Here is a 71467-nt window from a genome sequence, read left to right as displayed (position 1 = left end):
CCCAAAAATTCCAAGGGCAATCAAGAATATATAAATAGCACTTCCTTCATAAAGTGCTATCATGAACAGAATAGGAAAATGAATATTGTTGAATTAGTTTTGAACTAGGTAAGGAAGGATTTTTACATATTTGATGAAGATATGACCCAAAGAATTTATGAGATTTTTTGGGAATTTTGGGAATGACAGAAATATAGGTTGCTTCACAACCTAGGGCAAAAACTGCCACATGGACATGACACATAGGCAAAACTGATGAGGTGGCGCCTAGTCATAGCAACCCACCACAATTTACAAGGTTATGACCATCTATATTGGTCATGATCAGCTAGAAATAAGGCAGCAGACCAGTGCTATCTGCTTTATGACCATTTCGTGTAAGGAAATTACGACCTTTCTGACCAAAATGGTCGTTATAGTTTAGGTTTTGGAGCCCCCAAACAACTTTTGACCAATTGGTCTGAAATGGTCATAGATCTATGACCAATTCTTCCAGGGTCACTAACAGAAGGTCACAAGTTGACATATTTCTTGTAGTGTAGAGCCGCAGTTATTCCTGTCAGCGTGACAGGAAGTCAAAACCCGTCTGCTGCCAAGCTTTTGCATCACTACGAACCAAGATCGTGGTTGGTGTGAATGCGACGGGCAACACTGCCGCTGCCAAGGCTCCCCCAAAGCCATGCACTCCCTCTGCCGCCACCGGGAAGAGGCCTCCATGGGATCCGTCGGCAGTGGCTGCTGCCTGCGCCAAGAGGAAGAAGACTGCTCCCCCGTCACCGCCGAACCCTTACACAACTGGTCTTGATGAGAAGGCAAAAGCATATGTTAAATTTTGTCGCGATCAACTGCCGTTCATAATAAGGTCTATATATGTGAGGATTCATGAGTAGAGGATTTATGGTAGGAGGCATGGGTGATATGCATGGTGATGGGATGGGAGGATTCGTAGAAGCCATGGGTGGCATGGGAGGATTCGGGGTTGCCATGGGAGGAGGGCATGAGTGGTGGAATGGGTGGCAATGGAAATAATTGTGCCAATGGTGACAATGAAGAGGAGGCGTGCAAGCCATGGTGTGAAAGCAAACGAGAAAGAGGAAGCAAGCAATGGAGGCAATGATATTTGAGAGGGATAGGTATTCATATATGCACTTTTGTATGAGTTTGTCGTCCATAATACTTGCGGTTTAAAATTCATTAGTGAATTTCAACTTGAATTTCATATGATATTTGCTTATGTGGGTTGTGATTTCCTAAAGTTTTATCACACCAGTATGTATGCAATTGTGGAGAGGATACGACGACCGAAGAGAGGAGGGCAATTTTTTGTGGGGATGATTTTTACATCATCTGCTAAAGTAACAACCGTCGTGGTGATGAACAAATTCCTTTCTACTACCTGTATTAGTTTCTACATCACCAACATTTTCATCATCTCTTGAAAATGCTCTAACTCAACTCAAAGCAAAGCAAGTAAGCGGCTGAAAGAGGTAGTGTGACAACAGCATCCCTATGTCTCACTTACTACGAGACTTAGCGTCTTCTCGCATCAGACGCGTCCCTAAATAGGCCGGTCTAGGCGTGCGGGAGGCCATGACCTCATTTTTTCATGTTTTTGTTTTTGTTTTTAGTTTATTTATTTATTTATTTTACTTTTGTTTATACTTCCAAATATTCTAAATAAATATATTATAAAAAACTTAACGTAAAATATTTAAAAAGTTAATCAAGCATTTGAAAAATGTTAAATATGTATAAAAATGTTTCTCATCTATACAAAACACAATGTGTGATTTTTTTTGCGGCTAAAACAATTGTATTACTCAAAACACAGGAGGGTTACAGTCAACATCATTCAGCTCTATCACACTAGGAGGGCCAGACCTAACCAAGTCATGGTTCTCCCTTCCACATGAGCAAAAATAGCTAAACAATTGCTAACCTTATTTTGAGAGCATCTGATATGTTCTACGGAGGTTAAGAAGTAATATCTGAAATAATTTGATCCTGCATTTAAAAAATGTTAATTAATCATTTGAAAAAATGTTAAATAAATATTTGAAACATGTTAAACAATCATTTGAAAAATGTTAAATGTGTATAGAAAAAATGTTGACCATGTATTCAAATAATGACAAACTTGTATTGAAAAATGTTGATAAAGTATTTAAAAATGTTGAAATGTATATAGGGAAACATGTCGACCATGTATTCAGAAAATGTTAATCTTGTATTTGAAAAATGTTAATCAACCATTTTTAAAATGTCAAAATTTTTATAGAAAAAATGTTGACCATCTATTCTAAAAGTGTTAACCAAGGAATCTAAAAATGTTAAACGTCTATAAATAAAATATTTCTCATGTATACTAAGAATGTATACAAAATATATATAATGTGTTTGAAAAAAGTTGATGATATATTTAGAAAATGTTAATCAAGCATTTGAAAAAAATCTTAAACAAGTATTCAAAAAATGTTAAGCAAGCATTTGAAAAATGTTAAATGTGTATAGAAAAAAAATTGACCTTGTATTCAAACAATGTTAATCTTGTACACGAAAAATGTCATTAGGCATTTGAAAAATGTTGAGAATGTATATAGAAAAAAGTTGACCATGTATTAAAAAAATGTTAAGCTTGTATTTTAAATATGGTAAATGTGTATTCATAAAATGTTCTTGGCGTATACAAAAAATGTAGAAGGAAAACCAAAAGAAATAAAGAGAAATGAAAAAAACTAAAAACCAAAAAAGAAACCAAAGGAAAAAAAGAGAAGAAAAAATGAAGAAACAAGTGCAAAAAGAATGGAAAATAGTGAAAATTGATAAAGAAACAAAGAAAAAAATGGTTGAAAAAACCAAGAAAGAAACAAAAATCAGAGAAAAAAGAAGGACAATGAGAAAGAGAAGAAAAATCGATGAAAATGCTGAAATAAAAAACAAAAACAAAGAAAAATGAAAATGAAATGAGAAAACTGGAGTATAATGACAAAAAAACCAAAGGAAACTAAACAAAAGACTAGCATATGTCCCAGCATTTCCATAGCTATCTTACGCTACCGGTATAAAATTCGACCCAAGCCCCCATGCCATGCTATCTGCATGCGTCCCCGTCGCACATTCGCATCCATGGTCTCGGGAAGGGCGCCACCCATGGGTTATGTCAAGATTTATGTCGATGCGAGGATATCAAATTCGAGAGGGACGGCATCGGCTATCTGTCGAGACCCGGGAGGAAATTATATGAAAAGTTCATCCCTGGTGATCTATGGCATGAATGATGTTAGCATACTTGAGACTATTGCCTGTCGGGAGGAGCTGGCGCTAGCTCAGGACCTGGGTCTACACAATGTTATTGTGGCGTCCGATGCAAATCAGGTGGTCAATGACTTGGTAACTGGCTCTCGAGTTCATAATGGAGTAATCGCCGATGAGATTAAGTTTAGGGCTGCTAGCCTCACTTGTAATTTCGTTTATCAAAGTCGTTTAGTTAATATGGATGCTCATAATATAGCTAAATTCTCTCTCTCTCTCTAGGCCAGGGTGGCCAATTATTGCTTTTGCAACCTCATGAGACTATTCACAGCACTAGTAGAAAACAGGGCTTTGGTCCAGGTCGGGTCAGCCCATTAGTCCCGGTTCAGTCCAGAACCGGGACCAATGTGGGCATTGGTCCCGGTTCATGAGCCCAGGGGGCCGGCCGGGCCACATGGGCCATTGGTCTCGGTTCATCTAGACCTTTTGGTCCCGGTTGGTGGGATGAACCGGGACCAATGGGCCTCGCTCCTGGCCCACCACCATTGGTTCCGGTTGGTGGCTTGAACCGGGACCAAAGGCTCCTCTTTAGTCCCGGCTCATGCCACCAACCGGGACCAATGCGGTGCCTATATATACCCCTCACTCGCGAGCAGAGCACCCCAGTGCTCTGTTTTTCTCTGGCCGAGGGGGAGAGGGCTTGGTGGTGCTCTAGCTCACCTCCTATGCACACAAGGTGTTCGATGGAATGCCCGAGCCACACTACTTAGGCTTTCTCCTCTCCAAGCTCGACCTCCAAGCTCCATTTTCCATAATATTTGTCTAGGTTTAGCGGTCCGTCACGCCCCGTCACCGTCTTCACCGCCGTCGATCACCCGTGCCGAGCTCATCGCCGGCACCACCGTGGTGAGCCTCTTGTTTTATCTTCTTTCTGAAAGGAAAAATATTCTTACTTGTATGTTTAGATAGATACTTGTATTATTTTCTTACTTTTATTATTGCATCTTATATAGTGCGATGGTTTCGGTATCCGCCCCCATCAGCCCTCGTCCTGTCTATGATTCGGATGTGGTATATATATTATCTTTATAACTATTGGTTCATTTATTGTTTATGAAAATTATGCCGACCAACGTGACATAGATTTTATTTATGTAGGATGTATGTGAATCGGAAATGCCAACCGACCCTATTGCCGAGAGGTTAAATTTAGTTGAAGAAGAAAACAATTTGTTGAAGGAAAAAATAAAAAAAAATTGAGGAGGAGAAGATGATATTGGAGTTGCATGTTGCGGATGTCGTCGATGATCACAAGATCAAGATGGATGCAATGCGCTTGAAGATTAGAAAGATTAGAAAATATGCCATTCATACCGAGGCTTGGTATCATTATGCCGTTGGATCAATTGTTACCTTGGTTGCGATTATGATCGCATTTGTTTTCGCATTGAAATGTTTTACATAGTTTCAATGTATGGTTTAATTAATTAGATGCTCTGGAGAGCTATATGTTGTTAGATGAGAACTATGTATGCACTTTGGTTTTAATGTGATGATGAACTTCTATTAATTTGGACACTTAATTATATATAATGCACACAGATGAACCGGCAATGGATGTACGGTGACAGACACACCCGCGAGTACATTAAGGGCGTGCATGAGTTTCTCGATGCGGCTGAGGCAAACAAGCAGAATGGTTTTATGTGTTGTCCATGCACTTAATGTGGGAACACGAGGTCTTACTCTAACCGGAAAATCCTTCACTCCCACCTGCTTTACAAGGGTTTCATGCCACACTATAATGTTTGGATGAGGCACAGAGAAATAGGGGTTATGATGGAAGACGGCGAAGAAGAAGAGTACGATGACAACTATGTGCCCCCTGAATACGGTGATGCTACAACGAGGGGAGCTGGTGAAGATCAAGAGGAACCAGACGATGTGCCCAATGATGCTGCAACGGGTGAAGCTGCTGAAGATCAAGAGGAACCAGACGATGTGCCCGATGATGATGATCTCCGCCAGGTCATTGTCGATGCAAGGACGCAATGCGAAAGTCAAAAGGAGAAGCTGAAGTTCGATCGCATGTTAGAGGATCACAAAAAAGGGTTATACCCCAATTGCGAAGATGGCAACACAAAGCTCGGTACCGTACTGGAATTGCTGCAGTGGAAGGCAGAGAATGCTATGGCTGACAAAGGATTTGAGAAGCTACTGAAAATATTGAAGAAGAAGCTTCCAAAGGATAACGAATTGCCCGATAGTACATACGTAGCAAAGAAGGTCGTATGCCCTCTAGGATTGGAGGTGGAGAAGATACATGCATGCCCTAATGACTACATCCTCTACCGCGGTGCATACAAGGATCTGAACGCATGCCCGATATGCGGTGCATTGCGGTATAAGATCAGACGAGATGACCCTGGTGATGTTGACGGCGAGCCCCCCAGGAAGAGGGTTCCTGTGAAGGTGATGTGGTATGCTCCTATAATACCACGGTTGAAACGTCTGTTCAGAAACGAAGAGCATGCCAAGTTGATGCGATGGCACAGTGAGAACCGAAAGAAAGATGGGAAGTTGAGAGCACCCGCTGATGGGTCGCAGTGGAGAAAAATCGAGAGAAAGTACTAGGATGAGTTTGCAAAGGACCCAAGGAATGTATGGTTTGCTTTAAGCGCGGATGGCATTAATCCTTTCGGGGAGCAGAGCAGCAATCACATCACCTGGCCCGTGACTCTATGTATGTATAACCTTCCTCCTTGGATGTGCATGAAGCGGAAGTTCATTATGATGCCAGTTCTCATCCAAGGCCCTAAGCAACCCAGCAACGAAATTGATGTGTACCTAAGGCCATTAGTTGAAGAACTTTTACAGCTGTGGAATGGAAACGGTGTACGTATGTGGGATGAGCACAGACAGGAGGAATTTAACCTTAAGGCGTTGCTGTTCGTGACCATCAACGATTGGCCCGCTCTCAGTAACCTTTCAGGACAGACAAACAAAGGATACCACGCATGCACGCACTGTTTAGATGACACTGAAAGTATATACCTGGACAAATGTAGGAAGAATGTGTACCTGGGCCATCGTCGATTTCTTCCGACCAACCATCAATGTCGAAAGAAAGGCAAGCATTTCAAAGGCGAGGCAGATCACCGGAAGAAGCCCGCCATGCGCACCGGTGATCACGTGCTTGCTATGGTCAACGATTTACACTACGTAATCTTTGGAAAGGGTCCCGGTGGACTAGCTGTTCCGAATGACGCTGAGGGACACGCACCCATGTGGAAGAAGAAATCTATATTTTGGGACCTACCCTACTGGAAAGACATAGAGGTCCGCTCCTCAATCAACGTGATGCACGTGATGAAGAACCTTTGCGTGAACCTGCTAGGCTTCTTGGGCGTGTATGGGAAGACAAAAGATACACCTGAGGCACGGGAGGACCTGCAACGTTTGCATGAAAAAGACGGCATGCCTCCGAAGCAGTATAAAGGTCCTGCCAGCTACGCTCTTACGAAAGAAGAGAAATAAATCTTCTTTGAATGCCTGCTCAGTATGAAGGTCACGACTGGCTTCTCGTCGAATATAAAGGGAATAATAAATATGCCAGAGAAAAAGTTTCAGAACCTAAAGTCTCATGACTGCCACGTGATTATGACGCAACTACTTCCGGTTGCATTGAGGGGGCTTCTATCGGAAAACGTCCGATTAGCCATTGTGAAGCTATGTGCATTCCTCAATGCAATCTCTCAGAAGGTGATCGATCCAGAAATCATACCAAGGGTAAGGAGTGATGTGGTGCAATGTCTTGTCAATTTCGAGCTGGTGTTCCCACCATCCTTCTTCAATATCATGACGCACGTCCTAGTTCATCTAGTCGACGAGATTGTCATCCTGGAGCCCGTATTTCTACACAATATGTTCCCCTTTGAGAGGTTCATGGGAGTCCTAAAGAAATATGTCCGTAACTGCGCTAGGCCAGAAGGAAGCATCTCCATGGGCCATCAAACAGAGGATGTTATCGGGTTTTGTGTTGACTTTATTCCTGGCCTTAAGAAGATAGGTATCCCTAAATCGCGGTATGAGGGGAGACTGACTGGAAAAGGCACTCTTGGAAGAGACTCAATAATATGCAGGGACGGATATTCTTGGTCTCAAGCACACTACATAGTTCTACAGAACTCTACCTTGGTGACCCCGTATGTCGATGAACACAAGAACAGTCTGCGCTCCAAACACCCGGAGCAGTGCGACGACTGGATTACATGTGAACACATCAGGACTTTCAGCAATTGGTTGCAAACATGTCTCAGAGGTGACAACACTGTTTGTGATGAGTTGTACTTGTTGTCCAGGGACCATCTTTGACTGTATTGACTTACAAAGGATACGAGATAAATGGGAATACATTTTACACGATCGCCCAAGATCAAAAGAGCACCAACCAAAACAGCGGTGTCCGCTTTGATGCGGCAACCGAGAGCGGAAAGGACACATATTATGGTTACATAGTGGACATATGGGAACTTGACTACAGACCTGATTTTAAGGTCCCTTTGTTTAAGTGCAAATGGGTCAATCTGTTAGGCGGCGGGGTACAGGTAGACCCACAGTACGGAATGACAACAGTGGATCTGAAAAATCTTGGGTACACTGACGAACCGTTCGTCCTAGCCAATGATGCGGCACAGGTTATCTATGTGAAGGACATGTCTACCAAACCGAGAAAAAGAAAAGATAAGGAAGCGAATACATCATACGATGAGCCAAAGCGCCACATAGTTCTTTCTGGAAAAAGGGACATCCTGGGAGTGGACGGCAAGACAGACATGTCTGAAGATTATGAAAAGTTTCATGAAATTCCTCCCTTCAATGTCAAGGCTGACCCAAGCATCCTGATAAACAATGAAGATTATCCATGGTTACGGCGCAATAAGAAAATGACACAAGCAAAGAAAAAGTGAAGACTTTCTCCCGCAACTTTGTAATACACGAACATGCTACCATTGTCCGTTTTGTACATGCACATGCTATGTGGGTGAAATTATGATACCATCCCAACTTTCAACTTTTTCAGAGTTCATTTGAAATGCTTTCATGTCTTATGGTTCGGCCCTCGTAATACCATGACCATTAGTCCCTGGCCCATGCCAACTTTCAACTTTCAACTTTCTAAAACTAATGGCACTAACAGAAAGTTTATATTTTTGCTCCTCGCCCCTGGCCCATGACCATTAGTCCCGGTTTGTGCCACAAACTGGGACTAAAGGGTTGGTCCTCGTTGCGGGCAGAGTTTAGTCCCACCTCGCCAACCGAAGGGGGCTCACACCGGTTTATAAGCCCTTCCCTCTCTGCCTTGTTGAGCTCCTCTCAAAGTGAAAATAGATGCCCTAATAGAGAAAAGTTTAACCTAAATTCATAGTGAATTTCTCTGAATTTCATAGAAATTTACTAGGAATTTAGGTTGAATTTTCTCTATAAGCGCATCTATTCTCATTTTTTTAGTAAGTTAATCACAAACTTGTGATTCAAACAATTTTCAAAGAATTCAAATTTTAACTATTCAAATTTGAAAACTAATGGCACTAACAGAAAGTTTATAATTTTTCTAAAACTAATGGCACTAACAGAAAGTTTATAATTTTGCTAACCTAAAAGCAAACAGAATTAAAATTAAAGCAAAAAACAAAAGAAATTAAATAATGCATAAAACAAATCAAAAAAATAGGAAAAAACTATTTTTATAGTAAAGTTAATCACAAAATAAAATAAATAAAGCAACAAAGAAAACAAAAAAACTAAAAAAAGTGTTTTCAAATTTGAAAACTAATGGCACTAACAGAAAGTTTATAATTTTTCTAAAACTAATGGCACTAACAGAAAGTTTATAATTTTGCTAACCTAAAAGCAAACAGAATTAAAAATTAAAGCAAAAAACAAAAGAAAATAAATAATGAAAAAAACAAATCAAAAAAACAGGAAAAAACTATTTTTATAGTAAAGTTAATCACAAAATAAAATAAATAAAGCAACAAAGAAAACAAAAAACTAAAAAAGTGTTTTCAAATTTGAAAACTAATGGCATTAACAAAAAGTTTATAATTTTTCTAAAACTAAAAGCATAAAGAATTAAAAAATAAAGCAAAAAAACAAAATAAAATAAATAAAGCAACAAAAAAACAAAAAAATGCCACCTACTGGGCCACCACGGCCTGAATACGACTAGAAACCCTACCATGGGCCAGGATTCAGGCCCGCAGCTGGCCCAGTAGGCCCACAGGCATTGCAGTGACAGATTAGGCCCGAAAGCCTGCAGTTGAGAGGAGCTCGGGAGGGTGGGCGCAGCAGCGCTTATAAACCACTCCCGAGCCCTCTCAACTAGCGAGGTGGGACTAAACTTTTGGGCACGGCGCAGCACAAGGCCATTGGTCCCGGTTGGTGGCACCAACCGGGACTAAAGGGGGCATTGGTCACAGTTCGTGGAACCAACCGTGACCAATGCCCCCCTTTAGTCCCGGTTGGTGCCACCAACCGGGACCATAGGCCTCTGCTTCCCGCCCTTTCGGCTGCTGAAAAGAGACCTATGGTCCCGGTTGGTGGCACGAACCGGGACCATAGGTGTGCATTGGTACCGGTTCGTGCCACGAACCGGGACCATTGCTCTGGGTATATAAGGTAGCACTTGTGAAAATTTCGCCAACCGCTCCCATTCCCCCCCCCCCCCCGACGCCTCCAGGCCGTTCGTCATCGTCGTCGCCGCCCCGAGCCCGTCGTCGCCCGCTCCCCGTCGCCATCGCCCCGCGCCGCCGCAGGCCTTCTCCCCGTCGCTGCGTGCGCCATCGCCGGCCTCCTCCTCGTCGCTGCGTGCGCAATCTCCGGCCCCCTCCCCGTCGCCCCACGCCGCGTCGCCGGCCTCCCCCGCGCCGTCGCAGGCCTCCTCCCCGTCCCCGGCCTCCTCCCCGTCGCGCCCCCAGTGAGCTCCCCCCTTCCCATCGATCCCTGTCGCTCTGACCATCACCGTCGCCGCCGCTGCTCTCTATGTGTGATAAAAATTTTCATATGTGTATGTATATGCTCATATGTATTTGGATTTGGCTATGTATATATGTATATGCTCATATGTATGTATGTATGTATATGCTCTCTGTATATGGATTTAGCTATGTATATGCTCTCTGTATATGCTCATATGTATGTATGTTCATATAGCATTTTTTCTATATATGAATTATTTTTTTGTTCATGGATATATGCTAAAGAAAACGAGGGGGGTGATAGATGATGATGAGGGGTCGAGAGGGGGACGAGAGGTCGAGAGGGGTAGAGGGGAGAAAAAAATGTTATCAGGGACGAGGGTCGTCGAGGGGTCGAGAGAGGGACGAGGGGTCGAGAGGGGTACGAACCGGGACCAATACTCTGTGTATATAAGCAGGACTTAGAAAGAAGAAGAGGAGAGGAAGAAGAGGAGAAATAAATAAGAAGAAGAAAAAAGAAGAAAAAGAAGAGAAGAAGAAGAAAGGAATAGTGGAGAAGAAGAGAAAATAGAATATATTCTATTTTTTCTTCTTCTCCACTATTCCTTTCTTCTTCTCCTCTTTTTTTTCTTCTTTTTCTTCTTTGATCTTCTCCTCTAGCTATTCCTTTCTTCTTCTCCTCTTTTTCTTCTTCTTCTTCTTCTTCTTCTTCTTAATTTTTATCGGGAACGAGGGTGTCAAGGATCGCCGAGGGGTCGAGGGTCGGGAACTAGGGTAGAGGGTCGAGGGTCGTTAAGGGGTCAAGGGTCGAGGGTTTCAGGGTCGAGGGTTCGAGGGTTCTATAGGGTCGAGGGATCGAGGGTCGAGGGTTCCAGGGTCGTCTAGGGGTCGAGGGTTCCAGGGTCATCGAGGGTTCGAGGGGTCGAGGATCGCCGAGGGGTCGAGAGAGGTTCGTCAAAGTATTGAAGAAATCCATGGCTTCATCATTAGCCGGAAGGAACCAGGGCATGACGAAGTCCTCCAAAGTTATTTTGGAATGGTGTCCCGGATAGGATAATTTGCCTTTTTGTATGAATTTCAGCAAAGGCCTTCCAAATAATGATATTTGGAAGGTTCTTGCTGAACTTTGTACCAAAAAGCGAATTATCCTATCTAGGACTCCGTTCCAAAATAACTTTGGAGAGCTTCGTACCATCATGCACCTGTTACTTTCGCCTAATGATGAAGACATGGTTTTGTTGAATCATTTGACACTAGGCGACCTCCCGACCCCTCGGCGATCCTCTCGAACATGAGAGGAAGAAGAGGATCGCCGAGGGGTCGAGGGTTCCAGGGTCGTCGAGGGTTCGAGGGGTCGAGAGAGAGATTTCCTACTGTCAAAGTATTAAAGAAATCCATGGCTTCATCATTAGCCAGAAGTAACCAGGGCATGACGAAGTCCTCCAAAGTTATTTTGGAATGGTGTCCCGGATAGGATAATTTGCCTTTTTGTATGAATTTCGGCAAAGGCCTTCCAAATAACGATATTTGGAAGGTTCTTGCTGAACTTTGTACCAAAAAGCGAATTATCCTATCTAGGACTGCGTTCCAAAATAACTTTGGAGAGCTTCGTACCATCATGCACCTGTTACTTTCGCCTAATGATGAAGACATGGTTTTGTTGAATCCTTTGACACTAGGCAACCTCCCGACCCCTCGGCGATCCTCTCGAACATGAGAGGAAGAAGAGGATAAAAAAAGAAGAGGAAGAAGAAAAAAAGAGGAGAAGAAAGAATAGAGGAGAAGAATCTCTTCTCCTCTATTCTTTCTTCTCCTCTTTTTTTCTTCTTCTTCCTCTTTTTTTTATCGGGAACGAGGGTCGTCGAGGGACATAGATGTAGTGTCGTCGTTGTCGATATATACCCCCTCCCGATAGCTTCAACACGTGGGGGGGTCGATATTACCCCCTCCTTGAAGCGTTCTCGAGGCCACCCCAAACCCTTGAAACATTGTCGAGGCCACCCCAAACCCTAGAGAAGCAGCGTCGAGGCCACTAATTAATATATATGATTCCTTACTATGATTAGGTAGCTAGTTCTATGTTTGCCACTAATATATCCATCTGTCATGTTTGAATAATAATTGCCATGTTGTAAATATTTGTAGAAACTATGGACACCGCCCGAGACGAAGCAAAAGAAGCGTTGTTGAGGGACATAATCGCAGAAGGAAGTGATGTCGTCTCGTTGTTTCTCAATGACACCGATGGTCTGGAAGGAGAGGGTGAAGAAGCTGGCTACGGTGACCTAATGCCGGTGCAAGAAGAAGAACATGAGGACGGCTCCGGTGACCCAATGCCAGTGCAAGAAGGAGACCGTGATGACGGCTCCGGTGACCGAACCGAGTCCGGCAAGGTATATATATTAGTTAAGCCTATGCTGACTAGCTGATTGATGCATTCATTGTTTTGGTATGTACACATATTAATTAAGTCTTTGTTCTTTTTTCTAGCCCTCCGGATCGAGCACAACTTCGGTAAAGAGACGAGGCCCGAAGAAAAAGTTGAGCTCGGATGAAAGGTTTGAGATCATAGCAATCACGCCCGACGGCCAACCGATTGAACCCATCCGAACAAAGAACACATTTGTTGCTCAGTGCGGGGTTCTGGTTAGGGACAAGATCCCGATAAGCATCCAGCAATGGTTTAAGCCGGCTACAGAAGACCCTGAGGTGTCTTATGTCAATGATATGCAGAAAATGATCTTTGGACTGAGCTGAAGTCAAATTTCAACCTACCGCCAGAGGATAATCCAGAGAACCCAGTTAAAGAGCAATTAATCAAGTCTTTTGCTCTTAAGAGGATGGCAGAACTATTCAGGAGGTGGAAGAAAGAGCTGAATAAGTTTGTCGAAAATAATGAGATACCAGAATTCAAGAGCAGATATGAGAAGATCGGAGATCACTGGCCCGCATTTGTGGCCCACAAGACATCGGAAAATAGTAAGAAGATGTCGGCGACAAACAAGCAAAATGCTGTGAAGAAGAAGCATCACCATCGCACGGGGTCAGGTGGCTACCTCGTAGCCTGGCCTAAGTGGGCCAAGACTGAGAATGATCTGGTTGATAAAGGGATCGAACCAGAGACAATTAACTGGCCAGACCGTTGCTGGACTTGGTTCTTCGGGGCTGGCGGAACCTTGGACCCTGTAACAGGGAAGTGCATTTGGACGAACGATCAAATGGACATACCAGTCAGGAAGCTTAAGCAGTATATCGAAGCAGCGCAGTAAGGGACGTTCTTTCTAGACAGAGAGAACGACGAGCTCACAATGGCCCTCGGGAATCCTGAGCACCCTAGACGGACACGAGGCACGCCAGGCTCCATTCCATGGAAAGTTGGGTTTCCGGACACAGGCGGTTACAAATCCCATGAGAGGAAGAAAAAAGTGCATCAGACCCAAATGCAGGCGCTGCAAGCAAGGGTAGACGTGATAGAGGAATGAGAAGCAAATCGCAGCAAACGTACTGCCGAAGCTTTCCCTGAAGCTACCCCGTCATCTCAGCACAGAAGCAGCGTGGCTTCCACTAAGCTGCTTCAGCCGAAGCATGCCTTGATGGCTCCTGCCAGCTATCCTGTGGATGCTATCACGGAGTCTCAAAATTGCCACCTTATGACGCAATGGATGAATTTGAAGGTCAAGGCGGCTGTTGGCTCTGTTTATCCTACTGAACCCGGCGCAACTTCTCACTACTGGCCAATTCCAGAAGGATATGCTAGGGTGACGGTGGATGAAATAACGGAGGGATTTGAGGACCTCCATCTTGACCACCCTACCGGTGAAGGGGAGACTCGGTTGGGGTCTGCTCTGAAGACTCCATGCCTATGGTGGAAGGAGCTCATCAACCTTCCGAACTGGACGCCTCCGCCTCCTCCTCCTCCTCCGGCGAGTCAGGGCACTCCGCCTCCTCCACCGCCTCCTCCTCCGGCGAGTGACGATCAGGGCCCTCGGCCGGCTCCTTCTTCGGCGTGTGGCGGCACTCCGCCTCCTTCTCCGCCTGCGCCGGCGCGCCCGAGCAGCCAGCCTCCTCCTTCTCCGCCTCGTCAGCAAGGGCGGAAGAGACCCGCCGCCGCTCCGGCAGCTGCTCCGACGCGTCGTAATCCTTCTCCTACGCCTCGTAACCAAGTAAAGAAGACAACCGCTCCGTCTGCTCGGCCTGCGTCTAGCAGTACAACCAGAGGCGGGAGGACATACAGATTCAGTCCTTCTCTGAAGAGTCCACAGAAGTTACCATACGAGAGGACCCCGGAGGAGAACGCGAAGATCGCGCGAACCGAAGTGGATGACTGGTTTCAAGGGTTGAAAGCAAAGAGACATCCACCTCCGGAGGAGAAGGTAGATCCGGTGAAAGTGAAGCGCACTCTGGCTGCCCTGGCAAAACCACCCAAGTCTCCGCCGAAAGGCAACTATGAGCGCATTATTGCAAAGACATGGGCCGAAGCGGAACGGTCGGGAAGTACAGTCAGTGATCAAAGGCTGAAAGAACGACGAGCAGCTGGGAAACAAATTGCCCAGCTCGGCGAACAAGCGAAGCAATCGTGCCCCCCGCTCAAGGTGCCTAGCGACATCGTCGATCCGAGGATGGTGCCCGGTTATTGCAATGTTGACGATTACCTGCCCGATGATGTACATTATGATCCCATGGAGGTGCAGATACACAGATACGAGTACGGGAAGCCTCTCGTCAAAGATGAAAAATCTTTAACAACGATGATGTGAAGATTACATGATTGGTACTTGAAAATCCGCAGAGATTCTGGGGGAGGAGTACTTTGTATGCGAGAGTTAAACCAGAGCATGACCTCGTTGGAATTGAACTGTTGCCTATTCCATTTGAGGAGTTCTATCAGTTTTTCAATCAATTGGCCCTCGATAAAACAATGGTCACCTGCTACTGTCTGTAAGTACTACTACGTCTGTCATTAAGTCTCTCTATATAGCTCATCTCTTTCATTGCATGTATTTATAATTATCCTCACTATATTATGCAGATTGAAGATCGCCGAATTGAAGAAAAGACAAATCGGTGATATTGGGTTCGTTAACACATATCTCATAGATGCAACTAAGGTTGAACATCGTCCCGAAGATACCAAGGCCAACTTGCTACGATCATTCAAAAAAATGAAAACAAAGATATAATACTCTTTCCTTACAACTTCAAGTAAGTGTTACTGTCTTGTGCATATTCGGTTTCCCTTATATATTAGTCCAGGTTATAGTAATGTAATTGATGAGTTATGCATGCGTGCGCAGGTACCACTATATTCTCCTAGAGATTAGGCTTGAGCAGGGAGTACTAACTGTCTTGGACTCTAAACGAAAAGATCTCCAGGAGTATGCGGACATGACTGAAATCCTCAAGAAGTAAGTTAAATCGATCATTATCCACCATATCAGCAACTTTGTTCATTTCCTGATATCAAGTAATTGTTTTCTTTGTCCGGCAGGGTTTGGAGAAAATTCACCAGAAAAGTTCCGGGACTGCCGAAGGAGCTGGAATTTAGACACCCGAAAGTAAGTACTATAGTAGCATGTTCCGCGCATCTCCTAGTGATTTAAGCGCTAGTTTCATCAATACCATTTAGCATTCTTACTTATCTGTTTGATTGACCTCTATTTCTTGTAAAGTAGTTGTGGCAGGAACAAGGGAATGATTTCTGTGGATACTACGTCTGCGAGTCCATCCGCCACACGACCTGTGAGCGGGGCGGGTACTCTGACGAACAATATGAAGTACGTAAATAACAACATTCACAATTTTATTTTATTACCATCATTTGTGTTGAGTTTCATTCATTCATATATATATATATATGTATTGACCCCCTTCTTCAAATTAGATGTTTCGGAAGCGGGATGAACTCCTAGCATCAGCTCGCATGCGAGCAATTTAAGAGGAATTGGCGGCATTCTTTCTTGACCACGTAATCGCTGAAGACGGAGAATACTATGTGGACCATGAGTCCGTATGATTATATTTGTAAGAGATAATTATTGTATATATGTAGCCGATAGTGTCGGATAGATATACGAGAACTTGTTGTTCGACCAATCTCTCGGAGAAGGAGAGGTGGTCGATATCACTTCTCTCTATATGCATATATGTTCATGACGATCTTCTGTTTCCTTCATTTGCTTACTAGCTAGCTAGCGTGTCTAGTCCTTTCTATACGTATGTATAGTACGTAGCGTCGACCAAGCACGGACATAAGAGAGGACACTTCTCTCTATTAATTATAGCTAGCTAATACAATATATGAAACACCTAAATTAACCCCCCAAAACCCCCAAACCCCCCCCCCCCCCCACCTCTTTAAAAAAAAACAAAAACCACAGCCACAGAAATGCTGACGCGTGGATGCCTATTGGTCCCGGTTGGTGCCACCAACCGGGACCAAAGGGTCTCCTGCCTGGGCTCCGCGCACAGGCCACGTGGAGGCCCATCTGTCCCGGTTCTGGATTGAATCGGGACTAAAGGGACAGGGCATTAGTACCAACCCTTTAGTCCCGGTTCCAGAACCGGGACAAAAGGCCCTTACGAACCGGGACTACAGACCCTTTTTCTACCAGTGCAGTGGGAGTAACATAGATGGTAACATCCCACATCTCTAGGCAAAATAGATGATGTGACGAATAATTAATGAGGAAACAGAGGCATATGTGGTAACATAGCTAGTTACTGTAACATCACACATAACAAGACAAGATGAGTCTACACCTAATAAATGAAGTGTTGCATGACACCACACATATGTTAACATCGACCGGTAATATATGCATGCTACTAGTCTAAATTACTACTGTACCCATTGTGACTAGTCTGACCCGGAATCCCACAACTATGGTTACCCCTCAGGAAAAAAAATCCACACTCTCGGGAAGAGGGCAAAAGTATGAGACAGAGGTGACGGAAATGCAGGGAGAAAAGCGATGCGTGATCCGACGTCGAGCTGCCCACCTTTCGTGCAAAGATTTGAGCTTTTGGAGCTTTGGTCATGAAGCAACAATGAGTCCATCTCGGCGAGCAGTGGTGGCTAGATTCCCTGGCTAGGTTCTCTCTCCGGCCGTGACAATCTAATAATTGCTGCTGCAAATGCGTTTCGATTTCGGAGAGTCGCAAATGCAGGCTATATATATGTGCATTTCTGTGTTTTTACTTACTGTACATAATAAGAGTGTACGTGTCGGTACGTATGCGTCACCTTTGTAGTATAAAAGTGGGCAATAACTCCAAATATAAGCAGCGCAAGTGTCTACTTGTCAACGAAAAAGAAGAAAGGAAAAAAGCACACTGCAACTTTCAACGGTTGAGGATAGTTTTTCTTTCTTTCTTTTTTTGCGAGGGAACGGTTGAGGATAGTTGCATGGCGCATCCATCCAGTAACTTGAGCCGGATTACCGATTCCATTTTCACCGGTGCAGTGGAGGGTAAGAGAGAGCTAGTGATTGTACGAGTAACAAGTATATTCACGGGATCATGGCTATCTAGCTAGGTGATGCGCTGATATGTACTCCCTCCGTTCCGGTACAAAATTGTACTAAGTTTGAAATATTTATTTTGGGACGGAGGGAGTACATAGATAAGCTAAGTCAAATTTCTTAAAGCAAGGGCCTCAGAGAGGTAGTGGAAGGTCGGTCCACCGATAGGCACATCATGACAAGACTCTTTTTCTTTTATTTTTTTATTAGGTTTGCAGGAGTTTTGGCAACATATCAAATACTATACTCATATTTTTCCCACTGGGTTTGGAAGGAGTCTCTAGTAAAGATGATGATATTACACTAAACAAGCATAGATTAAGAGGAGTGTTAGGATTTAATTAATTCTATTAATCCATGCTTAAGGAATAGATGACGATTGCTATATGAAACCAACGTTGGTTCCTGGTGCCTTCTTGAACAGACGCCTTTTCACTTGGTGTCCTTTGTAACTCTATATATACATTTACTGATCATCAGTAAAGATCATTGATTCACTTTTACATCATTGTTATTTTCTCTCTCGATGAGTTCAAACAGTTTCTTCTTTGACGAGCCATCTTGGAAGTCCGTAAAGATGCATATCAGTGATGATGCCGTGTCGATCTCGGGTGTTGAGGTGATCCGTCATGTTTTTCTTTGGTGGGCCAAGAGATAGATGACGGGCGTTGGTGTTAGAGGATTCTTCGGTTTTATTTGTAATTTTACTTCTTGGTTGGTGTTACTTTGTGCAAAGGCTAGCGTTTTATTGTTTTTTTAGTTTTGTCAGGTCATTATGTATGTGGCTTGTATTATGATACTTATGATATAAATGAGACACGTATTACCATGCAAGGAGAAGCAATGCATGATCCAACGTCGAGCTGCCCAAATTTCATGCAAAGATTAAGCTTTTGGAGCTTTGTAGATGCGCGCGCATGGTCGTGAAGCAACAGTGAGTCCATCTTGGCGAGCAGTGGTGGCTACTGGTTAGATTCCCAAGATTCTCTTCTCTCTCCGGCCGTGACGCTCTGATAATTGCTGCTGCAAATGCATTTCGATTTCGGAGAGTCGCAAATGCAGGGTGTATATTTCTGTGTATAAAGGCATTTTCAGCCGTGTCTGCAGGAAGGCCTTTTCAGATGATTTTTTCGCGCCGGCGTCAAAAAAAAGTCCAGTCGTGTTTTCAGGAGCCCGATTTTCGTCAGCCTGTGCCGAAAACAACGCCGGCGGACCCAGGCCGAACCCGGCGTGCTGGGGGAGTCCTGGGGCGCCGGGGCGAGCTGTTTTGGCGCGAAAAAGCCGCGGGCCAGCCGCGTCAGCGACACGGCGCCTCGTCTTCCCCCAACGGCCTCGGTTCCCGCGGGAATCAATGCCAAGGCTGCCGCCGGTCAGCCTTGCCATTGATTCCTCACGGGCGGCGCGTCACAGGACGGCGCGTCGACGCCTCCCCTCCCTCGCACGCGTACACACGGGTGCGGCGCGGCTATATAGCCGGTGGCCTGCACTCGCTTGTGCCCACACCAGCCCCGCTCCTCGCCGCTGCCCAGCCCCTCCCTCTCCCTACCTCTCCCGAGCGCCACCTGTGGTGGGGCGTCCCGGGCCACACACTCGAGGGCGTGTTGACGTACCTCGAGGGCGGCAACGACCCGCCGTTTGTGTACCCGGCGAGGGCGGCCCCCCGGCGCAGCACCAACGCGCCGGGCCATAGGCGCCAAGGAGGTTCGGGTCCTCCTCCTCTTCTTCCTCCTCCCGATCTTCATCGCACTTATCCGGCACTCCGGCCCTGCTCGGCGTCAAGGCCGAGCCCGCGGCTGAGACGCCGCTCGGCCGACGCACTCGCAGCGCCGGCATTGTCATCAACGAGGGCGGCCGGCGCGCCTACTCGTCGGCTCCTCCTCCGCGCTTCGTCAAGCCAAAGACGAAGCCGGGGCTCGCGCCGGTGAAGACGGAGCCGGGGCTCGCGCTGGTGAAGAAGGAGCCGGCCGCGCCGGTGACGAGGGAGCTCGACGACGACGACACGGCCCTGGAATAGGCGCGCAGGGACTCCATAGCGATGGAGAAGGAGCGCCTGGAGAAGGCGAAGGAGCGCCAGTGCGCCGCCCTGCTTCGCTTCGCGGAGCGTCGACGCGGCCGCGACGAAGGCGGAGTCGTCATCATCTACGACAACGACAACGACGACGACGACGACGATGCGCCGCCACCAGTCCGCCATGGCGACGCCGGGCAGGGGTCCAGCAGGGGCGCCCGCGTCAAGGAGGAGAAGGCCGCCGACGACGATGGCGGCGACGGCAGCGACTTCAGCCAGTTTTTCCTTTAGATTAGTTTATGTATATGTGCTATGTAATGAAAATCCGCGAACTTCGCCGAAATGTGCCGAAATTTATCGTGTTTAAGCTGAACTTCGCCGAACTTTTTTTATTTTAAAACGTGCCTGGGGCGGCCCTGGGGCCGGCGGCTGGAGACCAACTCACCCCAGGCCCAATTTTTGCGCCGGCTCACCCCCAGGCGGCGATTTTAGGCGCCCCCTGAGGGGCCAACGGCTGGAGATGCCCTAAGGAGAGTGTACGTGTCACAGTGGCGGAGACAGGGGGATCAGCAGGGGCCCTGCCCCCCCCCCCCCCCCCCCCCGCCCAACATCTAAGATTTATTGCTAATTTGCTGATGAAGACTGTAAATTTTGTGATTATTTGCTGCTCAGATCATGTTTTTTCTTTGGTTTGGCCCTTACTGATCTGTTTCAGCAGCACTCGGCCCCCTCAATCCTTTTTTCTGCCTCCGCCACTGACGTGTCGGTTACTTATGCGTCACCTTTGTAGCATAAATCGAGAAAAGTGGGCAATAACTCGAAATATAAGCACCGCAAGTGTCAACTTGTCAACGGAAAAAAAAAGAAAGAAAAAAAGCACACCGCAACTTTCAAAGGTTGAGGATAGTTGCATGGCGCATCCAGTAACTTGAGCCGGATTGCAGATTCCATTTTTCACCCGTACAGTTGAGGGTAAGAGAGAGTTAGTGATTGTACGAGTAACACGTATGTTCATGGAATCATGGCTGTTAGCTAGGTGATGAGGAGATATGTAATAGGTAGGCTAAATCAACTTCCTCAAAGCAAGCGGCCCGGAGAGGCAGTGGAAGGTCGGTCCACGGGTAGGCGCGTCATGAAAGACTGGCGTGCTAGCTAGCTAGCTGGAGCTGCACGAGTTGGCCTTGGCCGGAAGAAGCAAGACGGCGAGCTGTGAGCATCGATGCCATGTCGACGTCGAAGCCAACTAGAGAGATGCCAAGGTTGACGATCGGGCCGCGGATCGCCGCTTATCACATCACCTTTTTGTGCATGTGCACAGTACGTGCACTTGCTATGCTAGCGTGCCAACAATGACAGGGAGAAGCGTGTGTGGTAGCAGCCGCAGCAGTGGCGCCGCACCTCACCAATCAAGCAGTCAGTCCCCTCACTGTTCCACCGGGATCACCACAACATCGGGCCACACATGAAACATGCTTCGAATCAGCCAGTCGCTCCTTCCAGATGCGAGCCTGCTGGCTTGTGCCTCAAGCACACGTTACTGCAGAAAATGAGGTGCCAGAGGATAAATCATGTGACGCATGGTGATTATTATCATTCGGACTCATGCCTGACCTGATGCTGCCGCAGACTCAATACCAAAGTTGACTTCTCCGAAGATTGGGACTCAACCTGAACGAAAACGTTTTAATCTCAACGTTACATACCGTACCAAAGCATGCATCAACCAATAGTATTAAGGAAGATTGACAGACCACTATCTATGAAAGATGATGACAGGTTGGAAAATGACATTACATAAGCCATCAAATTACAACCAAGCAAGATTGGTCGACCATTTTTGTCTCTGCAAATAGAGAGAATTCCTTATTTGACACTCTCTTAAAATTGTGTTCCTTATTTAACACTGGAGAAAATTTTCTTCCCTATATGATCTCTAGTCTTAATTCTTTTTCCCTATATGACACTCGAATGCATTTTGTTCACGTGAAAAGACCATTTTACCCATATGTATAATGTGACCACAAATATTTACAAGATAATAGTTGTTCCAAAAAAAATCAGTCGAGTTATCCATATGTGACATCATATATGCTGGTATTGTCATGCCAGTCGATTTGCTACTGTTCCGGTTAGATTGTATACCTGCAGTAGCATATCTGTAGAAATGATCCATGCTATATTTTGTTAAATATGGGAGCACGCCAGCATGCATCACCATATACAACTGTGCAACACGAGGAGCACTGTACGTATGTAGGTGCGTATGTGCACCGTACGTATGTAGTTGCGTACGAGGAGCACCGAGGCCTTCGATGGTTCATGTGCTAATTGACCTCACGGTCTGGCTAGTTGTCTATACGTATTTGTGTACATATATGCGACCAGCTTGCCGGCAGGAACGTAGATATTTAAATACGTACGCGCACCCTGATGATCAAGCGAATACATGTATTCTAGTTTCGTATGACCCGGTTCATATACATACGCATGGTGGCTGCACCGAACCGGGCGTACGTTCGTGCTAGCACGCAACTTCCTTCCATACAGCTATAGATCCTGCATGGGCCATGCAAATACGTGCAGATGCACTAATGGCATGCAGGTAGGTGATCACCGAAGCACACACAAAAGTGCTTAAAAAATTCATTCATTTTTAAGAATGCATTTTAGTGTTAAAGCACACGTACAAAACTACGTCAAACAGTCGCACTCACAAACCATACGGCATAAAACTAGACCCACAGCTGAATACGTTCTAAATACATTGGATGCATGCGCTCAGGTATACAAAATACACACGCATCCCAAAAAAGACCAACGGAGGAGATAACATGTTCAGCTGTGCTCACTACGAATTTTCCCTAATTAGGCTCAATGCTACATATTTCTGGTCACATTATGTACAGGGGCAAAAAGGTCTTTTCACGTGTATAAAATGAACTAGAGTGTCATATAGGGAAAGAAATTAAGACTATAGGTCATATAGGGAAGAAATTTTTTCCAGTGCCAAATAAGGAACATGATTTTAAGGGAGTGTCAAATAAGGAATTCTCTCCTTGGGAGCGGGTGGTCCGCCCCAAGTGCGAGGGAGGACTGGGGGTGCGTGCTCTCCCAGTCCAGAACCGCTCTCTACTGCTGAAGCTGCTGCACCGCCTTCACTCTCAACAGGACTCGCCATGGGGCACTTGGGTTTGGTCCGAGCTCGGGCGCTCCCTTCTCACCCCGATGGTGGCGTTGACCCTCCCTGGCTCCCACTGGGCCTCCCTGGCGGGGCTCATGCCGACCTACAGGGCGATCTCCACTGTCCAGTTGGGGGACGGGCGCACCACTGCCTTCTGGTTGGATGCTTGGCTCCCAGGAGGTGCCCTGGTGTGGCGGCTGCCTTCGCTGTTTTCCCATACCACCGCGTCGGAAGCCTCCGTGGCCCAGGTCTTGCGTCTCGGCATCGACGCGGTGCTGGTTCCGCGCCTGAACCATGCTGGGGGGGCGCGAGCGTGCCGAGCTGCTTCGGATCATTGGTGGCGTGACCCTCTCTGAGTCGCCTGACGAGCGGTCTCTGCGCCCTAGCTGCGCCAAGGGCTCGCTCCTCTCGTCGGCCGGCGTCTACCAGCTGTGTCACTTCGGTGGGCTTGGGGTGCCTTTCGAGGCTTTTGTCTGGGCCAACTACGCCCCCAGCCGGGTACGTTTCTTCGTTTGGCTTCTGGTGCAGGCCAGGGTCCACACTAGGGACGTCCTCCTTCGCAAGCACATCGTCGACGCTGCCGGAGCAGGGTGCCCCCTTTGCTCCGCTTCCCTCGAGACAACTGATCACCTCATCTTCGGGTGCGCGTTCGCCCGACGCTTCTGGACTGTGGTTGGGAAGAGCTCCCTTGAGACTACCTCCGCCCGTTCGCTTCACCTCCTCACCCCGCCGCCCCGGGTGCTGGCGGGGACGGGGCCCACCTTCCTGCTGCTCTGCTGCTGGAAACTTTGGAAGCACCGGAATGCGGTGGTCTTTCAAAGGGCCCCTCCGTCGCTCCCCGGGCTCCTCAGCCGGTGCAGGGACGACGCGGTGCTCTGGCGAGTTCGGCTGCCTCGCCCCCTAAAGCATGCGGTGGATGCCTGGCTGCCCTGTTTTTCCAATCCTGTTTAAGCCCCTGCTGCTGGGTTTGACCTCCTCCCCCTCTCTCTTGACCTTGTGAATGTAAGATGCCTCATCTGGGCCTTTGGTCCACATATCTATACAAAATATTCAGGTGGGGAAACTCCCCCCCCCCCTTTGAAAATTCAAAAAAAAAAGTATATAAGAGAGAGAAAAACGGCAACTAGTGAGCTACCATGGATTTCTGTATACCTATATCAGACCGGCCAACCAATACATTGGAGACATAGTACACTTTATAGAACCAACTCACTCCCTCCAAAAGATCTCTGAAAACTAAAAGACACGGCACCCTCATCTCAGGAAAGTAACTAGATAGTACCTAACCTGGATAGACATGCGAAATTACTAAGACTTAATTCCCTTCTCCAACCCAACATAAGGCATTCGCCTCTAAAGATCTATCAGAACTGAAGGATAAGCAGTAGCTCATACCAGGTTGGCGTACTAAATTTTAGGGGACTTGACACTTCTCTCAACCATCTCTACAAAGAGACCAGGAAAAGATCTTTTGAGGTGCAGATACCCTTGGCTTGCAATCACATCATCCATTTTATTCGAAGAGAACATAAATTCAATGCAAGCATCTTTAAGGTTGCTACCATGATGCTGGTCAGCTAGAGCTAAGATGGTCGCCACGGTCTCAACGTCAAGACACTTGCATAGCATCCCTTCACATATCATCTTCATCCTTCCCATCGCATATTTATCTGCAGCCACGAGTAAGTGCTTAAACATTTCTCTTTTGTCATCATCCTCAAGATCGTCCATGGAAGGCAATGAATCCGTGTAGATGAAGTGAAGAAATGCCTTGAAAACAGCAGGCTGCATGTCGTCAATAGTTATGTCTTGCGCCCCTTTGTCTGCCATCGGCCCGTAGAACTCCGCGTCGAAGACCGTAGATCGCATCGCAAGCAAATTCTTATGAGCTGGAAAAACCTCCCCTTGCACCTTGAAAGTCACGTCCGCTCCCTTCTTCCCCTCTAGCAATGTTGCAAGATTATCCAAAAGGTCGGACGGCGGCAAATCGATCTCAAGTGTTTCCTTGATGACATTGACCTCGCACTCGATCACCAGACAATCGTTCCGCAGGTAGACCAACTCTTTTTCAGCAGTGGTCTTCATGAACTATGGTATGCCCCAAGTCGACTTTTGACGGTTAAACACTCGTGGCTCTTTGCCGTACTGCACCACAATCGACTGCCCCCTAACCGGCTCCACAAGCATCCAGTCGTAGTGCACCGTCGCCTCTGCGTTCTTGGTCAGGAGCTCGAGGAAGACAGAAACGTAACCTTCGTTGTCCTCGTATTTTCCGTCCGGGTAGTACTGGATGCACCAGTCGTAGCCGCCGATGGAGAACACCGGGGATCGGAGGTATTTTCCTCTACCGAGGCCCTTGTGCAGGCTGTAGCCGGCGATCTCGAACGCGACCGTGGCCTGCGCCGTCTCTGTGCACCTCGACGGCACCCTCGATATTGAACTCTGCGATGCTGCCATTGTGGGGGTTGGGAGGAGAATGGGGGTCGGCGCGGTTGGAACTCTCGATTGAGGCTGGCGGCGATTGAGGAGGCGGTATTGCCTCCGATGGGGAAGTGGGGAGCGGCGGCGCGGCGGCGCGACAAGAACCTGAGCGACCGGATTTGGGGAGGTTCGAGACGAGGGTTTTGAAAAAAGGTAGTAATTACTTGACCAGTTGGGCCTACCGAGCAAGTCAAATTCAGCCCAAAAGGGAAGGGCAACTACTAGTATAATTGTATAGATTCTCAAAAACAAAAAAAAAAGTAAATGAAATTGTATGTGAAAGTTATTTTATAAGGAAGACCATGATCGAAAATTGCAAGTTGTGCACGGAAAATTATTTCATATGTGCAAACTATTTTCTACAATTCTAAAATAAAACTATTTTCTACAGCGCAAAAATAATTTGAATTTTTTTTGTAAACACACACACACATGTATATTTTGTATGCGCAAAATTTCACACGTCACCTAGAATGAAAAGACAAACACGTATTTTTAAATGGGCCTTTCTTTTTTTGTCTGGAATTTTGTTTTTTTGTACAGCTTACAAATTACTTTTTTTCAAAACAAAATTTTATGGATCCATAGTGAACACATACAAGTTTCCACATATTTTTTTTGTATTTTTTAAAAACTTCTAAATATGTTTTCTAATTTTTTTAAAAAAAAAAGGCGCCATGGTGCCCATGCACCACTATTTCGCTCCAAGACAATGATGGACTAAATTAATCGCAAAATAGAGTTACAATCTGGAGGATCACCAGTCCATCTACTGAATAACTTACTACAAAAAACTAAAATTAGCTAGCGCATGTGTCGCTTGATTAGCTGAACGATAACAATGCTTGAATTTGACCTTCCCAATCGTAGCTCCAATGTCAACACATTCTGCAAAGATTGCAAACACCGCATCCCACCATCTTGTTTGCCTAGTATAAAAATTGATCACATCTTGGGAGTTGGACTCCGGCTCGACACAATAGAAACCTAAAGTGCTTGTCGGTACCATCTCTCATAGTCATTGTCTCGGTTGTCACCACATCTGCTGCATATGGAACAAGTTTGCACTGGACCGCTAGGAACTTACCTTGATCATCATGTAGAATAGTTGTCGTTGCACCCACGCCTTTGTCTTCAAAGTATGCAGCATCAACATTCAATTTTATAAAGTTTGCCTCAGGTTGGAACCACTTCTGCTCTAGTGTAGTAGAATTCTTTGAGAAGGCTTTCTAAAAGTTGCTTGCAATGGCTAGGACCGACATGGGCCACCTCATAGGTGGTGTACATGTTTCATTATGCGTGATCTGACAACAAGTCCGCCATAAGTATCAACAGTCGACCGTCACAACTTGCTTGACATCAAGGCTTGGCATTAGTTGTAGAGGTGTGTCAAGGAGCAGCAGAATATGTTCATGACAACCAAACCCGATTGATCAACCATCGCTGTTGTAGATCGGTTGTGCATTCTCTCAAACCAATTGGAGCCTTTTGCAAATTGATCAAACAATTGGAGCTTTCCTAATATGTCACCAACACTGACGGAGTCAATGCCGACATATCTCGGGTAGGGGATCCCGAACTAAGGGTCTAGAGACGATGGTAACGAGGACACGAGTTTTTACCCAGGCTCTAAGGAGAGATAAAACCCTACGTCCTGCTTCTGTTTATTGCTTTTGGGTGGAGTATAATGTACAAATGATCTACCCCGAGATTGTTGTATGTCTTTCAGTATAATTTACAAATGATCTAACCCTATACCAAAGGGGACAAGGGTTACACCCTAGTCGGCTACGTACGAGGAGAGCGAGTTGTAGACGATTTCTAGTATCTTGATGTATACGACAAGTCTTCGGGACTCTTCCTTTCATACGCCATGGGCCACTTGACATGGCCCATTGGTGAACCGACATGGGGTCCCTGGCCTGGCCTGGGCCACCAGGCCGGGAGAAGACGTGATGAGAGACCCCCAGTCCGGGACACCGTCAATAGCCACTGAACCGGTCTCCAAGTCTGGATGTATATCGGCCTTGCCTTTCCGTGTTCTTCTTCTTCTTCTTCTTCGGTTGTCGGTCTTTAAAACTGGTTCAACAAGTCTGTCTTCCGAAGTCAAGTCCTGATCACTAGACCGCATCTGAGGTCCCCAAGGCCACCTCGGTTTTCGATAAGCATTTCGCAAATTCTGTGTCGCATCGCATGTTGGAGATTGTCCCATGCAGTCATTCCTTAATGGTGAAGTATTCCCGCTCTCGGTCTTGCAATGATGGTCTGGCCTGGATCTGAGAATATGGATCCCATACCAGAACCAGTCTCATGTATGTTTTTTTACAAGTATACAGTCCAATAAATACTACAAGTACACAGTTCAAAAAATATTTCTGTTTGTGCCTTCTGTGACAGCTATAGAAATTATAATCATCAATCAGAGAGTGAGATATAGCGCCCTTATCCCTCACTTTGGCCTCAAGGTGTTCCATCAGCTCCTGATCTGTGGGATCGAACCTGAAGCCAATCGACAAAAACGACCAATACTTTGTGCACTACACAACGGTTAATCCGAATATGAACGTGATTGTGTGGTGAAAAGATAATGTAAACGCTAGTCCAAAACTAAAATGTAAATAGAAACTCTAGCAAAGTCGATAGATTTAGAAAATCCCAACAACAATCCAATCCCTTCTACTGATTAAGAAACTTCTACAAATATCACAACAACAACAACAATAACCTAATCTCAAGAACAACGATTTTCTCTTGTTATTCCTTCTTCGGAGCTTCGATTTATTTTTGTTGTTTCCTTCTGAGCTCTTCAATTTTGTTGTTGTTGGGAAACTATTCTGGAATTCGGGTCTTGTTGATACCTTTGAGTTGACGCTTTCATCTCTGACTTCTGAGTTACAAGCCTTTCTTCAAGCTCTCTCATGCATTCCTGAGAGGTTGATTTCTGCATCGAGCTAGACGACTTTTCTCTTATGCTTACAGGAAACATGCTCGACAAGCTCTTTTCCTAGAGAACCTCTACAACAATCTACACTTCTGTTTTTGGCGTCGCACCTTCTACTCGAGGAGCGGTTTTCTTGGCCTGCATTTCTTCATGCAATATGATTGAACGTTGTTGGTACAGGTCAGAAACGTTTAATATTTTGGCTGACACATTACATGTGAACTTCAAATATTACATAATACTTACATATGATATTTGTGCAGACCCACTCATCGTCCCATCAGTCTTTCCGTGTGGGTTTCTCATTATTTTCTTTAGTCTTATATACAAGAAATAGAACACGATGGACATTTAGTACCACATGTCCTATACTTATCGAGATATACTATTTGCATTTAAGTAGTTAAAATACTTACCATGATTTTGTACTGTGAAACGTAGCATCTAGAGCCAGTGGTTTGGTGATGCTTCACACCACTTCAGTTTGCTTTATTTTTTACACAGGATTCCTATGATTTGGAGCTTACATTCAGTATATCATGAAGCTATGATGTATGAAAGTACAAGTTGAATCTCCCATATTACCCGGATCTTATGGTGCTCATCAGACCACTGGTCCAGTAGTTCTCCCCCCCAAAAAAAAAACAGATTACCCAGATCTTGTAGTACTCGTCAGACCACATTGGTCAAAATTACTTCCTGTAGTGTTAAAAAACGTCTTACACTATCATCGACTCATCGTCTGCTCAAGATTATGATTTTTAACCGTGTTGTAATATTTTTCGTAAGTCAGTACCGCTGTGTCCGAATACTTTTCTGAAGAATCTCTTTGCACACTTTGGAGGCCAATTCATCTTCCAAGGCAATATCAAACCTAAACCCATCGCTCCTTCCACACGCGAAGCTGGTTTGTACCTTAAGTGCACGTTACTGCAGAAAATGAGGTGCCAGAGGGGGGAAATCATATGTGACAGAATTGCTATTCAGGTTGTTCATATTTGAGTTGGTATAACCATCCATCAGGTCACTTCGCCTACCGAGCACAAAACTAGTAAAGTCATCTGTGATATGTCAACAAGTCGTAATGTGTCTCGCTGCTCGCTGCACAGCAATAGGCTACGTATATATCTATGATGTACACAAGGAAAACAAAAATACAGAGAGAACACACATGGTTAAATACTTAAATGCTAGTCTTGTTGATCGACTCCAGAGAGAAGGTGGCGCCGGGGCGGGTGTCCGGGACAGCAGGATGCGACGACAGTATGTACATGACCCATACGTGGAGGCACACCAGGTACACTGCAGCTCCGACCTGCGCCTTCGGGTTTCGCCGCAGGAAGATGTGACCAGCCGAGAAGATGGAGTCGAGCTGCCGTATCGCGTATCCCAGGTGCTGCTGCCCAGTCCGTATCCTGTCACGCAGCCTTGGGGAAGAATATGATGAATATGAATCTTGCCATGTACCGGCCTCGATGTCTATCCTTGACGACGAGCTTGAAGACGCCAGCGACGAGGCGTTGGTGTCAAGCGACCTCGAAACAGCCTGAAGATGATGGACGAACGATGTCAGTTTGCGTGTGGTTTTAACTGAGTAGATTGACTGGGAATCTGCAAACTATGATGAATTGAATATGGTGGGTGGGTTTACATGTGCATACCTCCATTCTCAGTACCAAAGTTGACTTCTCTGAAGACAGGGACTCGACCTGAAAAAAGAAGACGTTTTAATCTCAACGTTACATAGTGTACCAAAGCATACATCAACCAATGGTTTCAACGAAGATTGACAGATCCACTATCTAGAAAGATAATGACATCAACCAATGGTCGTTACATTAGCTAACAAATTTATAACCAAGCAAAATTAGTCAAGCATTATTTTCCTCTGCGAATAGCTATTTGGAATAAAAAGGGTGCTGAAGTTCCAAGACATGCTATAAAATATAATCGTTTCCAATCACAATTCAGGAATCCCAAGACATGCCATAAAATATAATAGGTTTCCAATCATAATTCAGAAATCAAACACGGGACCAGCACATACAAGGAGCTAACCTGCATTTGTTTTTGAATCAACCGATCGGTGAGTTGATCGAGCCTCTTCTTGAGCTCAATTTCAACCTCTGTAGGTTGCACCATGTCCCTTCTTGTCAGCTCAATGTTTTCTTCAATCTTCCTTGCCTATGGATAAAAAAAGGAAATCACGATGCAGACAATTGTTTAATCTAATTTTAACTAATTTCTGCAAACAAAAATTAGAAAAACTCAACAAATGACACTCAGCCTATAAGCACTGGATAGTACTAAGAATAGCATGCTCTAAGGTGCACATACACAAATAATATTCTACAAAAAGTTAGATAGCTATGTGCTATTAATTTGTGGTTATAATTTATTTCCGCCCCTTTACCCGATGATGTAAAGCATAAAAGAAACATGTATACAGTAAAAAAACATAAAAGTTATTTTGACCTCTGTGTCTCAAACCAGATCAATGGGATCTCAAAATATTTAGCTAGTTGGCACTCCACTGGAACGAATCCTGAGCAGTACTATGCTAAAGTACAGAACAATTATTGCGTAAAGCCATATGTGGACAGAATCCCTAGATCAACATACGAAGTAACATAAATGAACCATCGATTTTCAAGCTATAGCCCGGAGAACATACCTTGTCCTTCAAGCTGACAATTCTATCACAGGTCTGGGTGTATTCTGCATCAATGATTTCGTCTTCCAGCTTTAATCTTCTCAAGGATTCTATCTAGACAAAATCACAACGAAGTTACAAATGGAAAAGATAAGCCTTTCCTAAGTTAATATTTTTAATTGAACAGCTTAACAAACATCATTTCTTTCGTATGGAATAGAAGACAAATAACATCAAGGGTAATTCAAATGCATACTTCATCAACCAAAGGGGCACTTGTCTTCTGTATCTTCGCTATCTTTCTCTTGTACTCTGCTCATTGAAAAATAAAGACGTATGTAGTGAATATGAAATACTAGTGCTATTTACTAATGAGAAACTTCCTGAAAAGAATGTCAAGCTAATAATATCAAATTGGCGTAATAATCAGAAACAAAAGTGTTTAAAGCTCAAAAGGAACAGAAAGCCAAAGAATGGCCAACTTACTGTCTTGAGCAAAAGTCTTCAAGTCAACTTCCTCTCGGAGATGAGCCACTTGATCAACCTACTCATAATAGAAAGAAAAACAAAATTTTAAACTCTGCTCAACATTGGTGTAGTATTCCGCTGCTCGTCCAACTCACTTCTACTACCAGGGTCTATGGCAACTATTTTCCACTAGCCACTTAAATCATATTTGTGTATGAATACATAGAGCATCCTCATTTAGACAATCCCGATCCAAATACACCAATTACGTCTTAATGGAAGCATTTTAGAAAACAATCAATCAAGAATTGGAACTTGAATTTTGCACGATACAAGCGCGAACAAATGCCACCATTCTCTAAATTCAAAAAAGAAGCATGAAATAAGCTAATCTTCTACTGGCACTCTTATATGCGGTTCGGCCCCACATAGCATACAATAAGACCTTCTACATACACTCTTCCTTCTTGGTAAATGCCAAAAACTGGGCCATGTACTCTGCACGATATAGGCACTAGCAAATGCCTGTGTTCTCCCAATCTAAAAGGGAAGAACAAATCTTAAAATTCTGGCAGTTCTTTGCTCTGCCCACGCTTGGTGCGTGTTTTAGAATATTATCATAATGTTAGCAACTATAATGCGTAGGTAAGTTGGTAGCTAATTATAACTGATCCCCGAACCACAAGTATAGACACTATGATATTCTTGTTATACAGTACAAGTTAATAACATTATTGCACTTCATGGTTCAATTGATTCTCAAAATAGTTACAATGTAAGGATAGTGGCTATACCTTTGTTTTAACAATGTAGAAATCACAACACCCCTATCCTATGCCTAACTGACTGTTTCGGCCAAACATTGAAAAAATGTTGTCCACGGCAAAACTGTATATAGTATATACAGAGGAAGTGCGCTTGTACATACAGACAAACTTTAGGTACTAAAAGGAACTGGAAATGAATAACAACAGTCAGTCAACTGACATAGAGAGATGAGGTAGAAGAGGAAAATAAAACATACTTGAACTTCCAAATTCCATTGTTCCCTGGCAAGTGACTTTGCAAGCTCTGCATTTGTAACCTGCATAGATATTTGGTAAAGACATTGTTGAGACTTGTAGTGATTATACAAACTAACATGTCCAATTTATGCTGCAAGTGGTAAGAGATATGGGCCTTATATACTGCAAGTATAAAGCCTAATACACACACTTTTAGGAAACTGAGAACATAATATTCTCTGCCACAAAAGTAAAAAGGGGTATATTGTGTTGCTTGTTGTAAAAGCAGGGCAACAAGAACAGATGCATCATTCTAAACATGGTGACACACACCTCAAGCTCAGCCAACCGCACAAGGGCTTCCATTCTAGTGCTGTGATGCCGTTGTTTCTCTATCTCTGTAGCTTCCATGGTTTCAATCATACTAGTCTGCAACTCTGAAGCCTGCAATTAAACATGAAAATAGTTGGGAAAGAATGATGATAAAGAAATATCATTTTCTGGAAATCAAACTCACATGACAACTTATTATATGAAATTGAGTTGTCAACCAATCTTGTCACAATACACAGTTGTGAGAAGACAGAAGCAGACATTTGACAAGAATGATATAATTTGACATTTCCCTTGCTATGCAACTTTATGCTCATCTTAACAATGGCAGTAAGCAACCTGGCCATGGGAATTCCAATTATGTTGATGGACTTTGCTCTTGCTATCAGCCTATCACCAGTCTGTTACTGCTCTGAGTTTTTTACTTTTTAGCACTGATTTCAGTCTGTGATCCGTTGATTGTGTATTGCTATATTTTTCTCATGGGGCTTTTTAGTGTATAGTGTTCATGGATAAAAAAAATTGAGTGGTCTCAAACTCTCAATTGACTAATTGAACGCTTATTTAACGACTAATGCTGATTGTCTTCTCATGCGTTAGTTTTGGGTTCTTATTTATTGCTTCTTATAGTACTCCCTCTGTACCGAAATACATGTCGCTGGAGTAGCTGACTTACTGCTACTCCAGCGACATGTATTTCGGTACAGAGGGAGTACAAAACACTGCCTGAACTGACCCTAAAAATATGCATGACCTCCTGTACCGATTCAAACGTTCCATGAATGGCTAAAGTAGAGTAATCATCAATGCTAAGGCTTGCAACATTCTCTTTCAATCCGCTCATAGAGTCGTAGGACATAGTAGCAATCTCTCAGGCTACACAAGAGAACCTAAAATCGCCATGAAGATTGAAGCAGACTCACCTCCTGGGCTTGCTCCTTCTCACGCACGGCGAGCAGCTTCTCAAGGCTGGTCTTCTCCCCCTCCAGCCTCGCCACGGCCTCCTCCCTCTCTGCAATGGCTCGCGCCGCCATTGCCGCGAGCCGCTCGGCACGCCGCCGGCTCCGCTCCTCCTCCCTCCGCCTCTCCTCCTCCGAATCGTCGCTCCCGGACCCATCGGAATCGTCATCGCTCCCGCTCCCGCTCTCAGACGGGACTCCTTTCTCGGCCTCCTCCCGATCCCTCCGACCCTCCTCCGCCTTTGCCTCAACCGCGACGGCAGGCTCGGCACCGGGCTGATCCTGCGCGGAGAGATCCGCCGCGGCAGAGGCGGAGCGGCGGGGCGCGGAGGGCGGCGGAGGGGGAGGCTGGGAGTGGCGCCTGGCGGCGATGCGGAGGCCGAGGGAGGGGGGCGGGGTTGCCGGCGGCGGCCTGCGCGGCGCGGGGGCGTCGAGGAGCGCGGCGGAGGAGGGCTGCTGGAGGGCGGTGAGGTCGGAGGCGGAGGAGGACTTGCCGAGCGACTCCGCCGCCTGCTGGTCGATCTGTGGGAGAAGACGAGTGGATGGTTAGAAGAGCTGGAGAGGGCGGTGAGGACGAACGAGAGGGGGGAGCGCGGCGCTTGCTTGGTGGAGGAGGGTTTCCGCGGCCTTGAGCTTGGAGGAGATCCAGCCGGCCATGGCGCCCCGCCGGCGCGCGCGGATTGGAGCGGCGGCGCGGGTTGGTGGATCGCTGGGCCGCGCAACCGCCGACCGAAGGGTGTTTGGTTGTGTGTGCGCTGCTGACAGACTCACAGATCCATTGTGTCAAACAGCCGGCCAACGTTTGTTCATAGGGAATTTCATCGTGCAACAGTTTCTACTTTGGCAATTTGATCATACATCCTCTAAAAAAAACTTAAAGCAACTCTGACGGGGCGACCCAAACGGACGCGCGCTTTGTCCGCTTTTTGTCCGTTTGAGTCAGCCAGGCGGACATGCACGTCCGCATTTTCAAATGGATCGGTTTGATCGCCCAACAAAAAGCGAACCCGAATGTGCCAGCGTGAAAAAAAAACAGCTTGCGGAAATAAACATAATTAAACATAAGTGGCCGGTCAACTGCCGGTCAAAATCCACTTAAACCTTATTAAACATTAATTAAAACATAAAAAAGTCTACGTCGCCCCGCACATTGCCCTAAACGTCGTCCGCCTTGCCCTTGCCCTTGACGTCGACATCGCCATCGCCATCGCCGCCGGTGAGGTTGATGAAGACAGGAGCAGGGCTAGCCCACCCGAACGCCGCCTAGTACGCTGCCAGGGCAGCCTCCTCCAGCGTCTGCTGGGGCGGCGGCATTGCGGCTCGCCGCGCGCGCTCCTCCTCATCCTCCTCCTCAAGCCAGAGCACCTCCCCGTCGCGTTGCAGCATCGCCTCGTAGCGCATCTGTCGCTCGCCGTTGGCCTACTCCTGGCGGAGCCAGTGCGCCTTCCAGCGCTCAAGGTGGGCCGCCTCCTGCGCCGGCGTCGCGGCGTAGTGGACAAGAGGCGCGCTCACCCACTCGCGGTGCTGGCCTGTCCACATGTAGGCCTCCTCCGGTCCAAGTGGGTGGAGGCGGGGAGTGCTTCCGCGTCGACTCCGGATTCAGCTTGAGCTCGACGGGCGGTGGCGGAGGCGAGACGAGGAGCGGGGTGTGGATGGAGTCCCCTGCCGCCGACAGTGCAAGGGCTTGCTCCAGCCCATCCTAGTGAGCGTCCTCCTCGAGACGGCTAGCCTCCAGCGCGTGCTGCAGGGCCTCCTCGAAGACGACTTGGTACTCCGCATCCGCCTCCATTTCCTTCGGCTCTACCCACCGGGGCGGCGGTGGAAACGGCGGCGGGACGGTGTCGACGCCTACACGCCGTTGCTCCTCGTGTTCGAGGGCAAACCAAGCCTCCCAGTTAGGAGAGTCAGCGGCGTACTCGGGCATCCGCCGTTGCTCCGGCGTGAGCTGCGCGCGACGCCTGCACCTCCTCATCGTACGCCCGCTGGGTCCGCGGAACCGCCGGCACCGGGATCCGGTGCGGATCCAGGTGCCAGTGGTGCGGCACGTGACGTCGGGGTAGGGCAGCGACTGTTTGTACTCCCAGCGCCACCGCGCTTAGTGCACCGGGATGTGCAGGCGCCGGCACCTGAGCCGAAACGCGCCAGCGCCGGAGGAGGAGGGGGAGGAGGAGCACGGGAGGACGATGCGTCGGGGGTGCCCTTGCCCTTGCCCTTGTCGCTGATGCTGCCGAAGAGGCCTATCGCTTGCTAGGGTTTTCTGTTGCCAGCGAGGAAGTAAAGGGAGTGGTGGGGGCCAGATGTGGATGGAAGTGGATGAGGCCGGCCCCCGCCGCACGCATGGTTAAAAAAGGACGCTTCCACTAGCTGGCTAGTGGGCCCGTTGTCAGTGGTCGTCATAAATAAGACAACGGGCGGTAGTTGGGTGGCCTACAGGTGGGGACGCGGCGGATGCCAAAGAGACGCGCGGCGCGGACGCCAGGAGGGCGAGATTTGGGTTTGGGTCGGCGCGTTGGGCCTCCACTTTTATCGGTGCCGACTCAAACGAAGGCAGACGAAGTTGCTCTTATCATACATACCGGTACACATGGTAATTGTTCAAAATGAAATTCCATAAAATCATGTCTGTTCAGCGAGAAATTTTATACAATGCCCTAAACTACGAGGCATGGCTAGTTCACTCTCAGATCGAGTATGGTCTTTCCAACAACCTCTCATGTTGTTAGAGCCACACCATCGTCGAAGCCATCTTCGACAGCATGCTTATCACAATGAATAGCCAACCGGTTGTCCTCTGCCTACCGCATTTGCTGCCGCCACCTCACCATAGCCTTAATAAAGTGCTACAATAGCGTTTGTTGGGTGGCCTACAGGTGGGAACGCGGCAGATGCCGAGGAGATGCGCGGCACGGACGCCAGGCGGGCGAGATTTGGGTTTGGGTTGGTGCGTTGGGCCTCCACTTTTGTCCGCGCCGATCCAAATGGACGCGAAGTTGCTTTTATCATACATACCGGAACACATGGTAATTGTTCAAAATGAAATATCATAAAATCATGCCCGTTCAGCAAGAAATTTTACATAGTGCCCTAAACTACGAGGCATGGCTAGTTCACTCTCGAATCGAGCATGGTCTTTCGAACAACCTCTCATGTTGTCGGAGCCACACCATCGTCGGAGCCATATTCGATAACATGTTTATCACAATGAATAGCCAACCAGTTGTCCTCTGCCTACCGCATCTGCCGCCGCCACCTCACCATAGCCTTACGTCGGCCACCACTGCCGCCAATCCATCGCCGCACTTTATTTGTACGTACATACATCTATATTGATGGACAAACGCTATTGTAGCATTTTATTTGTCAGCTTCCACACTTGGATATACAAATAATGATACCCTTTAATCGCCTAGTGAAAGACTACCTCCCCTAAAAAAACTGGTGAATGTTTATCTTTCAATACACTTGAGCTAAATATAAAAAGTTGACAACTCATCATTACTTCACATGGCATTATTAGTCTGAATTTAGATATAACATGATAGCCTTCATTCCCTTAGATATGACATGATAGCCTTCATTCCCTTTCTGATAGGATGTCCATATCATTCTAACATCCTCTTTTTGAGCACACGTGGATAACTCATTAGGCTCTCCTCGTATAACAACGGAACTGCAGACATAACTGCACTAGGGATTTCTGCATTTAGCTTCTCCATAGACATATTGTTGCTGCATTTATTCAAAGAGGAATCCTGCAGTATGTCTTGTCCCGTTGCTGATTCCATGCATCCATGTATGTTATGGCCCGAGCGTGGCCTTTTGCTTGGTTGCAATCCTTCTGAAGCTCTTGGAAGTTCCCTCTTTTTACCTGTGCAACAAGGCATCCCGTCTACTGCGCACAACCTCTCAAGTGTTTTACCAATTGGATCGTAGAGACCAACCTTCCTTCCGGTGCTCAACATTATCCTGCCATCCTTGGAATCAATAGACATCGGAACCACAATATTCGAACGAAGAGAGTAGCCGGGCCATGCTTTCAAACATATGGTGTATGCTCTGTTCCACTGATCATGCTCCCGCTTCCATATCTGTAACTCATCCTCCATCGAATCTGCAAGAACAACACACAACATTCCCTGAAGCTCTGTCACAAAGCCATGCCGACGGCCATTGCTGCACCATTTTGCAATGTGTGAGGGGCAGGAGATGGTGTCATATTCATTTCTGGCAACGTCAAACGCCACTATGACCTGCTCATTGCTCGGACCCAGCAAAGGGTCGCTCATCCAGTAAAATACCCCATCCACATAGGCTGGTGGCATGTCATTCACTGGAAGTGGCGGGTTGGAGATACTGTGTAGGTACCAACTGCTGCGCTGCCATACTGAGCATGTCAAGCGATAATTGCGAGATGTGAAGTCCTTACGCTGATAAGAAATGAATATAGCTATATGCTCCTGATTCAACGGGTTGAAACCCAAGCCAATGTTCTTATTGCCCATTGAAAAGGCAGAGTTTTGTATACCATCATTAGGCCTTTTCCATGGTGTATGCACAGGCACAGATGACCCTGGGTCGGAAGGGATCTTGTAGTAGTAACCCGTGCAAGGGTTGTAAAGATAATCTTCTTCTGCAGTGCTTACCACGTTCAGGCCATGACAAGGCTTGGAGCAAACCACCTTAGTCTCCAAACATGCACCTTCGCTAGAATTGGAACCCTCAGAAAGCCATTTCTTCAGCGGAGTGAACCGGAAGGGTGACTGTTCAGTACCCTTGCCCACGAGCATGATCTTTGGCCCCTCGTCCATTTTCTTATGCGTTTCCAAGTATGAGCGCGTAAAGACCTCACCCTCAATCAGTCTGCGCCACTGGGTGCAAACAGTTTTGAACCGTGTGACAGATTTAGCAGGGAGCCGGTGCAGGATCTCCTTGACAGCCTTACCCGCAGGAGATGACCATGACGTCTCGTCATTTGTTCTATGGACCGGAGCAAGATTTTCCTTGAATAAGCAGAGATGGATGGAAGAAGACTCTGCTTGATAGCCTAGGTTTGTATCCTCGACCGAGAAAATGGTTTCGGTGGTTCCGGACGTGGCATCCCAGGCATGCACCTCGTGTTGCGCCGTGCCAATGATGATCTTCTTCCCCGATCTATCACTGCCCGTAACACCAAGGACTCTGACAACCTGAGGCTCAATACGAATTTCTTCAAGCTCGATAAGAACCTCTCTTGTTGTCTGCGCCGACAAATCGATGCGATAATCCAGGGACCAATCGCCGGAGGTAGAGCCACGCAGCAGCTTCCATATCTCCAACATGCTAGGTGAATCAGCACGAAGGTCGCGGGCCATGCACAGGTGGCCGTCAAGCTCCACCAAATGTGAATTCGTTGATAACGCTATGAATGGCGGCGGCTGGACCCATCCGAAAGCCTCCTCTGTGATGGAGAAGGACATGATGGACATGGTTTCTCCAAGCAATGGAGGGAGGAGCCAGTGCAGAGAACCATTCGCGAACGCCGGCGGCAGCTTGTGGAAACATGCGTGTCCAACGGCAGCTTCAGCATCTTGGGAGGACGGCACTCCTCCGGCAGCAGGCGCCCACCGGTCCCCGCGCCTGCCTCCGAGAGTGTATATCTCGCATTTGGTAAGGAGGCTGCTGTCCCTAAGCCGCCCGTCGTAGCACGAGTGCAGGAACAGCCTGACCACCTTGTACTCGTTGGTCCGCGGATCGAACGCGAGCCCTGCACTCGAGCTCAGCGCGTCGGGGCAAGGCGGCAGCCGCGTGACCGACCTGGTGGCCGCGTTGAGCACGTAGTAGGCCGTCGGGACGGCGTCGTACAGGAGGCTGAGCCCCCGGCACTGCGCGGCCACCGGGCCGACGAAGTTGCCCCGCACATCGTCCAGGGTGAGTAGCACGTCCGCGCTGGGGCCCGACGGCGAGCAGGAATAGATCGCCGTGGAATTGTATCCCGCGGTGGGCGCGACGAAGAGCAGCCTGGGTGGAGCCGACGCCGCGTCGGCGTCGGCGTCGACCTTGGCCATGTGGAGCGTGCAGAACTCGTCGCTGGAGAGGTTCGCCCCCCAGGAGCGGCACACGGCACGGAAGCGGACGAGGGATTTGAGTGGCAGCCGCAGAAGCACCTCAGTCATGATCTCGTCCGGCAGTGATGCCGGCAGCGCGCTGCTGGACGGCATGGTGCCCGTCTCGGGATACTATTACTGGCTGGTGCTTGATGTTGGCGTGCAAATAAGGGAGCCGGGTGGTTGCTATATACTGTAGCAGATGAGAACGGCTTCTTGATCGACTCGGATGAGAAAAAGGAATCGGACAAACACGAGGAGTAGACCATAGCATGGTATACGTTCTCACCATACCAGGTCCGATCTGGTCCCTCCAGTGGTGCACGAATAGGCTGGCACATTAGCACGTACTACAAACCTTTTTTCCCCTAAAAAACCCTTTCTAAATGAAATACCAAAATGAATCATTCTTATTAAAAAAATCATAAACTACTGTAAAAAGGAAAATGCTATAAATCATCTGGCAGATCGCAGCCTGCCGCTTTCTCTGCACGCCACGTGCCCCATGGCCACCACCACTACTTTTTGCAATCGGTCTGTTATTGCAATCTCTCTGATCGCAACAATGGCTCTATTGCACGATCTGGATTCTTAAGACAAGTCGCCTCACCTCGTTGCCAAGCTCCCGTTGAGTCTGCCGCCTCACCTCGCTGCTCCAACTGCACCAAGCTCCCATTGAGTCGCCGCTGACTAGCACGCACGAAGACGAGCTTCTCTAGCAAGCTACATGTTATTGCAAGGCGTGCAACCAGAGAGACCGAGCTCCCTCGTCAAGTTGTCGCCTCCCCGTGCTGCTCCAACCACCGTCACCCTCGTTTGGTGTCGGCAAGCACGCCGACGAGCTTCTCCGACAAGCTGCACACAACTACCACTAGAATGCTCTCTGCAACAAGTCTGATGTTGTAAAAAGTTTTCTGTAACACAAGCTCTGTTACAAAAATTACGGTAGAAAATGGTCAACAACGTTTTCTGCAACACATCCTATGTTGTAAATATTTTCTACAATATTACCTTTGTTGCAAAGTTTTCTGTAACACAAGCTCTGTTGCAAAAATTATGGTAGAAAACGGTCAACAACGTTTTCTGCAACACATCCTCTGTTGTAAATATTTTCTGCAACATCCCTTCGGGGAGGAGTGCCAAACCTTATTTGGCATCAAAAGCGCCACTTCTAGGTGTCTTCGCTAACTGGCACGCACTCCTTCTACATAATGGGCTGACCCATCTTTGTATCGCACTGTGTAGCATAATCCATGGCACAATTTTGGTTTTGTGAAGGTTCTAGAAGCTTTTGTACCAGTTTTTTGCTGTCTTTTGCTCGGGCTTTCTTCCTTTTTTCTTGTTTATTATTTTTTTATCTTTTTAAAGCAGTGAACTTTTTTCCCGAATTCAATATTTTTTTATCAAAATTAGAAAGCTTTAAACTCTGATTTTTTTTCAAATACACAATCTTTTTTAAAATTTACAAAAAATTCTAAAATTCATGAACATTTTATAAGTTCACTAACATTGTTTACTTCGTGAAATTTTGAAATCCATGAATTTATTCAAATTCATGAACATTTGTTTACAAATTTTGAACAGTTTTGGTGAACGAGCCGTGCGGGGTTGGGGGCGCCAGGACTATATCTTACTTATAGCGAGACGTATGCTCGGCTTGCTGAAGGTTTTTTCTTCTTGCTAAAGTATAGGACAGGCCGTTGCGCAACCAAAGTGAACAAGTTGCGCTCGATCCCTTCACTTTGTTTTTTTTCCTGTTTTTTCAGTTTTCTCTATTTCTTCAATGGTTTTCTTTGGCTTTCTTATTTTACATCTCTGGTTTTATTGTTTTCACCGGTTTTCTTCATTTTTACCGGCTTTTGCTTGGTTGTTTTATTTTCTATTTTTTCTTGTGTTTCTTTAATTTTCTTTGTTTTTTCTTTATTTTCCATTTTCTTCACCGGTTTCTTACAGGTTTTTCTTCATTGTTATAAATTTGGTTTTCTTTTCGTTTTTCACTTGTTATCTTTCGTTCTTTATTATACTTTGGTTTTCTTTATTTCTTTTTTAGTTTTTTGCCTTCTTTTTTTCATAAAAGAAAATCAGCACATGTTAACTTTTTCTCAGAATACATTCAATATGTTTTGTGTAGTACATCAGAAACGTTTATTATATACTCCCTCCATAAACAAATATAAGAGTGTTCAGATCACTATTTTAGTGATCTAAACACTCTTATATTTCTTTACGGAGGGAGTACACATTAATTTTTTTTGAAATACATGATTTGCATTTTTAGGTCTACTTTTTTCATACACATGGAACATATTTGTTATATATAATACATTTTTCTAATATATGTTAAACATTTAAAAAAATATATTAATTTTTTAGTATATGGTCAACATTTTTTCATACACATTGTTTTACTATTTTTTAAATACTTGATCTGTATTTTTTAAATACACGATTAATATTTTTTAATACATGGTCAACATTTTTATACATATTTAAAATTTTAAATACAAGATTAATACAAAAGTTTTAATGAATTTTCAACATTTTTTGTATACACATTTAACATTTTCAAATACTTGGCTAACATTTTTTGAATGCATGGTCAACATCTTTTGAATACATATTGAAAAGCTGAAAAAACGTGTCAAAATATAATTTAAAAGGTGTCCAAGACGGGTATGGGTTACCAGTGGGTATTACCCACACACGGTCGGGTACGGTTATGGGAAAGATATGAAACCCCGGGTGCGGGTACGGATTTGGACGAAAAAATTTGGGATGGGAGCATGTTTAGTTTTTTTTTCTTCAGAAACACAGTACATATATTCATCTCTATGAACGTACGAACACACGCCCTATCTCTATAAGCATCTCTGAGAAACCGAGCAGTTGTGTCCTAGATTAATGAGGTCATCAAGACACCTCGCTCGATGAAAACATGGTCTCCCACAGAAATAATATTCCACTTTTATAAGCCCCAAATCTGCATTTAATCCCGGATGGACTGACAGTATCACTGCCCTCGTGCCATTTAACCACAAGTTGGTTCTCTTTGCTGAATGCTGAAGTTGGACACCATGTCGAGATCTGCACCTGCCTATTTGTTTACTGCCCACTATCGCTCAACTCCGCAACCAAATTCGACGTGCAACTGGGCAATAAGGGCACCCCCGATCCAAAACTGCAGTCGAGTGCAAAGCGACAGTGCATGGCTTTTAAGACCTTATCCTCGAATCTCTTGTTTAAGATAGACGCCCGCGTGCACGCATGCTCTGTACTTATTGTAGATCAGATCAGAGCAGAGTGCTCGTTGGTAGTAGTACTACTATTGGACACCAACACGCGCACTGCACGTGCGTTCACGCGAACCACAGTAAACTGCAGTCATCGTGCCCCGAGCTCGAGCTCGCAAGCTTCACGTGCTCCAGCCGGTTAACAATCTCCTCCGGCAGTCCGGCTGTTTAACAATTCCACCCGGATCACGATGCGGAGACGGGATTAACTAGCCCGTGGGCGGCTGTATAAACGAGTAGGTGTGCGGCACAGGCATGAGTGCACAGGAAGCAAACGCGAGTGCGCACAGAGCACAGTACCGCAGCTGCAGCACGCAAAGAGAGCCGAGCTAGGGACAGCAGGGATGGGGTTCCTCCTGCTGCTTTACGTCCTCCTGGTCGCCGCCGCCGCGGCGAGAGCTCCGGCGGTGCGGGCGTGGGGCGAGGAGGGCCACTTCATGACCTGCAAGATCGCCGAGGTACGTGCGTCACCCACCCGACCTGCACCAGCGCCAGCTTCCAGCTCGAGTGGTCAATGGTCGGTCCCATCTGATTTTTCTTGGGTGAACTGAATAATGGCGGGGCTGAGATCGATTCCCCGTGCAGGGCTTCCTGACGAGCGAGGCGTCGGCGGCGGTGAAGGAGCTCCTGCCGGAGTGGGCCAACGGCGAGCTCGCGGCGGCGTGCTCGTGGCCGGACGCCGTGCGGCGCCAAATGCCGTGGTCCAGCTCCCTGCACTTCGCCGACACCCCCGGTGACTGCAAGTTCAGCTACGCCAGTATGTGCTCGCTCCTCTCCTCCCTACTGTCCTACATAGATACTCTGAAGTCTGAACCCTTTCCCATCCACTCCCATAAGCTTGTGTTGACATTGATCCAGACCTTGCAAGTAATTCCTACATACTGGTTCTTGATCGACTCGCAAGTAGTACTGGTTGGTCATTTTTCTTGGTCCACATTCATACTTGTTTGAAGAAAATTTCTGTAAATGTTTTATACCCGCACGAATCGAATCTCATTTGTATGAACTGAATTAGTTGAGTGTCAATTTTGAAATAGTTAGCACCAGTACTCCCTCCATAAAGAAATATAAAAGCATTTAGATCACTATTTACGGAGGGAGTACTTCTTAGTCAAACTGCAAAACCGAATCTGGTTTCGCGGCCTTTGACCACCGGCTCCAGAGCTCAAGAGTGTGCGCCTGACGTGCAGTTACGGAAGAGTGCTAATTTGTTGAACGGGACGCGCCACTGATATACCCTTTTTATCTGAACTGAGCAGGGGACTGCCACGGCACCAAAGGGGAGAAGGACATGTGCGTCGTCGGAGGCATCAACAACTACACCGCCGCGCTGCAGGACTCCTCAAGCCCATGTATGTAACCGTCGTCGGATTATACGTATGTGCTGATAGAGCACATGACAACTTAGTTTCCTGACAGTATGGTATGGCTAATCAGATAATCGGACGGAGAGCTTGCTGTTCCTGTCGCACTTCCTGGGCGACATCCACCAGCCCATGCACTGCGCCCGCATCGCCGACCTCGGCGGCAACACCATCGTCGTCCACTGGTACAACACGACCAAGACCAACCTTCATAAGGTACGTACGCCACCGCTCCGCAGTGCAATCAACCAGCGCTCAGTTGGAGCCACGCATTGCTCTTCTCTGCTGTTCCCCTGTCTAACATAGCATGGTTCAGGTGTGGGATGTGAACGTCATCCAAACAGCCCTCAACAGGTTCTACAAGGACGACCTCAGCACCATGATCAACGCCATCAAGCTCAACCTTACCGTAAGCTTATCAATCACTTCAGGCTTCATCTTTAGCCAACCTTGAGCTTTGATCGAGTTCTTGAGTTTCTTTTCTTTTTCTCGTACAGAACGAGTGGTGTAAAGAAGAGAACCAGTGGGCGGCGTGCTATACTCGAACGACGACTTGTGCTGACAAGTAACTAAGCTCATCATAGCAATCTGCCTGAATCTAATTTGAGCAGCAGCTCTGAATCTTCAGAAGCTGACGGATGGAAGCTAATGTTTGCAGATATGCCGAGGAGAGCGCGGAGCTGTCGTGCCCCGCGTACGTGGGCGCTGAGCAAGGATCCAACTTGGAAGGTAACAAGTGATGAACAATTTGTGATTTGTATGGAAGAAGTGTGGTCGATCAGTCGTCTTGGGATTAAACTGCCTATGCATGCAGATGAGTACTTCTTCAAAGCGCTGCCGATCGTTGAGAAGAGGATTGCCCAGGGAGGCGTCAGGCTGGGGGCGATCCTCAACCAGATCTTCAGTGGGAAGAGCAACAGCAGGATTCAGAGCAGCTAAGGTCCATTAGACGAAACTAACGAAGGGGGGCGTGCAAGGGGTTAGCCCGCGTTATGAATAATAATAGGATTATCATGTTCGTCTGGCCATGCCGACTTCATACTGTGTAAGTGAGTTGGTCAGTGGGTACTTTTTGTGATCAAAACCAGTACTTCCTGAACGTGATGAAGTAAATTAATTAGTGCTAGAGGTTACTAGTGACAGCGAATATGTGTACTAAATTACAGTTACAACACACTGCAACAAGCACCTGGAGGAACACATACAAGCGTGTGTGACAAGGTAGATCGGCGGCGGCGCCAGCGGGAGGTCTACCGTGCCTCCATGGTCCTAAGACGAGAGGAGACGAGATAGATCCACCACGCCTCCATGGTACAAGGGGCCGGAATCCACCTCGCTCCATGGTCCTAAGACCACAAGAGACGAGGTAGATCGGCAGCGCCGCCGGCGGGAGGCATGAAAAATCCTAAAGCTTGGGTGCCCTTGTGTAGTTCGACGACCAAAAAGTAGCAACCCGTGCAGTGTCGGGTTTGAAAATGTGCAAACTACTAAATTGCACGATGAAAAATTGAATGCAATTTCATGCTTCATAATGTGCAGGCCAGCCAATTTGACATTCTAAGCCTAGAATTGCAAAACCGGAAATGTGCAAACCTGGGCTGTAGACAGCCGCGATTGCACATTTCAATCTCGATGAGCTACAACCTAGCTAAAAAGCAAACATAAACACCAAACTAAAACCAGCGGGGCCTGGACACGCTTGGGGCTTTTTGATTTTTTGCCACAACTTTCTTTGGGCTTTAACAATTTGCCACCCTTTAGATTGTAATTGATCCATTGCCATCTTTTACATTGAACTTTGCTATTTTGCCCTCTGTGAGATGGATCCTGCAACAAATGTCCAACATACCCTTTTCCCTGGATTGACCACGAACTGGGAGGTCTCGATCTCTGGTCGTTCCCCTTCCTCTCGCCCGCAAGAACTCGCGAAGACGACAGCGACGGCGAGTTGCGGTCGGGGCTTCTCGACGGCGGCGACGACTTGCACTTGGTGGTCCTCCACGCCGGCGGCCGGATCCAGCCCAGGAAGGTGTTGCCCTCTCTCTCTCGCCCCCTCCCTCCCGTCCCCTAGGGTTACGCGACTCGGGCCCGGGCTTGGCCGCCGGCCGCCGAGTGCACTGCTCCCGCTGCTGCTTGTGCTGCCGCTGCGGGGGCTGCTTGAGCCGCTGCTTGTGCGCCGCCGCCGCTGCTTGTAAGATCTTGCCCGGCGAGGAGCAGCAAGGGTCGGCGAGGAGCAGCAGGAAGGTGCAGGAGAGAGTGCAGCACGAGTTCATCCCTCCCCTGTATTATGTTTGGGTCAAACAATGTACAAGGGCATACTAATCCTTTATTTTCTTCACTTATGTTGTCTATTATTTTCAAAGTTTGTTTTTGTGTTGAAAAGTGGCAAAAGATCAAAGTCCAAACAAAAAAGTGTCATCAGATCAATTACAAAGTAAAAGATGGTAAATTACCAAAGTCCAAGAAAAGTGGTGGCAAATAATCAAATCCCCCACACGCTTGAGGCCACTGTGGACGCGCTTCAGAGCGTCGCTCGACGTTTTGCCCCCCACGGCCCCACCCCCGGTGAGCTAGCGTCGCGTTGCTCCTTTTATCCGTTTGCAAGATGCTCTTTTCCTTTCTTTGGGGCTTGTTGTGTTGTACTCCAAGCAAACTTTCTATATCAGATTTCTACTTTGACTTGACTAGATTAATCTTGAACTATTGGACATACTAGTAAGCGTGCACGTGTGAATCGTAGAAATAAAATTCTTAAGTCATCCTAGTTAAGATATAATTATCTCGTATCGAACATGCACACAATGGATTTCTCAAGCAGACAACCATACAGAATTAACAAAACCCATTAATTCAACAGTACCTTAGGCAAACTACAAGTCAGACCAGAGATGTACAGCAGAACCAACTCCAACTCTGCCTAACGACCGGCAAAGGTATTCTACAATATAATGGTTACAGAATCACAATAATCACCAAAAGAGAGTGGAAAGCATGGACACATTGGGTACTATTTTCTCAAAACTAGGTGTAATATTACACCTAGTTTCTGGTTCTGCATATGTTGCATGTGTCCATGGACTGAAAGCAAATAGACAAAGCTAAGGAACTAAACATATTGTGACATGTAACACCGTTGGTAAACTCATCGTGTTAGGTTGCATATACTAATGTTAGAATTGACACAATATATATAACTCAATACAAATTACAGCTTCAACAGAATCAGTGGTGAGAGAACTAAATCAATAAGTATTCTGCTCTCTTTCTGTACAAGTACTAAATCAATAGTATAGATGGCATGTGCCTGCCAACTATCCATTCACCTCTGAAAGAGTGTCTCTCTGAATTAATGTGCTTGCCGAAAAACGTGTGAAAATTCAGGATATGTCTGTTAGTATTCAGTAATGAGCAATGCTACACCTACGTAGCAATCAAACGTAAAGTAATGTAAGGGCATGTATAATGATTGATAAGATAGTCTCATCTTAAATCTTGCATGTACTTTAGAGATGATAAAAAAAATGTCTACAATGGGTTATCTCTTAGCCTTATCTTCAATAACTAGATATACCTAAAAACATGGTAAGACATATTGTGATAAGAGATCATCTCTTGTCGAGAAAAGCAGTTCTTCCATGCACGGGAGGTCCCATGCGTAGATCAACCGTCGACTTGGTTTGAGATTAGGAGGCATGCAAACTGACTAGTAGTATTTTTTATTAAATGCTGTACTAACTTCTCAACATTCTTTCTCATCCTTTTTCCTCTCACACGGCATGCACACAGAGTGAGTTATCTCCCACTCAACAATACATGCATTTTATTTTCAATCCTAAACTTGGAACAGCTATACATGATAAAATAAATCAAAGAAAATAGTCCATTTGAACATGGATCTTCCTTTCGATTATATCTTCGAAACAAGCCCAATATTGAATATGTTTCGACAAATTTAAACATGATTAAATTTGTATGAGATGTTCAAAACCATGATAAGCATAACAGAACATTAGTATTCTCATATTACAAAAAATCAAATTTACAGGATACATGTTTGACGGTGCAGTATGAAACATGATGAACCTCTAAAAAAGTAATGTCCATATAAAAATAATACATTTGAGTGTTTAAATAAATAATATTAAAAAAATCTGTAGACTATTGTTTTGAAGATCTTATTGAATAAAAACAATTGTTCCAACAAAATATAAATTAAAATTTAGATGGGGCTGACTTCCTGAGAAATCTGACTTCGTTCTTGAAACTAGGGAACATCACGTGATGAAATGTTAGGAGAGAGAAAGCACTGTGTCTGGTGTCAGCGATGCATCAATAACTAAATAGTATATTTAATTGATTTACATATTCTGCTGGCACACATCCCAACACAACAATGGAACCGTGGATACATGCACGGTAGAAAAACCAGTCTCATCTCTTGTCTTCTCTTAAATAAGAGAAGACAAACCTTTTCTTATGATTTCTCTCTCCTCCACCTCATCATTTATCCTATGTGGCATTGCTAAGATAGAACCATTGTACATGCCCTAATGGCTTAGGTGGCTTTTTTCAGTTGAACGAAATTATGAGAAAGGCCCCACCCAGTTATTTCTGTTATTCAGTATATTTCTGTTATTCATTAGTAATAGGCAGTGGGCATTACAAAGAGAGCAGAAACATCTCTCAAACAGATACTACTGCTCTGGCGATTCTCTTGAGGCGTGTTTGGTTGCCCGCATGCAGCCCAACCAGGCCCGCGCAGGATGTGCACGGCCTGTTTGGTAGCCCACATACACTATTGGGCCTGCATCGCATGCTTCTTAAAGCACCTCAGGGCCTGGCTCATTGAGAACGCACGAATCGGCAGTTTCTCCAGGGCCAGGCCCGAGCGGTGCATGTGGGCGGGCGCGGCTGCACACGCGCGGCCACCCTCGAGAAGCCGCGTTGCTTCTCGAAGCACCGACAGTTATTAGCCTCACCGCCCCTCACCGCTCTCTCTCCCCACTCTTCCCCACTCTCCCAACTCTCACCGGCGGCGGCGGATCGGAGCAGAGGAAGAAGACCACCGGACTCCATCACCGGCGGCGGCGGATCGGAGCAGAGGAAGAAGATCACCGGACTCCATCAATGGCGGTAAGCACTTCTCTCTCTTCGACAGGCACGCTAGATTCGATCCACGGTGGTAGATTCGATCTACGGCGGAGGGGAATGGGGAATAGAGGTAGATAAGCATAGGGGTAGTTCATACTAGTTCATAGCAGTTCATACGAGTTCATACATGCAAGATCGGAATGCATAAGGTAGATTTAGGGATTGGGGGATAGGGGAATAGGGGGAAAGGGGGTACACAACGGACACCGGCTGACCGCGGCGGCCGTCACCGACGTGCGGAGCGGCTGGTCGAGCCGCTGACCTTCATCTTCTTCTTCATCGCCGTGTGGGCCGGTGGTTCGTCCTCGTCGTCCTCGGCGGAGTCGAGGTCGATCTGCCAGGTAGGACGGACTGGCTCCGGCGCCCTAGCTGGCATGTGCACTGCCTCTTCTTCCTCCTCCTTAGGCTCCCACGATGACCGCCGGCGGCGCGATAGCCGTCTCCCAGTACACTGCGGCATGGCGGTCATTAGGAACCCAGTAGGTCTTGTACTTGCACCACTTCTTCCTCTGTTTAGGGTCGTCGGAGATGGCCTGATTCATGGCCCAGTGAATGATGTCAACTGCCATTGCGCCCTTCGCTGGGTCAGGAATCAACGTCTTCAGCTCTTCTTTAGTGGCATTCATGAGCACAGCATTAGATTCGCTCTGCATGTCCGACATGGAGCCGAAGTTTGAGCACACCTCCATGGTGTTCTCGAACTTGGTCCGGTCACCAGCCGTCCACCCGAGGAAGAAGGTGATACGTCCATTTTGCATCATGCTTTTATATCGATATTTATTGCATTATGGACTGTTATTTCACTTTATGTCACAATACTTATGGCTATTCTCTCTTATTTTACAAGGTTTACAAAAGGAGGGAGAATGCCGGCAGCTGGAATTCTAGGCTGGAAAAGGAGCAAATATTAGAGACCTATTCTGCGCAACTCCAAAAGTCCTGAAACTCCATGGAACATCTTAAAATAAATAACAAAAAATCCACGCCAAAGATGAAGGCCAGGGGGCCCACACCCTGCTCACGAGGGTGGGGCGCGCCCCCCTACCTCGTGGGCCCCCTGGTGGCTCTCCGACGTCCATCTTCTCCTATGTGAAGTCTTTCGATGAGAAAAAAAATCAGAAGGAACTTTTCGGGACGAGACTCCGCCGCCACGAGGCGGAACCTTGGCGGAACCAATCTAGAGCTCCGGCAGAGCTGTTCTGCCGGGGATACTTCCCTCCGGGAGGGGGAAATCATCACCATCTTCATCACCAACGCTCCTCTCATCGGAAAAGGGCAATCTCCATCAAATCTTCACCAGCACCATCTCATCTCCAAACCCTAGTTCATCTCTTGTATCCAATTCTTGTCTCAAAGTCCAGGATTGGTGCTAGTAGGTTGCTAGTAGTGTTGATTACTTCTTGTAGTTGATGCTAGTTGGTTTATTTGGTGGAATATCATATGTTCAGATCCTATATGCATATTATTACTCCTCTGATTATGAATATGAATATGCTTTGTGAGTAATTACATTTGTTCCTGAGGACAAGGGAGAAGTCTTGCTATTAGTAGTCATGTGAATTTGGTATTCATTTGATATTTTGATAAGATGTATGTTGTCTAGCCTCTAGTGGTGTTATGTGAACGTCGACTACATAACACTTCACCATTATTTGGGCCTAGAGGAAGGCATTGGGAAGTAATAAGTAGATGATGGGTTGCTAGAGTGACAGAAGCTTAAACCCTAGTTTATGCGTTGCTTCGTAAGGGGCTGATTTGGATCCACATGTTTCATGCTATGGTTAGGTTTACCTTAATACTTTTGTTGTAGTTGCGGATGCTTGAAATAGAGGTGTAACACCCCCTGTATCATGCTACAGTAATCTCATGCCTGATGATGCCATGTCTTCATAATGAAGTTGCTACCTCACTTTTTTCAAACCAAACTCAAATTCAAATTCAAAATGCAAGTCAAATATTTATTTCTTCAAGCAGCAAAACAAAAATGTTCACATTGTCCTATAATGTCAGGACCCCGATTCCAAGTCACATCGATCTAGCCGGTAACACCTCATATCACTTTGCGGCCTCACGCACGGTATTCCCACGGGTGTCGCCTTACCATGGCCCGGGACCGTTTGCGCCTTTTGGCTCACGTATATGATAGTGTCGCTAGCATCCATATGACAGAGAACCCGGGCTGACATGGCTAGTCGTGAACCCAAAGCGGCACTAACCTATGGGGACAGGCATACATGAATCACATCGAGCGTGTCGGTCAGCAGCGTGTGAATCCAGGCTGTAGCACTGGGCTAACAGGACTCCGGGAACCCGGGCTGTAGCAGGCTAGGCAGGACTCCGGATGTCACCGTGTGACATTTCCCCGAAGGGACAGACAAAGGAACGAAGTGAAACACATGCCGGCCAGTCAAGTGTCCTGAGCAGTAGTGCTGGGCTAACAGGACTCCGGTGAACCGGGCTGTAGCGGACTACTATGGCTCATGGAAGCACTAGACTACATTTCCCCATAAGAGAGGATGCCAAGGATAAACAACTAGATTGTCGGATCCCACACATACCAAGCATTTCAATCATACACACAATATGCTCGATACGTGTAAATACAACATGGCATCACAACATAACTCTACAACTCAAGTATTTATTCATTAGGCTCCGAGGAGCGAGATATTACAAACATGGGTCTCATGACCCAACAATCATAGCATACAAATCAAAGCACATGCGGAAGCTTAACATGTCTGAGTACAGACATCTACAAATGAAAAAGGCTGAGAAGGCTGGCTATCTACCAGATCCTGCCGAGGGCACAAGATCGTAGCTGAGGTATCAAGCTAAATGTCGAAGTCCACGCGAAACTACTAGCGAGACTGAAATCTCTCTGCAAAACATAAATTAAGCAAACGTGAGTACAAATGTACCCAGCAAGACTTACATCAGAACTATCTACATATGCATCAGTATCAATAAAGGGGGTGGTGGAGTTTAACTACAGCAAGCCAGCTTTGACTCAGTGGCTAACCTGAACTACGACTGCAAGCAACTCTTTTGAGGTGGCGCACACGAGTCCACATATTCAGCATTCAATACACCACTATGGATCCGCTCCCGTCTCCCTACGGGAAGGCCATCCATAGCACTCACACTTATCTTGCGAGTTTAGGGTATCCACTTTCACTTGTCTATGAACTGTTATAGGCAACCCAGAAGTCCATTACCGCGGACACGGCTATTCGAATAGATGATGATAACCCTGCAGGGGTGTACTTCTTCACACACGCTCTCACCACTTACCGCCGTTTACACGACATGTACTCGGCAACCTTCAAGCGGAAGCCCAACGAGGGTGTCGGCCACGGCCTACCTAAACACTCAAGTCTCTAGTCCAGGTTTATCGCCTATCCAGGTTCCATCCACAGGGAGTCCGACCGAGGTTTCCACATACGGCCCCGGACGATGTGTACAGGGTTTCGAGACACCAAACGGGCGCCCGGCATACCCGGCCACGGTGTATCTACCGCATCATAGCCCACCCCTAGGGTCAGCGCTACGCACGGCCGCCAACACATATCCTATAAACACCAGAAACTAGTTGCAACTCCTGGACAGAGGACAAGGGTGATCAAGAAGCCAGGAGGGTCCATTGGTTTCGGGCCCAATGCGTGGTAGTAACTGTTTCATGGATCACAAACACAGAACTCAGTTCCTAAGAACGGTTCCAATGAGACAACCCACCATGTACTCCTACATGGCCTCTCACCGCTACCTTAACCAAATCGTGTTCACACACTTAGCTCACACACTGTAGGACATGTTTACACACCTCCGGTTCATCCCCAATGAATCAGACCTGACACAACTCTATGCAATAGCAGGCATGAAAAACAAGCATGAATGAGTAGGCACATCAAGGCTCAAACAACTCCTACTCATACTAGTGGGTTTCATCTATTTACTGTGGCAATGACAGGTCATGCAGAGGATAAGGGGCTCAACTACCGCAGCAAGTAACAGTTGAATCATTGTTGTCCTAATGCAGTGAAAGAGAGCAGGAGCGAGAGAGTGGGATTGTATCGGAATGAACAAAGGGGTTTTGCTTGCCTGGCACTTCTGAAGATAATATAGCTCTTCATCGGTGTCATCGATCACGTCGTCGGAAACATCGTCGTCTGAGAGGGGACGGTTACCAGCAAACAGGGAAGGACACAATCAATGCCATGCAACAATATGATGCATGAATGTGACATGGCAATATGCTGTTGATTGGCCTAATGCAACTAGCAACAAGTTAAATGGAGTTGGTTTGAACACTAGATTCAAATTCAAACTCCATATGTGCTTTATTAAATGCCATTTATTTGTTTTGTCCAAAACAGGGGACAAACATTGTTCAAACATGCATGAAAATGCCATAAACAGATTCCTTGAATTTTCTGATAATTTTTCATATATAAATTATTTCATTCTGAGTTATAGATTATTTTCTATGATTTTTAGAAGTTTTAGGAATTTTCTGAAATAAATAAATCATTTAGATTTATTTAAAATACAGAAAAGGTTTTACTGCGTCAGCATGACGTAAGAGTGACGTCAGCAGGTCAACTGTGGCTGGCCAGGTCAAACCTGACCAGTGGGACCCACTGGTCAGTAGTTAGTTAACTAACTAAAGTTAGTTTGTGTTAAACTAATACTAATCCTAGTTTAGTTAGTGGCCTGGGGCCCACATGTCAGTGAGTTAGGGGAAAGTCAAACCCCGGTCAAGCTGGGTCAAACCCGCCGGACCAGGTCAACGGCTCGTCGCCGGCGACGACAGAGACGGCGGAGGGCTTCGGGAATCGCCCACAGGCGACCAAATCGACCGCGGTTTGGTCCTACGCGTAGCTGGGGCTCGTGCGCATCTAGTAGGGCAAGTGGGAGGAGCTGGGGTGGAGCGAGCTCACCGGAATCGAGCTCGTGGCGGCGGCCGGAGTACGGGTGCACTCGGGAGCGGGGCTACGGTGCCCGTGGGTGGCATGCTTGGCTCCTACGACACCTACGCGGCGCGGTGAGCACGTGGGTGTGCTCGGTTGGAGGTTGCGGCGGCTGTGGCCACGGCGGCGAGAGGCTCGGCGGTTCGGTCTCCGGCGAAAACACGGCTAGAGGAAGGGTTGGATAGGGAAAACAAGGGGGAAACGACGGAGGCTCACAGAGGGGTCGAACGGAGTCGAAGTCGGGGCCGGGGAAACACGGACGGCGGTGAATCGAAGACGAGGTCGCCGGCGGCCGAAGGTTGAAGAAGAGCTCGAAGGCGACGCTGCAGGGCTTCCGGCGGGGCGTGGTTCGGTGAGGGGGTCGAGGACAGCGTCGCGGAACTCGTGGGCACAACAGAGGGGCGAGGGGGTAGCTATGGCCGTGGTGGTTCTCGTCAGCGGCGGCGGCCACGTTCGGTGGTGCGAGGGAGAGAGCCAGAGAAGGGGGAGGAGCACGGGAGAGAGTGAGAGAGGGACCCGGGAGGCTGCGTGGCGTCCCCAGGGCGTCGAGGGGGAAAGCGGCAAGCAGGAGGTGGCCGGGCGCGCGCGTGCGTGCCGCGGGCACACGCCCTCGTGCCTACTGGCACGAGGTTGAAGACTGGGGAGGAGTTGGGCTGGGCTGGCTACAGTGTTGGGCCGCACAGCTGGGCTGCAGGTAAGCCAGGTAAGTTTCTCCTTTCTCTATTTTATTCCCTGTTTTATATTTTCTACAACTTTGTGGCTTTTCTAAAAATGCTTAGGCACTTTCGAAAATCACCAAACTGCTCATGCCCACTGTTTAGCATATAACCAACATGGAACATTTCAGTTTAGGATTATTTGGACATCTAAAATATTCTATAGCATTTAAATGCCCAAATGCAAATAGAGTATGATTTAATTCAGTGACCCTATGATGTCCTAGAAATATGTGCACCATTTCTGTCAGAGGTTTAAGACCAAGGCAATGATGATGAACATTTTAGAAGGGCATTTCAGGTTCATTGAAAAAGATTTTAGTAAATCCTAGTTGGATTAATGGGGTGCTGGGGGTTCTGTCATCCCCATTTCAATTTTCTGAGTAAAGTAGACATGATGCAACACCATATGTTAGCACTAGGCATTACCAGAACTTGGGATGTGACAACTCACCCCCACTAAAACAAGAATCTCGTCCCGAGATTCAAGAAGTGGAGTAAGAAGACAGAGGGGTCACAAAACTATCACAGTCTTCTTGATCCAACTGCCCTTCTCAAAGATACCGATATATTGCATCACATTGCTCTTGACGTCTTTGTCTTCGAGATCTTCATCCAACACGATGAAGAGGGAAGGAAACTCTACAGGAAACGATCTTCTCAAAGATCGAGCAACTCAAGATTAACTCATGGAGTGAGACATTAGAACATCTCTTGAGTTGAGACACAAAACACACATCGAGAGAGATGGAAGAACAAACGACTAGGTTTGATTTGTGGGCAACAATTCCACGCTTAGAAAGATGGTGGATGGTGTCATGGTGGCGAGGAAATAATTGCCATGATCCCATAATGGGGCACCTTGGGAAAAGTGACTCGTTGGATTGTTCCCTTAAGTGGCAAAAAGAATTACTTTTGTTCCATAGATCATTGAAACTCTTCATACCAACTTAAAGCAATTTTCAATTGACCGTTTGAAAGAGCTCGAAGAAATGGCATACTCGGACTAGGATGGATGATGTGGACTACCTTGTTGAAGAAAACGCAATGGATGATTTTTGCTTATCATTGGAAATGGATGAGACCCATGGTAAGTCCACTTTTGAAGATGATCCTGAACAACAACTACTGAGGTGCAGGCTGGGAACAAAATGCAAATGTTGGGAATGATTCTGGTAACTGGGGAAGAGCTCAACGGTCGAGAGTGAGTCCACTGTTTGAAAAGGTTATAACATAACCGAGGAAACTGGAAGCAAATCCCAGTTAACGCCAACGGTAAACCTAGTGCTTGTGCGTGCTCTCAAGAACTTGGGCATTTCCATATTCATCAAGGTTCTACCAACATCCGTGGCAAGGATCCTGGCAACACGACATACTACCATGATGACTAGTGATGGATGATGCGGATACAAAGGAACATAACACCCTCTCAGACCTTCCCTTAGCGAGGCTAAGGGAACAGAATCTGGACGATCGACCGGGAGACATTTAGCACTCCGCTTCTAATGTTCTCCTTGATGTGCTAGGATAACCCATTTATTGATATGGTTTGGTAACTAGGACATCAAGTAAAAGGTCGGACTTCGGGAGCACAAGAATCCGTAAGGATTAACTACGGAGGTAAATCCTACGAAATCCTCATGGGGAGGTGGCCAACTTTCTTCAATCGAGATACTACAATAATAGGTCTTCCGGCTGGATGTGTTGGCCACGACATCCACTTTACCGGTTATCGAGGGACCAATATCATAGTTCTTGAAAAATGCTCCAACCATCATATCTGCCTGAGATTCAGATCTGGTTGGTGTTAGGATATTCCAGACTCATCGAGTCTAGAAAGGAAAATGAAAGTTTGCAAAACAAATCGATGAGACGACGTTGCGAGATTCTCGGGGAATGAACTGCGATAGCAAGCTCCAAAACATCAGCTGGTTTTGCTACAAACCTGTGAACACGCTGTCCTAGACAAGCATGACCACATAATAGTCTTATAATAAAACACTACCGAGTCCAGATGGGGAACGAGGATATCGAAGTCCTTGCATAAGTCTAGCTCTTAAGAAGAACCTTCTTCTCCTTGAACAAATCTATCAGTGGCTTGGTGTGCCAGGGATTCATATAGAATGAAGGTTGCAAGTCTCCAGACCACAGAATACTTCGCACGTATGCATGACTGACTTGGGATGATTCCAGAGAAAGCGAAACAAACATTCCCAAATTCATAGCGGCAACTTGCTTCAAATGCACGTGAACTAGAGGAAGTCACTTCTTATACCAAACATATGCTTCATGAGCTAGCATGAAGAAATGCTTTCAAAGTTTCCAACACTAGCTTAATGTTCAACATGAATCATGGATAAGATGAAAATATTGTCGATGGGCTCAACAAAAGGTCATCCAGATTTCCGTGAAGATGGAATTCCATAATTATGTGAACAAGGTGTTCGCATTGGTCAGACCCAAAAGATATAACGGTGTATGCTCGGGGAAACAACCACGAGTAGGACAACATTATGAACATCGTTGGTTCTCATTTGACTTGACGATAGCCCACACTCAAATCAAGGTTTGGACAAGATGATAGATTCAACAACCGATCCCGAGGAACAATCGATGAAAATATCATCTTTCTTCAACACACACACACACACACAAGGATATCCCTTTGGAATGAACTGAGCCGGACAAGCTTTCATCTCCCAACTCTCCAAGTTGTTTTTCAGCTTAACCAACTAGCTCAGGGTATCCAACACAGATTCTTGGAGAAGGGGTGGTTTACAAGAAACCAACTTGATCACGAGCTCAACATAACAGTCAGGGGGCAACCTGGTGATACTTTCGAGGAAATATTCAGAAAATCATGAACCATCGATATGTTTCTAAGCTCGGGAACAATCTTGCTTTTCAGAGCAAGACGATATGATCAAGAGAGCGAGGGACTGACACAATCCTAACTCATTGATCGAAGAGTGCACCAGGAAAAATGGACTAGGTAGCACGATCAATCTTAGGATGATGATTCAATAACCAACACGCTAAGAAAGAAATTATTGTCCATTAGCTACCTAGCAACTAGTTGCTAGGAGTATTGATTTCACACATCATGGTTCACTTGTCGGCATTCCGGTTGCGACAACACGGGACCGAGGAAAGAAAATGATGGTAAGAAGTATCACTGCGTCAAGAATTCATGAGAGAGGGTGCAATTATCATGACAATCCTGACATAAAGGGGGTAATACCCTAGGGTAGAACAGAGCAAAAGCTGGATTGGCATTTGATCTGCAGAACACAACTACTTTGACCCAATCCTGGATATGGATGAGGTACTGGAGTTTGTTTCTCCTAATTATTCTGAAATAGAATGGCTTAACGTACCACGAGAATAATAAACATCGATAACACGGATGCACAGTTACTCCTGACTATTGATAGACGATGGTCAGAATAACAAATGAAGATGGACAACTCAAGGGGACATATATCTTTCTGAGTTGTGGATGCATAGATTAGTATGTCGAATCAAGTTCAACAGGTTTCTTCCAGATAACCCATGCAGAGAGGTAGGATTGGCAGAGTCACAATATAGAATGGGGAACTCATCGAGAGCCCTCCTGTTGTGATCTTTTGATCCAACAAACTTCTGCCATAAGTGGTTCATAGTATTTGGAAGAAGGAAAATACCACGGACCTCGAGGACTAATGCAAAGGTTACTAATATCCTAAAGGAACTACCAACACTATCAACATGAGGTAAGTAGGGTGAATCTCGGGTTCAAGAACCCAGGAATAGAATACCTACTACTAAATGGCATCACGGGATGCTTTCAAGAATGGTGGCCAGAATCATCACACTGGGAACACAAAACATGGCTAGATTACTAGGTGACTCCCTAAAACACCTAGGGTCATAATAATAGCTCCAACATATATGTCGAGGTAGTAGAGTACCTCAACAGACCGTTAGTGTGCTTAATCTGGCCCAAAAGGACATCGGAAATGGGAAGAAGGGATTTGCAAATGCATCAGACTATTTAGAGACCTGGGATGACTCGGACAGCATAACGGCTGTAAATGCTCAAAATGATTTGAGACATCCTGCAAAATGGTGGCATAACCACTTAACATCACAATATCAAAGTTCTGAGATGAACTGCCAACACAGAAGTAGTAGGAACCGAACTCGGGCTTAAACTCAACAATCCTAGACAACTACGGTTTAGTAACACGTCATCCTGATAGATAGATGAGAAGGCCTAGTTCTTAATCCCCGTAGAAAAGAAGAGGTTGACTCAGATCAGAAGGACATAAGGTAAAGGAGTAAAAAGAGCCTTACGTTCCCTTCCACAAACAATTCCCTTACATAGCTAAAGCATTTCTAGACTCGACTTCGACTAGTTTGGCTTGGTAATCCTACAGGCAGTCAGGCTCTGATACCAACGCTGTCAGGACCCCGATTCCAAGTCACATCGATCTAGCCGGTAACACCTCATATCACTTTGCGGCCTCACGCACGGTATTCCCACGGGTGTCGCCTTACCATGGCCCGGGACCGTTTGCGCCTTTTGGCTCACGTATATGATAGTGTCGCTAGCATCCATATGACAGAGAACCCGGGCTGACATGGCTAGTCGTGAACCCAAAGCGGCACTAACCTATGGGGACAGGCATACATGAATCACATCGAGCGTGTCGGTCAGCAGCGTGTGAATCCAGGCTGTAGCACTGGGCTAACAGGACTCCGGGAACCCGGGCTGTAGCAGGCTAGGCAGGACTCCGGATGTCACCGTGTGACATTTCCCCGAAGGGACAGACAAAGGAACGAAGTGAAACACATGCCGGCCAGTCAAGTGTCCTGAGCAGTAGTGCTGGGCTAACAGGACTCCGGTGAACCGGGCTGTAGCGGACTACTATGGCTCATGGAAGCACTAGACTACATTTCCCCATAAGAGAGGATGCCAAGGATAAACAACTAGATTGTCGGATCCCACACATACCAAGCATTTCAATCATACACACAATATGCTCGATACGTGTAAATACAACATGGCATCACAACATAACTCTACAACTCAAGTATTTATTCATTAGGCTCCGAGGAGCGAGATATTACAAACATGGGTCTCATGACCCAACAATCATAGCATACAAATCAAAGCACATGCGGAAGCTTAACATGTCTGAGTACAGACATCTACAAATGAAAAAGGCTGAGAAGGCTGGCTATCTACCAGATCCTGCCGAGGGCACAAGATCGTAGCTGAGGTATCAAGCTAAATGTCGAAGTCCACGCGAAACTACTAGCGAGACTGAAATCTCTCTGCAAAACATAAATTAAGCAAACGTGAGTACAAATGTACCCAGCAAGACTTACATCAGAACTATCTACATATGCATCAGTATCAATAAAGGGGGTGGTGGAGTTTAACTGCAGCAAGCCAGCTTTGACTCAGTGGCTAACCTGAACTACGACTGCAAGCAACTCTTTTGAGGTGGCGCACACGAGTCCACATATTCAGCATTCAATACACCACTATGGATCCGCTCCCGTCTCCCTACGGGAAGGCCATCCATAGCACTCACACTTATCTTGCGAGTTTAGGGTATCCACTTTCACTTGTCTATGAACTGTTATAGGCAACCCAGAAGTCCATTACCGCGGACACGGCTATTCGAATAGATGATGATAACCCTGCAGGGGTGTACTTCTTCACACACGCTCTCACCACTTACCGCCGTTTACACGACATGTACTCGGCAACCTTCAAGCGGAAGCCCAACGAGGGTGTCGGCCACGGCCTACCTAAACACTCAAGTCTCTAGTCCAGGTTTATCGCCTATCCAGGTTCCATCCACAGGGAGTCCGACCGAGGTTTCCACATACGGCCCCGGACGATGTGTACAGGGTTTCGAGACACCAAACGGGCGCCCGGCATACCCGGCCACGGTGTATCTACCGCATCATAGCCCACCCCTAGGGTCAGCGCTACGCACGGCCGCCAACACATATCCTATAAACACCAGAAACTAGTTGCAACTCCTGGACAGAGGACAAGGGTGATCAAGAAGCCAGGAGGGTCCATTGGTTTCGGGCCCAATGCGTGGTAGTAACTGTTTCATGGATCACAAACACAGAACTCAGTTCCTAAGAACGGTTCCAATGAGACAACCCACCATGTACTCCTACATGGCCTCTCACCGCTACCTTAACCAAATCGTGTTCACACACTTAGCTCACACACTGTAGGACATGTTTACACACCTCCGGTTCATCCCCAATGAATCAGACCTGACACAACTCTATGCAATAGCAGGCATGAAAAACAAGCATGAATGAGTAGGCACATCAAGGCTCAAACAACTCCTACTCATACTAGTGGGTTTCATCTATTTACTGTGGCAATGACAGGTCATGCAGAGGATAAGGGGCTCAACTACCGCAGCAAGTAACAGTTGAACCATTGTTGTCCTAATGCAGTGAAAGAGAGCAGGAGCGAGAGAGTGGGATTGTATCGGAATGAACAAAGGGGTTTTGCTTGCCTGGCACTTCTGAAGATAATATAGCTCTTCATCGGTGTCATCGATCACGTCGTCGGAAACATCGTCGTCTGAGAGGGGACGGTTACCGGCAAACAGGGAAGGACACAATCAATGCCATGCAACAATATGATGCATGAATGTGACATGGCAATATGCTGTTGATTGGCCTAATGCAACTAGCAACAAGTTAAATGGAGTTGGTTTGAACACTAGATTCAAATTCAAACTCCATATGTGCTTTATTAAATGCCATTTATTTGTTTTGTCCAAAACAGGGGACAAACATTGTTCAAACATGCATGAAAATGCCATAAACAGATTCCTTGAATTTTTCTGATAATTTTTCATATATAAATTATTTCATTCTGAGTTATAGATTATTTTCTATGATTTTTAGAAGTTTTAGGAATTTTCTGAAATAAATAAATCATTTAGATTTATTTAAAATACAGAAAAGGTTTTACTGCGTCAGCATGACGTAAGAGTGACGTCAGCAGGTCAACTGTGGCTGGCCAGGTCAAACCTGACCAGTGGGACCCACTGGTCAGTAGTTAGTTAACTAACTAAAGTTAGTTTGTGTTAAACTAATACTAATCCTAGTTTAGTTAGTGGCCTGGGGCCCACATGTCAGTGAGTTAGGGGAAAGTCAAACCCCGGTCAAGCTGGGTCAAACCCGCCGGACCAGGTCAACGGCTCGTCGCCGGCGACGACAGAGACGGCGGAGGGCTTCGGGAATCGCCCACAGGCGACCAAATCGACCGCGGTTTGGTCCTACGCGTAGCTGGGGCTCGTGCGCATCTAGTAGGGCAAGTGGGAGGAGCTGGGGTGGAGCGAGCTCACCGGAATCGAGCTCGTGGCGGCGGCCGGAGTACGGGTGCACTCGGGAGCGGGGCTACGGTGCCCGTGGGTGGCATGCTCGGCTCCTACGACACCTACGCGGCGCGGTGAGCACGTGGGTGTGCTCGGTTGGAGGTTGCGGCGGCTGTGGCCACGGCGGCGAGAGGCTCGGTCTCCGGCGAAAACACGGCTAGAGGAAGGGTTGGAGAGGGAAAACAAGGGGGAAACGACGGAGGCTCACAGAGGGGTCGAACGGAGTCGAAGTCGGGGCCGGGGAAGCACGGACGGCGGCGAATCGAAGACGAGGTCGCCGGCGGCCGAAGGTTGAAGAAGAGCTCGAAGGCGATGCTGCAGGGCTTCCGGCGGGGCGTGGTTCGGTGAGGGGGTCGAGGACGACGTCGCGGAACTCGTGGGCAGAACAGAGGGGCGAGGGGGTAGCTGTGGCCGTGGTGGTTCTCGTCGGCGGCGGCGGCCGCGTTCGATGGTGCGAGGGAGAGAGCCAGAGAAGGGGGAGGAGCACGGGAGAGAGTGAGAGAGGGACCCGGGAGGCTGCGTGGCGTCCCCAAGGCGTCGAGGGGGAAAGCGGCAAGCAGGAGGTGGCCGGGCGCGCGCGTGCGTGCCGCGGGCACACGCCCTCGTGCCTACTAGCACGAGGTTGAAGACAGGGGAGGAGTTGGGCTGGGCTGGCTGCAGTGTTGGGCCACACAGCTGGGCTGCAGGTAAGCCAGGTAAGTTTCTCCTTTCTCTATTTTATTTCCTGTTTTATATTTTTCTGCAACTTTGTGGCTTTCTAAAAATGCTTAGGCACTTTCAAAAATCACCAAACTGCTCATGCCCACTGTTTAGCATATAACCAACATGGAACATTTCAGTTTAGGATTATTTGGACATCTAAAATATTCTATAGCATTTAAATGCCCAAATGCAAATAGAGTATGATTTAATTCAGTGACCCTATGATGTCCTAGAAATATGTGCACCATTTCTGTCAGAGGTTTAAGACCAAGGCAAAGATGATGAACATTTTAGAAGGGCATTTCAGGTTCATTGAAAAATATTTTAGTAAATCCTAGTTGGATTAATGGGGTGCTGGGGGTTCTGTCATCCCTATTTCAATTTTCTGAGTAAAGTAGACATGATGCAACACCATATGTTAGCACTAGGAATTACCAGAACTTGGGATGTGACATATAAATTCCCCTGACCTTTGTCATTTTGGAACCAACCTCTTTTGGATTCCCAAAGGCCCTTGGAAATTTATTTAGTGGTCTGCCAACATTTAGAATTGGTCTTTTCAATTTCTAAAAATGGTTAGACAACTCCTTTTGGCCTCAAACTTTTTATGACTCCTAGAAATAATGTGCTTGAGCTTTGTGCCAAGTTTCTTGTTCACCAAAATTCATTTGCTACTTAATCTAAATGCAAAACAGAGGAGAAATAAATAAATAGAAGAGGAAAAGGAAAATGACTAGTGCTGCAGTGCACTTATGGTCTGTTGACAATAGGCGGCCCAGCCCACACCGGCTCCTTCCTTTTCCTGTTCATCAGAGGCGGGGTGAACGCCTGCACGCCGTCCATGGCGCCGCTGGGCACGCGTCGGCCATCCGACCCCTCGTGGCAGATAAGGCTACCCCGCGGCCTCCCCCAAACCCTAGCCAGCCCCCTCGCTCATTCCCCTCTTTCCCCCGCTCCCTTTTCTCGATCTGGACCAGCGCCAGAGCGCTGCCGTGGCTGCGCCGCTGCCATTCGCGTAGCCGCCGGCCTCCTCTCGCCTCGCTATCGAGTCCACGAGCTCCGTCCGCCGCCGCTACGTCGTCCTCGACCACGAGACCGAGTCGGGGATCAATGCATCGCCGCCACGCCTCGCCTTGTTCTTCCTCGGCTACGGCACACTTCGGCGATGGATTCGACAACCTCAAGCCTCCCCCGAGCTGCCTTTTGCACACCTACAGGCTCCTGGTGAGCCGCGCGTCCCCTTCCCTCTTTCTCCTCTGCTCCCCTTGCCGTAGCCGTCGTGTACAGCAGCCGCCCGAGCACGCCTCCGAACACGCCCGCACTCTCACGTTTGCGTCGCCCTTTCCCGCTTGCTCCCGTTGCTCTGCTCTGCTACTAGTGCTGCTGCTATTGCGGCCTGCCTCCTGCCGCCCGCCCACCGTCGTGGCCAACCTCGCTCGGGCCCGCCTTGGCCGGCCCCCGCTGCTCCCTCGCCGACCTGGTTGTCGGCCCGCGCGCTCGCGTCCTCGTGCTGCAGCCCCACTGCGCTCCTCCTTGCCCCCTTCGTCGCGCGCCGTCGCCCGCGCCGGCAACAGCCCGCTCGCCCCGCGACCCACCGCTCACCGCGCGCGACGCCCTGCCTCTGCTCCGCAGACCTCCTCTCCTGCCGCGCCTACGCTCGCCGTCGCCGCTGCGCGCACCTCCTCTAACCGCGCGTGCCGCCCCGTTTTCGCCCGCTGCCGTTGCGCTTTCCCCCCCTCCGCGCAACTGCCGCGCCCAGCGCTGCCTCCCCACCCCGGTGCCGCTGCAGCCGTGCCGCCGCATCGCCCGCTGCTCCGTCGCAGCTGCCCGCGCGCCGCCGCTTCTGCATCCCCTGCCGCCCGCTGACTGCTTCTTGCTGCTGCACTTGCGCCCCGCGCCGCCCCCTCTGCTCGCCGCTGCCGGGGCAGTTCCTGCCGGCCCGCGTGTCCGCCGGGGGTGCCTTGCCACTCCGCGCCGGCCAACCCGCTGCCCTGCGGCCATCGCCCGGGTCCGCCTCGACGGGTACCCTTGCTCGCGCCCAATAGCCCGCTCTAGTGGCCTTTGTTTCACTGGCAGTTGGGGCACTCCCCTGTAAAAAAACGAAAATAAAATAATTTATTAAAAAATAATTGTAAAACAATAATTAATAATTAAATTAAATAAGTAATTAGTTAATTAATTAAGTGATTAATTAACTTAATTAACTCTGTTTAATACCTAATTAACTTGATTAGTTAATTAAGACTATTAGTTAGTTGTTAGTCTATGACAGAACGGCCCCACACGTCAGGGTTGACTTAGGTCAACTCTGTTGGTTGCTGAAGTCAGGATGATGTCTTGCTGACATAGTTTTTTTTTAATTTAATAATAATTTCAGAATATTGTATAAACGTTGGAAATTCGTAGGAAATAATCCGTAGCTCGGATGAAAATGTTTTCTACATGAAAGTTGCTCACAAAAATCCAACGAATCCGAATACGCGGTCCGTTCATCTGTCACATGCCCCTAGCATGCTGAACATGGAACATTCCCTCTCTGGTCATCTGTATGACACAGGTCCGGAACCAGGAAATCATTCCCGGTTGAATTCCCCCTTCACCTTTATCATGTAGCCATACGTTAGGTCACACCCGACACCGCTTTTTGACACGTTATGCTTTGGGATGCTTTGTCTGCTTTATATTCATTGTTTCTTCTGACCTTTGTCATGTTGGAACCAACCACTTTTGGATTCCCAAATGCCCTTGGAAATTTATTTAGTGGTCTGCCAACATTTAAAATTGGCCTTTTCAATTTCTAAAAATGGTTAGACAACTCCTTTTGGCCTCAAACTTTTTGTGACTCCTAGAAATAATGTGCTTGAGCTTTGTGCCAAGTTTCTTATTCACCAAAATTCATTTGCTACTTAATCTAAATGCAAAACAGAGGAGAAATAAATAAATAGAAGAGGAAAAGGAAAATGAGTAGTGCTGCGGTGCACTTATGGCTTGTTGACAATAGGCGGCCCAGCCCACACCGGCTCCTTCCTTTTCCTGTTCATCAGAGGAGGGGTGAACGCCTGCACGCCGTCCATGGCGCCGCTGGGCACGCGTCGGCCATCCGACCCCTCGCGGCGGATAAGGCTACCCCGCGGCCTCCCCCAAACCCTAGCCAGCCCCCTCGCTCATTCCCCTCTTTCCCCCGCTCCTTTTTGTCGATCTGGACCAGCGCCCGAGCGCTGCCGTGGCTGCGCCGCCGCCATTCGCGTAGCCGCCGGACTCCTCTCGCCTCGCTATCGAGTCCACGAGCTCCGTCCACCGCCGCTACGTCGTCCTCGACCACGAGATCGAGTCGGGGATCAATGCATCGCCGCCACGCCTCGCCTTGTTCTTCCTCGGCTCCGGCGCACTTCAGCGATGGATTCGACGACCACAAGCCTCCCCCGAGCCGCCTTTTGCACACCTACAGGCTCCCGGTGAGCCGCGCGTCCCCTTCCCTCTTTCTCCTCTGCTCCCCTTGCCGTAGCCGCCGTGTACAGCAGCCGCCCGAGCACGCCTCCGAACACGCCCGCGCTCGCACGTTTGCGTCGCCCTTTCCCGCTTGCTCCCGCTGCTCTGCTCTGCTACTGGTGCTGCTGCTATAGCCGCCTGCCGCCCACCCATCGTCGTGGCCGACCTCGCTCGGGCCGCGCCTTGGCCGGCCCCCGCTTCTCCCTCGCCGACCTGGTTGTCGGCCCGCGCGCTCGCGTCCTCCTGCTGCAGCCCCACCGCGCTCCTCCTTGCCCCCTTCGTCGCGCGCCGTCGCCCGCACCGGCAACAGCCCGCTCGCCCCGCGACCCACCGCTCACCGCGGGCGACGCCCCACCTCTGCTCCGCAGACCTCCTCTCCTGCCGTGCCTGCACTCGTCGTCGCCGCTGCGCGCGCCTCCTCTAACCGCGTGTGCCGCCCCGTTTTCGCCCGCTGCCGTTGTGCTTTCCCCCCCTCCGCGCAACTGCCGCGCCCAGCGCTGCCTCCCCACCTCGGCGCCGCTGCGACCGTGTCGCCGCGTCGCCCGCTGCTCCCTCGCAGCTGCCCGCGCGCCGCCGCTTCTGCATCCCCTGCTGCCCGCCGACTGCTGCTTGCTGCTGCACCTGCACCCCGCGCCGCCCCCTCTGCTCGCCGCTGCCGGGGAAGCTCCTGCCGGCCCGCGTGTCCGCCGGGGGCGCCTTGCCACTCCGCGCCGGCCAACCCGCTGCCCTGCGGCCGTCGCCCGGGTCTGCCTCGACGGGCACCCTTGCCCGCGCCCAATAGCCCGCTCTAGTGGCCTTTGTTTCACTGGCAGCTGGGGCCCTCCCCTGTAAAAGAACAACAATAAAATAATTTATTAAAAAATAATTGGAAAACAATAATTAATAGTTAAATTAAATAAGTAATTAGTTAATTAATTAAGTGATTAATTAACTTAATTAACTCTGTTTAAGACCTAATTAACTTGATTAGTTAATTAAGACTATTAGTTAGTTGTTAGTCTATGACAGAACGGCCCCACACGCCAGGGTTGACTTAGGTCAACTCTGTTGGTTGCTGATGTCATGATGATGTCTTGCTGACATAGTTTTTCTTTTTTTTAATTTAATAATAATTTCAGAACATTGTATAAACGTTGGAAATTCATAGGAAATAATCCGTAGCTCGGATGAAAATGTTTTCTACATGAAAGTTGCTCACAAAAATCAACGAATCCGAATACGCGGTCCGTTCATCTGTCACATGCCCCTAGCATGCTGAACATGGAACATTCCCTCTCCGGTCATCTGTATGACACAGGTCGGGAACCGGGAAATCATTCCCGGTTGAATTCCTCCTTCACCTTTATCATGTAGCCATACGTTAGGTCACACCCGGCACCGCTTTTTGACATGTTATGCTTTGGGATGCTTTGTCTGCTTTATATTCATTGTTTCTTCTGACCTTTTTCATGTTGGAACCAACCTCTTTTGGATTCCCAAATGCCCTTGGAAATTTATTTAGTGGTCTGCCAACATTTAAAATTGGCCTTTTCAATTTCTAAAAATGGTTAGACAACTCCTTTTGGCCTCAAACTTTTTGTGACTCCTAGAAATAATGTGCTTGAGCTTTATGCCAAGTTTCTTGTTCACCAAAATTCATTTGCTACTTAATCTAAATGCAAAACAGAGGAGAAATAAATAAATAGAAGAGGAAATGGAAAATGAGTACTGCTGCGGTGCACTTATGGCCTGTTGACAATAGGCGGCCCAGCCCACACCGGCTCCTTCCTTTTCCTGTTCATCAGAGGCGGGGTGAATGCCTGCATGCCGTCGATGGCACCGCTGGGCACGCGTCGGCCATCCGGCGACCCCTCGTGGCGGATAAGGCCACCCCGCGACCTCCCCCAAACCCTAGCCAGCCCCCTCGCCCATTCCCCTCTTTCCCCCGCTCCCTTTTCTCGATCTGGACCAGCGCCCGAGCGCTGCCGTGGCTGCGCCGCCGCCATTCGCGTAGCCGCCGGCCTCCTCTCGCCTCGCTATCGAGTCTACGAGCTCCGTCCACCGCCGCTACGTCGTCCTCGACCACGAGATCGAGTCGGGGATCAATGCATCGCCACCATGCCTCGCCTTGTTCTTCCTTAGCTCCGGCACACTTCAGCGATGGATTCGACGACCTCAAGCCTCCCCCGAGCCGCCTTTTGCACACCTACAGGCTCCCGGTGAGCCGCGCGTCCCCTTCCCTCTTTCTCCTCTGCTCCCCTTGCCGTAGCCGCCGTGTACAGCAGCCGCCCGAGCACGCCTCCGAACATGCCCGCGCTCGCACAATTGCGTCGCCCTTTCCCGCTTCCTCCCGCTGCTTTGCTCTGCTACTGGTGCTGCTGCTATAGCCGCCTGCCGCCCGCCCATCCTCGTGGCCGACCTCGCTCGGGCCGCGCCTTGGCTGGCCCCCGCTGCTCCCTCGCCGACCTGGTTGTCGGCCCGCGCGCTCGCGTCCTCCTGCTGCAGCCCCACCGCGCTCCTCCTTGCCTCCTTCGTCGCGCGTCGTCGCCCGCACCGGCAACAGCTCGCTTGCCCTGCAACCCACTGCTCACCGCGCGTGACGCCCCGCCTCTGCTCCGCAGACCTCGTCTCCTGCCGCGCCTGCGCTCGCCGTCGCCGCTGCGCGTGCCTCCTCTAACCGCGTGTGCCGCCCCGTTTTCGCTCGCTGCCGTTGCGCTTTCCCCCCCTGCGCGCAACTGTCGCGCCCAGCGCAGCCTCCCCACCTCGGCGCCGCTGCGACCGTGCTGCCGCGTCGCCCGCTGCTCCCTCGCAGCTGCCCGCGCCCCGCCGCTTCTGCATCCCCTGCCGCCCGCCGACTGCTGCACCTGCGCCCCGTGCCGCCCCCTGTGCTCGCCGCTGCCGGGGAAGCTCCTGCCGGCCAGCGTGTCCACCGGGGGCGCCTTGCCACTCCCCACCGGCCAACCCGCTGCCCTGCGGCCGTCGCCCGGGTCCACCTCGACTGGCACCCTTGCCCGCGCCCAATAGCCCGCTCCAGTGGCCTTTGTGCCACTGGTAGCTGGGGCCCTCCCCTGTAAAAAAACGAAAATAAAATGTTTTATTAAAAAAATTGGAAAACAAAAATTAATAATTAAATTAAATAAGTAATTAGTTAATTAATTAAGTGATTAATTAACTTAATTAACTCTGTTTAATACCTAATTAACTTGATTAGTTAATTAAGACTGTTAGTTAGTTGTTAGCCTATGACAGAACGGCCCCACACGTCAGGGTTGACTTAGGTCAACTCTGTTGGTTGCTGATGTCATGATGACGTCTTGCTGACATAGTTTTTCTTTTTGTTAATTTAATAATAATTTCAGAATATTGTTTAAACGTTGGAAATTCGTAGGAAATAATCCGTAGCTTGGATGAAAATGTTTTCTACAATTGTAATTACAACATGACTCCCCCTTGCCCGGTGGTTGCAACATGACTCCCCCTCTCCCACCCCTCTCCCACCTGCTCCACCTCTCACCATGGATCTAGACCTTGATCCATGTCATGGAAGGATTACTCCACTGGGATTTCAAGCCTGGCCAAGCAGTGGCCGATTAGGTACGTCGGCGATTTGGAGAAACGGTGCATTTCTCTCCATCTCGCAAAACCAAGGAATTTTTCTTGGTGGTTTCCTTCTCCTCGGCTTCCTTTCCTCTCTCGGAAGAATCATTGGGTGTGGCTCTTCAGTGTTGCATTGGGGGACATTGTTTGGGATTCAAAGTTACTAAGATCTTTGAGAGGTCATTTCGTTTCTCGGTGGCTGGGAATAAGGTTGGACATTTTATTCATTCCCTGAAAGACCGTATTTGGCCGGATTTTGTTTGCCACTTTCATCTGTTCAATGGTCGTTTCAATGGTTATAAACATTTGGTTTCATATTGGTATGCGGATGAAAGGCTTGATCTTGTTGCTAATCGGAGCCCAATGGTTGTTCGGATTGATCCCTCAGTTTTCACACAAACTACTGGCGTTGCTCCTGTCTCTTCATCCGAGTTATGCAAATTTGGCCTCGTTTTTTTAGCCTCCATGGATTTCAGTAACTCACATAGTCATGAGGCTTCGGGTTCGAAGACACCACTCTCGGTTAGGGTTCACCCGACAGGATCTCCGAGGTCTCCGAAATCATTACCCACATCCAGTCAAGGCCCAAGGAATCCCCAGGAGCATTTACTCTCGATTGGCAATTTTCAATTCCCGTATAATGTCACTTACCCAAAATTGCCTCAATGCTTCCTTTCTTCAGCTTTCAAATATGCTCCGCCGCACACTTCATGGCCGCCTTTATTATCCAAGGCCCACATTGTGGATTTATCGCAGGCAGGTTATATTGACAAGGAAATCAATTATCTGATTGATCGCTAGGCTGCTCTTTGTTCCCGATGCTTACAATGGGGTCACACCAAGTCAGACTGCCCTGCCCGGATTATTTGCATATTTTGTTCGGCCCTAGGGCACAAAGGTTTTAATTGCCCCGCTCGGCCTCGCAGAACTATTGATG

At 47.5% G+C, this 71467-nt stretch overlaps 4 protein-coding genes and 2 pseudogenes across 4 annotated transcripts; 2 read left to right on the top strand and 4 right to left on the bottom strand.

The window, feature by feature from the left end:
* Positions 1-22985: 22985 nt before the first annotated feature.
* LOC147987090 (uncharacterized) lies at positions 22986-23892 on the top strand (annotated as a pseudogene).
* Positions 23893-24348: 456 nt separating this feature from the next.
* On the bottom strand, positions 24349-25041 carry LOC125534303 (BTB/POZ and MATH domain-containing protein 3 pseudogene; annotated as a pseudogene).
* On the bottom strand, positions 25030-25398 carry LOC147987089 (BTB/POZ and MATH domain-containing protein 1-like). Its single transcript, XM_087542274.1, has one exon. It carries the CDS (start codon positions 25396-25398, stop codon positions 25030-25032), a length of 369 nt encoding a protein of 122 aa, XP_087398400.1.
* Positions 25399-29327: 3929 nt separating this feature from the next.
* On the bottom strand, positions 29328-34578 carry LOC125540068 (golgin candidate 2). The gene is made up of 10 exons (XM_048703644.2): positions 34384-34578; positions 33745-34302; positions 32822-32932; positions 32509-32568; positions 31503-31560; positions 31273-31328; positions 31038-31130; positions 30422-30547; positions 30025-30072; positions 29328-29909 (listed from the first exon to the last, which is right to left on the bottom strand). Exons 1-10 carry the CDS (start codon positions 34435-34437, stop codon positions 29547-29549), a joined length of 1527 nt encoding a protein of 508 aa, XP_048559601.1. The 5' UTR covers positions 34438-34578; the 3' UTR covers positions 29328-29546.
* A 2804-nt stretch (positions 34579-37382) lies between these two features.
* LOC147987088 (uncharacterized) lies at positions 37383-39977 on the bottom strand. Its single transcript, XM_087540247.1, has one exon. It carries the CDS (start codon positions 39975-39977, stop codon positions 37383-37385), a length of 2595 nt encoding a protein of 864 aa, XP_087396373.1.
* Positions 39978-43391: 3414 nt separating this feature from the next.
* On the top strand, positions 43392-45659 carry LOC125534304 (endonuclease 4). The gene is made up of 8 exons (XM_048697561.2): positions 43392-43611; positions 43739-43910; positions 44413-44505; positions 44591-44733; positions 44834-44926; positions 45015-45082; positions 45176-45246; positions 45332-45659. Exons 1-8 carry the CDS (start codon positions 43498-43500, stop codon positions 45454-45456), a joined length of 879 nt encoding a protein of 292 aa, XP_048553518.1. The 5' UTR covers positions 43392-43497; the 3' UTR covers positions 45457-45659.
* The last annotated feature ends 25808 nt before the right edge of the window (positions 45660-71467 follow it).

This window comes from Triticum urartu, chromosome 2A, assembly GCF_056163025.1.
Source record: "Triticum urartu cultivar PI428250 chromosome 2A, HENAU_Tu73, whole genome shotgun sequence".
Lineage (NCBI taxonomy): Eukaryota > Viridiplantae > Streptophyta > Magnoliopsida > Poales > Poaceae > Triticum > Triticum urartu.
Note: the sequence above shows the minus strand (reverse complement) of the source record. Positions and strands in the feature narration are given on the sequence as shown.

Excerpts from the sequence above, each read along its gene's own strand:
- LOC147987089 (XM_087542274.1), bottom strand. The coding sequence starts at position 25,398 with ATGGCAGCATCGCAGAGTTCAATATCGAGGGTGCCGTCGAGGTGCACA.
- LOC125540068 (XM_048703644.2), bottom strand. The coding sequence starts at position 34,437 with ATGGCCGGCTGGATCTCCTCCAAGCTCAAGGCCGCGGAAACCCTCCTC. Across the intron at positions 31,561-32,508 it reads AATGGAATTTGGAAGTTCAA|GTTGATCAAGTGGCTCATCT; the intron begins GTATGTTTTATT and ends TATTATGAGTAG. Across the intron at positions 29,910-30,024 it reads CTTTGGTACTGAGAATGGAG|GCTGTTTCGAGGTCGCTTGA; the intron begins GTATGCACATGT and ends CATCATCTTCAG.
- LOC147987088 (XM_087540247.1), bottom strand. The coding sequence starts at position 39,977 with ATGCCGTCCAGCAGCGCGCTGCCGGCATCACTGCCGGACGAGATCATG.
- LOC125534304 (XM_048697561.2), top strand. The coding sequence starts at position 43,498 with ATGGGGTTCCTCCTGCTGCTTTACGTCCTCCTGGTCGCCGCCGCCGCG. Across the intron at positions 43,911-44,412 it reads CTGCAAGTTCAGCTACGCCA|GGGACTGCCACGGCACCAAA; the intron begins GTATGTGCTCGC and ends TGAACTGAGCAG. Across the intron at positions 44,506-44,590 it reads GCAGGACTCCTCAAGCCCAT|ATAATCGGACGGAGAGCTTG; the intron begins GTATGTAACCGT and ends ATGGCTAATCAG.